Source organism: Lathyrus oleraceus, chromosome 2, assembly GCF_024323335.1.
Source record: "Lathyrus oleraceus cultivar Zhongwan6 chromosome 2, CAAS_Psat_ZW6_1.0, whole genome shotgun sequence".
In the NCBI taxonomy this organism is placed as follows: Eukaryota; Viridiplantae; Streptophyta; class Magnoliopsida; order Fabales; family Fabaceae; genus Lathyrus; species Lathyrus oleraceus.
The window spans coordinates 204,743,630-204,815,718 of NC_066580.1; positions in this window are offsets into that span (position 1 = coordinate 204,743,630).

Sequence of the window (72,089 nt, forward strand, 5' to 3'; positions counted from 1 at the left end):
GGACAATCTGGCGACTTTTTCCCTTTCCTTTGGAAATAATAAAAGCATGGTGGCGACTCTTTCTTTATGAGTTAAGTTAATCAATAACTTAATCTAAAAAAATTTACCGCTACACCTAGATCCTAGTTAAAACCCTAACTAAATACTTAATTATATATATTTTTGGTATTTTTTATTATGCTAATAACTAATTGATTATTAAATTATTAAACTCAATTAAGCATAATTATTTAATTAATAATTATTATAATTAATAAATAAAAATAGAAAACAATTAAATAAGAAAAATAGAAAGAAAAAAATAAATGCCTGGGGGTGTGTAAATTAAACTACACTGGCAATGAGCATCTAGTTAGGGCGTGCTAATAGTAAGGGGGAGAGAGACCCATATACTTCTGGAGCCCATGAACTGAGGAGGTCCATGGAAGAGAGAGAGAGAGAGAGAGAGAGAGAGAGAGAGTCAAATGGTGACTCTCTCTGATCCACATGATCAAAATCAGAAGGATGGTAGAGCATAAAATCTCAGCTCTTGATTGGCTTGATTGATCAAAGTATGCACGAAGGAGGGTTGAGATGTGAAGTCAAAGGATACATACGGTGTATGTGGATAGACACTGGTTGACTTGAGTCAGTAGAACGATTGGATGGGGGGATGCCACATAGTTGTGACATGGATACTTTCAGAGGGAGTAAATAAGGAATGGCCCTTCATATTATTTCATTTATTTACCTCTCTCTCTCTCTCTCTCTCAATTCTCCCTTAAACCCTCTCTTCTGACCACCAATGGTCTTCCTTTAGCCACCCTATGTTCTTCAGTATCGCCCTAAAAAACACCCTCACACCTAGTTTTCGATTGAAGCTCAACCGAAAACTTCAGCCCTGCATCTTCAAATTCCATATTTTCTTCAATCCCCCAAGAACCCTAAACCCTAACCTTATAACCCTAAGCCCTAACCCATAACCCTAGCAACCCCAGATGAACCTTAACCTTGAATGACGATCCCTAACCCTAGGATCACCCAGAAACCACCAATCTTACTTAAATCAAACAGTAAACCAACAATTGATCCTTCCTGAAACACAAACAATCTATCCTAACCACAAATCAGACAGAAACAATTCATATATCCATAAATATAATTAGACAAATCAAACATCAACATCAAGCATGCAATCAAAGACAAACAAAAGACGCGTGTGACCAACCTACAGAGATGAGAGATTCTCTGCTCAATACAAAGGTAACGACTTTCCTTTTTTCCTTAATGATTTTCAGATTTTCTTCCCCTCTTATTTCCTTCTTCTTCTAACTTATACTCCTTCTTTGTGTGCAAGGTGTTCTGACCTATGATTGAGGCTTTGAGCTCAAGTGTATTAGGGGTTCAGTGTAAAACCCTAACCACTTCAAATCAGAGATTTGGATGGAGGGTTTTGGGAGTTGCAGAAGCAATAGTATGTTTAGGGTTCTAAAAATTGTGTCCTTAATTCTATTTTAGATTTAGGAATTTATAGAGTTAGTATTAGGTTTAGAATTAAGTTAGATTGATTGTTTTAGGAAGTTTTTGAATCTGATTGACTCTAAATTGATTTGATTAGGTTTAGAAAATTTTGGGATTTTGTGATCTGATAGTATCTGGTCTGAATTTCCTTGTAATTTGTATTATGTAATGAATTTTATGAATGGATTTGGAAGGTTTTGATTGAATTTTGGAAATTTAAAGTTTTGATCCGTTTGATTCTATTGATTGCGCATGTTTAGAGTTTCTGAGGATTGGGGGAATTGGGGATGAACCTGGGTCATGAACTTGACCTGGTTTGGTGACGGGCATGGGCCATGCGTTTGAACCAGTTGGGTGATGGGCCTGGACATGCCTAATCTAGTCAACATCTTGACCCACAAATAACATCATTACGGCTAAATAATCAATATCATCGATAAATTCTGACTAATAAAACATTAATCTAATTAATTTAATTAATCTAATCTAATTATCTCAATAATATAAATTAATCAATATTCAATTAATTTAATATAAATTAATCAATAGCTACTTAATTTAATAATATAAATTAATAATATTAAATACCATTAGTGAAGACCCCTAAACTATAATCTCCTAATTACTTAAAAATATCACTATTTCTTACTAATTAAACTTTTAACAACTAATAACCAAAGGTTCTAAATAAATAATATAAATTATTATGTTAGGTTAAATCCTAAAATGTCCTAAAATAGAAGTTAACCATGATGGGATCAGAGACTCTCAAAAAGTCAAAATGGGTCCCCTTTGACTTTTCTTTAGGTCATTGGGGTTGACCAGATAAGTTATGTGGGCTACGGACATGTTAGTAATATGAATCATAAGTTAGCAAAAAACAAAAATAAAGGATTGTCAAAATTTGGGGTACGACATCTGCCCCTATTTAATCAGCTTCAAACTGGGAGGATGTTGATAGTGAGCCTTTATCCTCTCGTGGAGGAGATGATTAAATATAGAGAGGGACCGTAACTTTGATCATGTAGTTAGTAGGATTTAGGAGTGCACAAGGATTGAAATATCCTTGATGCTCTCTTGGTATTCAAGCCAACCTTTGATGGAACCCTGGTGATACTCCGTTGATTAATTTCAACCCATCCGGGTGAAACTTGCATACGATTCATTTGATCATCTGATCATTTTACTGAAATTGAGTAGGACTTTGATGATCCTTCAATTGTTGCAACTCCTATGATCATCCAATCATTTTGGAAGTTTGGTAGGACTCTGACAATCCTCCGGTCATTGCAATTCCTATGGTCATTATTTTGGAACTTTGGTAGGACTCTAACGATCCTCCAGTTGTTGCAATTCCTATGATCATCCGAGCATTTTGGAATTTTGGTAGGACTCTAATGATCCTCTGGTCGTTGAGATTCCTATGATCATTCAATCATTGGGAATCGTGGTAGGACACTGACGCTCCTCTAGTTGTTATAATTCTTATGATTATCCGATCATTTGGAATCTTTGTATGACTCTGACGATCCTCCGATCGTTGCAACTCCTATGATTATCCGATCATTTGGAATGCTGGTAGGACTCTGACGATCATCCGGTCATTGCAATTCCTATGATCATCCGATCCTTGGAATCTTGGTAGGACTCTAACGATCCTCTAGTCATTGTTTGATGAAACCCTATGTATTTGATGGAACTTATCATGTGTGTGGGATATGTTACCAAGCTTGAGATGTAAGAGATGAACACATGTTCACTGGTTGATAACGATCATTTGAGATGACTGATTTACTGTATATGTTCTTTTTGGAAGACTCACAATGAGTGAGCTTGCTAGGGAATTCCTTTATTGAAAAGGCACTGGTGGAAGAGTTACTTACTAGGGAAGGCCAATAAGTATTTATACATGAGGAATTGTACTGGTATAACTGAGGATTAGACCTCTAAAAGTGGTCATAAATCCTTTGATTATGTTATGTATGCATGTTTGTAAGGATGCATGTTTTAAGATGATGTATGTCTTTTGAAACGATGTATGTTGTTTATGCATGATGCATTATTTAGGATGACGATGCTTTTATGGTATGTGCGTAAAATATGTGCAAGCGTGGAAACTGGTGTCTTTGTGACATTCCGACTCTCCGACCTTTGAGACTTGGATATGTTCATGGACTGGGCCATAATGCTCTTAATGCTTGAGAATGTGTTATATGACTTGAAAGGAAGAAACTTTTGTGCTTGTTAAATAATGACTATTGATTAAGAGCCCTGTGTTTTGCTTGGGATGCATTGCTGGAAGACTACGGGCCCTTTGATGTTTCAAAATCAAAGTAAAACATGTTTTTGGAAGAGATGATTGAATTGATTGTTTCCATCTGAGTTCCTGTTGTAGTATGGCTCAAGTGTTGTAGTTATATGCCTTATGGATATCCCTAGTTTTGTCTGGATCGCCCTTTTCGAGTCTTATTCCACCGGGATGCTATATCCTTTTTTTCCCTAAGCCTCCCTTTTGGGTTTTCGACTTATCGGGTTTTATTTTTTATATAAGTCCCTAATTTTTGCCTGGATTTCTCTTTCAAGTTTTCAATCCACAGGGACGCCATAATTTTTTCCTAATTATCCCTTTCGGTTTTTTTGACTTAGCGAGCTTTTATCCTCTTTTTCTAGCCATAGTATTTCTTGACAACATAGGAGTTTACAGGTTATGGTAACTTTGATCCATCCATGGTTGTGAGAATTAAGGCTCTTCCAGAGAAGGCCTTCTTTACGACGTATGGCCCTTCGTAGTTTGGGGTCCATTTGTTGCGGGGATCTTTGTCGATGGATAATATCTTTCTTAGAACTAGGTAACCTTCTTCGAACAAATGAGGACAAAATTTATTGTCGAACATTTTCTTGAGCCTCCGTTGATATAATTTCCCATGACATACTGAAACCATGTGTTTCTATTCTATGAGGTTCAATTGATTGATTCTAGTTTGTAGCCATTCCGCCTCATCCAATATAGTTTCCATCAGGACCTTTAATAAGGGGATCTCAACTTCGATATGAAGTACTTCCTATGTACCATATACCAGGGAGAAGGGGGTTGCTCCTGTCGAATTCCAAACTGAAGTTCTATAGCCATGTAGTGTGAAAGGGAGCATCTCATGCCAATCTTTGTAGGTTTTCACCATTTTCTGAATAATCTTTTTAATATTCTTGTTGGATACCTCTACTGCGCCGTTCATCTTTGGTTTGTAGGGTGATGAGTTATGGTGTTCAATTTTAAAACTTTCACATAACTCGTTCATTACTTTTTATTTAGATTTGATCCATTATCTCTTCTTATTAGGAACGCCATAGTGACAAATAATTTCTTTCTTGATGAACCATGTTATCATGTATCTCGTCACATTGGTGTAAGAAGCAGCTTATACCCACTTGGTGAAGTAATCGATAGCAACTAGAATGAACCAGTGTACATTCGCAGCTTTTGGCTCGATCATCTCGATTATGTCTATACCCCCACATGGAGAAAGGCCATGGAGCAGTCATGACATTCAAGGGAGTATGTGGAACATGTACTTTATCTGCATAGATATGGAATTTGTGATGTTTCTTGATGTATTTTAAGCAATCAGACTCCATAGTCAACTAGTAACACACTTCTCTGAGAATTTTCTTAGCCATGGTATGTCCATTAGTTTGAGTGCCAAAGGATCCTTCGTGAATCTCTATGATAAGCATATCTGCTTCGTATCCATTCAGGCATCTGAGCAATACCATGTCGTGATTTCTTTTGTAAAGCACTTCTAGGTTGAGGAAGAAATGGAATGCCAATCCTCTGAGTGTCTTCTTATCTCCGCTTGAAGCATTTTTAGGGTACTCTTGTTTTGTAAGGATCTGTTTAATGTTGTAGAATCAAGGTTATTATTTACTCCCGCTTCGACTATGATACAATATGTTGGCACGTCCATGCGTTGAATTATTATAGAAGGTGATTCATTGTGCCACTCGACCTTGAACATGGATGATAAAGTGGACAAGACGTCTGCTAGTTGATTCTCTTCCCTAGGAATATATTGGAAGGTAATCTCGTCAAAATAGGTAATCAATTTCCGGACATGGTCTTTGTACCTGATTAGCTTAGAATTATGGGTCCCTCATTCTCCTCTGATTTGGTTGATAACGAGAGCTAAATCTCAATATACATCCAAGATCTTGATTCTTATGTCAATAGCTTCGTCAATTCCCAGGATATATGCCTCATATTCTTCCATGTTATTAGTACAAGTAAGACACAACCTAATTGTGAAGGGAACATGAAATCATGTTGGAGAAGTTATGACAGCTCCAATTCCATGCCCAATTGCATTTTGAAGCACCATCAAACACAAGCTTACATTGTGATCCTGATTCAGGTCCTTCATCAGGACCTGGGGTCTCACAAACCTTTATCACCATAACATCTTTGTCAAGGAAGTCAAACTTTATAGGTTGATAATCTTCCATCAGCTTATGAGCGAGATTATCTGCTAGCACACTCCTTTTGATATCCTTTTTTGTGACATACTGGATGTCGTACTTGGTCAATAACATATACCGTCGGGATATTCTTCCAGTTACTGCTAGATTTTCAAAAAAATATTTGATAGGATCCATCCTGGATATCAGCAAAGTGATATGACACACCATGTTTTGACTCAAACGCCGAGCAACCCAGACTATAGCAAAACACATTTTCTCCAAGAGTGAATATTGGAATTTACAATCGGTGAATTTCTTACTCAGGTAGTAGGTTGCATGTTCCTTCCTTCCGGTCTCATATTGTTGCCCATGCACACAACCCATTGAACCATCGAGTACTGTTAGATACATTATGAGTGGTCTTCTTGGAATTGGTGGTACTAAGATAGGTGGCTCTTGTAAATATTCTTTGATTCTGTCGAAGGCCTTTTGACAACCTTAATTCCACTTGATGGCTTGATCTTTCCTGAGAAACTTGAATATTAATTCACAATTGGTTGTAAGATGCAAGTTGAACCGAGCAATGTAATTTAATCTACCCAAGAATCCAAGAACCTCTTTTTCTATCCTCGAAGTTGGCATATCTTAGAGGGCCTTGACTTTGTCAGGATCAAAATTGATCCCTCTCTGGCTGACTATGAACCCTAATGATTTCCCTGATATGACTCCAAAAGTGCACTTTGCAGGATCAAAGGTAACTTGAATTTCCTCAAACAATCAAACAACTTTTACAAGTTGACTATATGATCTTCTCCAATCTGTGATTTGGCAATCATATCATTAACATAGACCTCTATCTCCTTGTGGATCATATCATGAAAGAGAGTCAATATTACCCTTTGGTATGTTGCCCTGGCATTTTTCAATCCGAAAGGCATTACCTTGTAAGAAAAGTTGCCCTAAGGGGTGATAAGCATGGTTTTCTCCCTATTTGTGGGATCCATATTTATCTAGTTATAACCGCAGAATCCATCCATGAATGAGAAGATCAAGAATTGATCGGTGTTATCTACCAATACATTGATGTGTGGTAGTGGAAAGTCGTCTTTAGGGCTTGCTCTAATCATATCTTGGTACTCCGTAAATATTCTGACTTTACCATCTTTCTTTGGGACTGGAACAATGTTAGTAACCCACTACAAATATTTTACAACGGCTAAGAATCTTGTATCGAGTTACTTTCTGAGTTCCTCATATTTTTAGTGACATGTATGGTCTAGTCTCCCTCAATTTCTGCTTGACTGGTGGACACTCTAGTTTGAGCGGTAGCTTGTGTACGAAGATGTTCGTGTCTAGTCCATGCATATCTTGATATGACCAAGCAAACACATTTACGTACTCACATAGGAGCTCGACCAATCTTTTCTTGATTTCATCATTTAAGACAACGCCGACCTTGACCTCTTTCTTATCTTCTTTCATTCCCAGATTGATCACATTCACTGGTTCCTGATGAGGTTGAATCACTTTGCCCTCCCGTTTCAATAGTCTGGCTAACTCTTCAGGAAGCTCATAATCATCCTCATCGTCTTCTTCCGCTTAGTTAATCAGGAATTCTAAGCTATAAGGGATTATAGCAGTGCCGTTTTCAACAGGTTCATTTATTAATCTGCATGAGGAAGATTTTTTTATTATATATTTTTTAGAATGATGTGCTAGGAATGAGATTGTATGAAAGACTTATTGCAATTTTTTAAAAAGAAAACTTGAAAGGAAAGGAAAAATATCTTAACTGAAAACAAAACTCAATTTTATTCATAAATAAGTCGTTGGAACAAAAGGGGCGCTACAAAGCTTGTCCATTTTGCCTTGAGCAGAGAAAAAGACTTATTATTATTTTAAAAAATAGTAAATTACTTTGAAATCGAAATCATATCAGGAATCTTGATGGCCTTCCAATTGTTGAGAGTGGTATTTGGTAAGCAGCAACACACCAAGATGGGTATCCCTTCATCTTCTTCTTCAATTACAACCATACAACCTTAGAGGGAGAAAAACTTCTTTTGATTGATCTTGTGAGACTATTTATTAGCCGATTTGTAACCCATCCCGAATCGGTCCTTCTTCTCAAGTATCTCTGACAGCTTTCCCCAGCCCAATATATCTCTGCTTTTAATCAATGATAAAATCTTCTCCCATGGCGAGGCTGACTTTTATTTCTTGGGAACATCTCTTCTTCGACTGACCGCCGCAATTTCCAAAGCTTGGAAAGGTATCTCCAGTGTTTCTCTATTTGCCTCTATGTATCTGAACGAAAAAAGGTGACTAACAAACATGTCTTCTTCTTATTCGATGATTATCAATTTATCATTAACTATGAACTTCAACCTTTGGTGAGTTGTGGAGGTGACGGCTCCTGCAGGATGGATCCAAGATCGTCCTAGAAGACAATTGTAATATAGGTTAATGTCCATCACTTGGAAGGTAATCAAAAATGTTCATGGCCCCACCATTATTGGTAGGTCTACTTCTCCAATTACCATTCTCTTCGAGCCATCAAAAGCTCTGACTACTAACGTGCTAACTTTCATGGACGTTCTCACAATATTTAGCTTCCCGAGAATGTTTTTAGGTAGGACATTCAAAGATGATCTTGTATCTACTAATACTCTTGAGAGAAGGCTATCCTGGCATTTGACTTATATATGTAAGGCCTTGTTATAGGCATGTCCTTCTGGCGGTAATTCGTCATTGTTGAACCCTAAGCAACTACAGGCAGTCATGTTAGCCACTACTTCATCAAACTGATTTACTGTTATATCATGGGTGACATGTGCCTCATTCAAGATCTTAAAAAGAGCCCCTCTATGAGCCTCAAAACATATCAAAAGATACAATATATAAATTTTAGAAGGTGTTTGGTTTAACTGATCCACCACCTTATAGTCACTATTTCAGATAAGCCTCAAGAAATCTTTAGCTTCTTCTTGGGGCACACCCTTTTTAGAAGGTCCTTCCTCTGAGCTTACAGCTTCTTCCCAATTCCCATCTGGATTTTTATTCACCTTTTAGTCAAAGTAGCAGCGAGAATGCTTGAGTTTTGCCACTTAGGTTGGAAATAAATATTCTTAGGAAGATGATTTTCCCTAGTAACGACTGCAATTGATTTTTGGTCGAGGGGCCTCGTCTCCAATATTTCCTTAGTCTTGTTTTGATTTATTTTGATCCCTTTCTTATGGACTACAAATCCAAGAAAATCTCATGCACTTTTCATAGGATTCATCTTCAAACCATGTTTCCTCATCCTTTTAAAGGACTGTCGAAGGTGGTCGATGTGACCATCTTTAGATGGGGATTTAACGATAATGTCGTCTATATATACCTGTATGAAAGCCTCTATGAAGTCATGGAAAATGATATTCACTATTACAAAAAAAACTTTTTTAACGTTGCACACGAAAGAGATGTAACCTCGGCTACCGAGGCGATGTAACGAAGGGCGACATGAAAAGATGCCACTTGACACCTCGATTAATGAAAAATCGAGGGGTAAAGTTATCTAATCATGGGTTCGAACCCCATCATCTACATTTTTAATATTTACAAAGCTTGATGGCGCACCCAACATAAAACTCGGTTTTGCTTAAAAATTGAGGCAATAACCCTATATTATTACGTCGGTTTTATTTAAAAATAATGGAGTGAAATAGTTTTTTTATAATTTTCGTTTCTACTGAATTATATAACCATATCACAGAATACATAATCATATTTTTTGCATATTTTTGAAACATAAACATTGTCCCTGCATTACAGAACCATGTCATAGAAGAACAATAGTTTACACAAAATTCAAAGACAAAATTGGACAAACCTTATAATTTTACAAAAAAAAAAAACTAAATCAAATGATTAACCAACAAAATAAATTACCCAAATTGAAAGTGTTGTAGACTGTCAAAAAGTTTTATGTTATGATTTGTCATCGATCGTTAAACACCTATAATTTGAACAACAATTTAAATCAATTAGGATAATTAACAACAACATTAAATATTTAGTATAAGGAATAAAAAAGAGTAAAATGAATAATTATAAATTACTAAGTGATATAAAATATTTACTTAGTAGTTTTTCCATATTTCCTCTTTATGATCACGACGAATAGCATGCACATAATTTTAATCATTTTCTTCAGATGATTGATGTACATGTGTTACGAGACAAGGGGTCCGTAGTTAAAATCTTGATTTTCATCAGGAAGATATTTTCCTTGAAGTACAATTGATCATCTAGTGTTAGAAGGATCAGTGACATAAAAAACTTGCTTTGCTTGGGTTTCCATGATGAATGGTTCATTTTTATAAGTTTCCTTTCAGAGATCAACCTGTGTGAATCCTAATTCATTGGTTTCTACACCAGTGTTACTGTCAATCCACTTGCACTTAAATAAAGGTACTTTAAAAGAAACATAATCAATCTTCATAATCTCCTCAATGAACCCAAAGTACGCTCTAGATGCAAGTACAAGATTTTTATATTTGGCACTAAATAATTACATGGATTCAAGTAATTACGTTAAACTTAGGCATACATGACAACCATTTAATTGTCTCTTATACACAAGTATTCTCGTTAGGAACAATTTCACTAAACCAAGTTATGAAAGTTTTGTTATACTCTGTCAACAATCATTTTCATTCATTTGGGGATATTTTTCCTTTATAAGACTTTTATGAGTTGTTAAGTAAGGTTGAAGTTCATCTAGGTTATTCAATATATATAAATGTCCTTGAAGAACTACATCTCGGCTAAAAGTTTTAACATTTAAACCTTGAGTACCTCTACCATCATATCTTCCCTCATGATGAGACTCGAGAATTCCTATAGAGTTAGCTTCCAACAAATACATTGTACAAAAATGAAATATTTCTTCTGTGATGTACCACTCAATGATCGAAGCTTCCAAACGATGATGATTCTTTGTATACCCTTTGAAGATCTTCATGTAACGCTCTACGAGATTCATCCACCGTAGATAAACTAAACCACAAATTCTAATCTCTCTTACTAGATGGACAACTAAGTGAACCATAATGTCAAAGAATGATAGAGGGGAAAAAATCTCTAATTCACACAAGATAATTGTAGCGACATGTTCCAACTCGTCTAAATTTTCAGGATCAATGACTTTACTACATATATCATTGAAGAATAAGCACAATCTGGTTATAGTTACCCTTACATTCCTTCAAAAAATGTCACATATATCCACTAGTAGAATTTATTGCATCAAGACATGACAATCATGAGATTTTAAGCCAACTAATTTGTCATCGTTTTCTGACACAAGGAATAATTTTTTGTCCATTGCAATATATCAGCTACATGGCGGATTTTTCCATCATACACTCTTTCATATGCATTTCATCTAGTATTCTTTTCCTAATTTGCATTAGGAAATAATCTCTTGAACCTTTGAATTACTGGTAGGTACCACATCACCTTGGAAGGAACATCCTTTTCTAGTTACACTATCATCGTCTTCAACACCATTGGCCTTCTCATTACCGCGTTACTCCTCATATCTTTGCCACTCCTTCAAGTTTTCATATTCTTTCCTATATGCATGTATTTTGACATAATCCAAACCCATTGGACATAATATCCTCTTGGCTCCATAACTATGTTTCGACAATGTGTTACCTTTTGAGAGAATTTATTACAACAGTTCAAGCAATTTAGTGAAACTTTTATCCTTCCACCCACCTCTTGCCTTAAGATTAATTAGTCTTAACACAGTTGACAATCTTGTAAAACTTTTGTATCCCGGATACAACAACTCTTCCATGTCTTCTTTCAAAGAATCTACCACATTAGTATTCTTGAAAGCATTTATCCAAATATTACAAATTATGTCTTATAGAGTATCATTAATAAATTCATGATCATCTTCGTCTGTAGGCGACATAGGTATTTTTATATCACTTCACCATGCCATACTCATTTCATGTAATTTTGAATAATTCCATCAAAACCTAAATGATTGAATATTTCATCCCTCAGATGTTTGTGCATATTTCGGCGAATTTTACAAGGACACCAAAAAATCCCTTCTCCATAGTCGCATACAGCTTATGAAAATAAAATAAAAATAGTACACCACCAACTATAACTACTAGAACAATAACAAATACCATAACAACATTATAGTAAGTAGTATAAGTCTAAAAAAAATAACAAAAACAACCACATATGGCAATGATATCAACGATGGAACAAAAACAAAAACAACAACATCAACGACGACGATGACGACGACCTACGATTACAACATCAACGACAGAAACAACAACAACTATAATGGAGAATTTATTCATACCGAAAATTTTATGAGAGACTCAACAGAGAGGGATTCGAGCATAATTCATCCTCAGAGAAGAAGGGTTGTGGTTCTGAGTATTGGGAAACTCCTTCATTCGCTGGAGAAGATTGAGTTTGTTTCATTCGCTAGGGCGCAAAAAGTGAATGAGACGAAACATTATAAATCTTAATGAATAAAAATTGGTTTTAGAGTTTTTATCTCGGTTTTCTTCAACAACCAGGGGATAATATCCGATGTAAAATGTATAAAAAATAAAGGCGTATTTTTAGTTGTAAATAAAACGTAGAATTGCAGGAGCTTGGAATTGAAGCTCAAACATTGAACAACATTTGTAACACCCCAAAATTTGCCCTCCTCATTCATGCATTCATTTCATATTGCATTTCATCATGTCAATCAGAATTAGATCCGAAAAAAAATAATAATAATAATAAAAAAAATTTACAAAAAAAATAAATAAATAAAAATAATAATACAAAAAAATAAATAAAATATAATAAAAAATTTTGGACTTGGGTCTCTCTCATTTGAGCCCACAAAACCATGAAATTCAGTCTATAAATACCAAGGCTTCACTTGAGAAAAAAGAAGAGAAGCAAAATACTCTGAGGTTTCCTTGGAACAAAACCCTGGACAAAACCTGAAGAGAAACCTGACAGAGAATTCAGAGCAGTCTCCAAACCCTGAAGGGCCTCACGGGTTCAACTCAATTTCAATCAAGCTCTCCAATCAGGTTTGTCTTTATTCCCATTACCTTTTGCTTTGAAGTTGAATACTCTGAATGTATGAGGTATGATGGATGAATTTCATTAGGTTTTTCGCCCATGGGTTTAATATGTATATGAATGTATAAACAATGCCTTGAATGTTTAACCGTTTAATTTTTGAGTGTATGCCACAGGGTTTGAGGTTTCTGAAACCATACTGTTATCCATGAAAAAAATGCTTATGGTGTTTCACTAACCCTTTTGTTGAGTTTTTGTGAGGGCTCACATGACTTTTGCAGGGATAACTTGCGTGGTTTCCCACTTTATTTGTGGGATAACCCCTGGAGGTTCATTCCGATTACCTGTACTGACCCACTTTCTTTGATGACATTAGCTTGGGAGATCCCTGGGTTTCTTACTCCTTTAATTGTTGTTACTTCGGATCTTTATCCGTGTGGTACTTTTACCTCTTTTCTGCATTTTATCGCTTTCTTAGGTGGAAAACCTCGATAGGAGGCATTTGTTTTCTTTTGTTTATTTACTTCTGAGCCCCTTGTTGGCACATTTACTTTATACATGTTTGTTTTGTATGCGTTCGTATCCCTGCAGGTAGCGCGGTTCCTTCGTCAAGGACTGCCTTTTTGCCCTTTTGCATGAGTAACCCTCAAACCCTAAAACCCAAAGCAACACGTTAACTCCTTCTACTACAGGCGAGTAAGTCTCCAAAGGTCGAGCATCCGGTAGATTGCGTAGTGACGTCGTTCGTCCAAAACCCAATCCACAACCCCGTAGTCAGCCGAACTACGGCTTGCTCTGATTCTCATTCCAGATGAGATACGTAGGCATAAGACGCGATGTCTTAGCGAGCACACATCCCCCAACCCATAGGTCAGCCGAGCTACGAAGACTCTGATTCTCGTATTCAGATGAGATACGTATGCAGTGGATGCGACATCCGCGCGAGTCATTTTCATTTAACCCTTTTTTTTTGGGTAAACAGCACATGATAAAACTCACACCCTTTAGACGAAAACTACAAAAGTGGATCCCGTAGAGTACTACGGATGCGTAGGGGTGCTAATACCTTCCCTTCGCATAACCGACTCCCGAACCCAAGATTTGGTTGCGAGACCCCGTCTTGTCCTTTCCTCTTTTCAGGTTTACTTCGAGCGTTTCCTTTCCCTCCTTTGGGATGAATAACGCACGGTGGCGACTCTTCTGTCATTTTCTTTCGCTGGTTGTTTTTTCGCGCACTGTATTTTTCAGGTTGCGACAGCTGGCGACTCTGCTGGGGATAAAGAAGTTGACCTCTTGCTGGTCCATCTTCCCTAAGCGAGTCCCTCCTAGATTTTATGAATTTCTTGTTTATTGGGTGTTCATGCTTTTGTACATTTATTTGCTTACCTGCTTGTATGCATCTGTTGTATCTGCTGGATCTGTTTGTTTGTTTGTTGGGATGGGATGTTCTATGAGAGATAAGCCCATTACCCAGGCTTGAGTGCACACACAGGTTTTAGAATGGATGATCATGAGGCTTGCGTGACATGTTGCTACGTTAAATCGTTCGTGAAGAACCACACCCAGACGAGGTTTCTTTTGGATATATTATGTCCTACGGATGTTCCATAACGACATGATGTTCCTCTAGAAATTGTCAACTCTGGTGACCATTTCCCGAGAACTCAGTCGAGGCCTCTCCTCCGAGACGTGATTATGTTAGCTCTGGTGGGTGCATTCTCGCTGCTCAATCCGAGGACCCCGAGACTGAGAACTTGCTTTAGGATGTCCTGTTGAGGGGAGTCAATGGAGGTCTTTTATCCCGTAATAATGCCAAACCTTCAGTAGTAAACGTATTATTCGCGACTGAAGGGCTGAAGCTGACGAACTTCTGTTCTTAGAACCTACCAGTGAGGGGTGGGCTAAATTCAGGAAACCTTAACCTCCAACCAACCCGGTTTTCTGGAGCAGAGTTTTGGTCTTGTATTATATTCCTCAGTGAATTTCTCTCCAGGAAGTGCAACCTGACAGATGTTCAAGCGGATCCATCAATTCTGATTGACATGCCTTTGCATTGCATAACATCATCTACATATTTGCATCCAACATCTCATGCTTATTCATTTGCAGGGTATTCCCTTTCAAAACGGGGGTGCCTTAAAACTGAACAAGCAGTGCATCGCATACCATGCATATTAACCCTTGTCTGTTTTGCAGGTGTCACCGCAGTGTCTAATGTTTGTTCCCTGTATCAGGCAGTTATTGGTCCCAAGCGAGTTCACAGATACCCGACAAAGGAAAACCGTCCACGACTAGCGATGGACCAAGTACAGAAAGAGTTGGCTGATATGCGTGAAAGGATGGATCAGTTCATGACATTGATGACTGGTATGGCAGCAGGTCAAGAAAAGCTGAGGGAATTGGTTGAGCAACTGAGACCCGATCCGGAGGTGGAGATACCAAATGCTGAGGGAAACCCTGGTAACCCTGGGAACCCTGGGAACGCTGATAACCCTGTGAACACTGGTAACGCGGGTAACGCAAATGCTGATGGAAACCCGGGTAATGTTGGCAACACATGGAATATTGGAAATGGTATTGGCGGAAGGTACAATGTGAATCAAGGAATTCGGATTAACGGGCACCCCGTTACTGAAGATTACCAGTATGATCAATTTTCTTTGCACGACGAGGCCCTCGAGACCACTCGCTGTATGGATGAGCTTGCTGAGAAGCTCAAATCTTTGGAGTCTCAAAATTCCTTAGGCTTTGATGTCACAAATCTTGGTCTGGTTCAGGGAGTAAGGATTCCTCACAAGTTCAAACCCCCTACTTTTGAGAAATAAACGGGGCTTCTTGCCCACACACTCATCTCCAATCTTATTTGGGAAGGTTGGGAGCTCACACGGAAGATGAAAAGCTGTGGATGTACTATTTTGAAGACAGTCTAACTGGAGATTCTCGTGAATGGTATTCTCATTTGTCTCGTACTACCATCAAGAGCTGGAAAGACTTGGCAGAGGCTTTTGTCAAGCAATATCAATACAACTTGGACATGGCTCCAAATCGGACCTTGTTGCAAGGTATGTCCCAGACTGCCAAGGAGACCTTTAGAGAGTATGCTCAGCGTTGGAGACAGATTGTTGCGTCCGTCCAACCCCCTATGTCTGAAAGGGAGATGGCGGACATGTTCATGAACACTCTTCAAGGCAATTATATTGAGAGATTGGCTGCTTGCCCGTCAATCAGCTTTACAGAGATAGTAATTGTTGGAGAAAGAATCGAGAGTCTGTTGAAGATGGGCCGAATTCAAGACAATAGTGTTTCCAACCCATCAGGTCCCAAGAGACCGTTTGCTGGTAACGGTCAGCGAAGAAAGGAAGGCGAGGCAAGCGTTGTGTATGCCGGCAGAGGCAGGAGTAAAGGACGCCCTAATTATTATCAAGATCAAGTGGCCGCAGTCACTATTCCAACACCTGTTCCTCAACCGCAATATCATCCGCAACAACAACCCAGGTACAACAATCAACAACAAGGAGGTAATCCGGGTCAGCAGAGACACTATCAACAACGTCCAAGGCAGACGGACCGGGTCATCGAGCCAATCCTAATGCCTTATTCAGTATTACTTCCCAAGCTGATTGACATGAATCTGGTTACATTGAGAACTCTGGCCCCACCAATCGATCCCAATAATTTTCCTAGAGGTTATGATGTCAACGCCAGATGCACTTTTCACTCCAACGCACCTGGCCATACAACCGATAATTGCAAGGCTCTCTAGTTAAAGGTATAAGATTTGAGAGATGCCCAGGCTATCAATTTTGCTCCGGTGCCTAATGTTATCCAGAACCCGATGCCGGCTCACGGCGGGCAGAGGATTAATGCTGTTGATAGTGGGGAAACTTTGAATTTGGTTTCTGATGTGACTAAGGTGAAGACTTCGCTCTCGGTGGTTAAAGACCGACTTTTGAAAGGACAGATTTTCCCGGGCTGTGGGGAAGAATGCAGAAATTGTCAAGCTGCCGAAAACGGATGTGACAGTTTGAGAAGGGGTATTCAGCAGCTGATAGATGAAGGTTGTCTTCAGTTCGATCAGGCCCGTCCGGTTAAGAATGATGTATCGACGGTGACGTTTTATTTCACTCCTGAAGAAATATATGTTCCCGAGAGACTCGCTCCGACAACAACATATTTCCCAGAAAGTACAGAACCAGCAGCGGTGAACATCGAAAGTTCAGCACCAGTCGCAATTTACTCTGACAGCCCTCAACCGACTTTGGTTGGTCCAATCACCATCACGGTACCAGGACCTGTTCCGTATGAGAAAGACAGTGCTATTCCGTGGCACTATGGGGCTGATATCTACTGCCAGGGGCAGAAAGTTAACGAAGAAGACATTGACATTGGTAGCTCCGCTGTAGACAATGTTGGAGGGGTTGGTGGCTTCACTCGCAGTGGACGCCTATTTGCACCATCAACATTACGCGCGAATACTGAAGCCGAGGCAGCTGCCAAGGCTAAAGGGAAACAGGTATCCACCGAAGAGGTTACTACTGAGGAAGATCCTCCTAAGACCGCATTCGAGAAGGAAGTGGATGAGTTTATGAGGATTATCAAGAAAAGTGACTACAAGGTAGTCGAACAGCTAAATCAGACACCCTCAAAGATCTCCATTCTCTCACTATTGTTGTGCTCTGAGGCGCACAGAGCAGCCTTGTTGAAAGTACTGAATATGGCCCTGTTCCACCGGAGATAACTGTTAACCAGCTGGAGTCGGTAGTTTCCAATGTAAACGCTAGTCGGGGGCTAGGTTTCACCGATAATGACCTGACAGCTGAGGGCAAGAATCACAACAAAGCCTTGCATATCACAATGGAGTGCAAAGGGGTGGTGCTTTCCCATGTTTTGGTTGATACAGGCTCTTCTCTGAATGTTCTTCCAAAGAAAGCCTTAATGAAGTTGGATTGCGATGGCATCATCCTGAGGCCAAGTAACTTAGTTGTGAGGGCTTTTGATGGCTCTAAGAGAGCTGTTTTTGGCGAAGTTGAGTTGCCAGTTAAGATTGGACCGCAGATGTTCAAGAGCACCTTTTATGTGATGGATATCCAGCCTGCCTACAGCTGTCTGCTAGGTCGGCCTTGGATTTATGTTGCCGGTGCTGTTACTTCTACCCTCTACCAGAAGCTCAAATATGAACTAGAAGGTCAGGTCGTCACTGTCTGTGGTGAAGAGGATATTTTTATTAGCCACCTATCTACATTTAAGTATGTAGAGATGGACGGCGAGATGCACGAGATGCTGTGTCAGGGCTTCGAAACTACAAACATCAATGAGGTCGCGCCCGAAGCTGTCTTTTCACCTGAGTTTGAGAAGGTCGGGACTTCTATCTCTTCATACAAGCAAGCTATCGAAGTGGTTAAAGCTGGTAATGCCCAAGGCTGGGGCAAATTTGTGGAGCCAGTCATCAAAGAAGACAAGTTTGGATTGGGGTATGCTCCGGGATCTCAGAAGAATGAAACCGGTACTCTCTCCAGCGGGGATTTGGTTTCCCCCCACATCGTCAATGCTGCAGATGAAGACAAGGTTGACAGCGATTGTGACTTAGATAGTTGGATTCGCCCGTGTGTCCCGGGAGAAAAGCTCGACAATTGGTCGTCTGAAAAAACCGTCCGGGTTACTCTGCTGAAAGAGTGATTTTTATTGTTTTCCTTTATTACATGCATAATAAAGTCTTACACTTTGCCCAAGGTGTAACGGCTCATTTGTAGGGCCATCCATTTAGTTACGTTTCACAATTATTTTTATCATCAATAAAGGACGGCTTTTGCAAACAATTTTGTGTTCTCTTTCTTTCAGTTTTTTTTACTTTTACAAAAAAAAATGGCAATGTTTCTTTTTTCATTTTTCCTTTCTTTCAAAAAAAAAATCTCTCATTCTAAGGTAAAGCATGATCCTCCATCATGCAGAGCCGACCACTCGGATCTCACTGCTAACGACACTGCTATGGCCAAGTATGACTTCGATAATCCTATCTATCAAGTCGAAGAAGGGGCTGAGGAAGATTGTGAATTGCCTGAAGGGTTAGCCAGATTGTTGAAACAGGAGGACTGAGCTATTACACCTTATCAGGAGGTGGTTGAGACCATCAACGTTGGTACCGAAGACGACAAGAAAGAGATCAAGATCGGGGCCAGTCTACAGGCCGAGAGGAAAGACCGTTGATCATGTACTTGACTGTGTTAGAAAGGTCAATGGGTTGTGTGCTCGGTCAGCATGACGAGTCAGGTCGAAAAGAGCATGCAATATACTACCTTAGCAAAAGTTTACCGACTGTGAACAAAGATACTCATTGCTCGAGAAAACTTGCCGCGCTTTGGCATGGGCTGCTCGCCGACTAAGACAGTATATGTTGACTCACACGACTCTATTGATATCAAAAATGGATCCAGTCAAGTATATTTTTGAAAAGCCATCACTTACCGGAAAGGTTACTAGGTGACAAATGATACTGACAGAGTATGACATCCAATACACTTCACAAAAAGCCATCAAGGGAAGTGTCTTGTCAGACTATCTTGCAGAGCAACCGATTGATGATTACCAACCTATGAGGTTTGACTTTCCTGATGAGGACATCATGTTTCTACAATCGAAAGATTGAGAGGAACCACTCCCGGAGGAGGGGCCTAACCCTGAATCCAAATGGGTTATGATGTTTGATGGGGCGGTCCACGTCAATGGTCGCGGAGTTGGTATAGTGTTGATCACACCGGAAGGGGGTTCATATGCCATTTGGTGCCAGAATAACTTTTCCCTGCACCAACAATGAAGCCGAATACGAAGCTTGTATCCTAAGACTTGAGGAAGCCGTCAATATACAGATTAAAACCCTGGATGTATACGGGGATTCAGCTTTGGTCATCAATCAAACCAACGGGAAATGGTATACACCTCAGCCTCATCTGGCTCCTTACAGAGACTACACGAGAAGATTGTTGACTTTCTTTTGAAGAAAACCAATTTGCTGATGCTTTGTTTACCTTGTCTTCGATGATTAAGGTGCTATGCTGGAACTACGTACCCAGAATTGACGTATCTCGGTCAGAGACGAATGAAGAAAGCATTTGGTCAGAAAGTGCGCCCTCGGGGGTATCAAGTCGGTGAATTGGTACTCAAAATATTTCTTCCTCCCAACACAGATCATAGGGGCAAATGGATACCGAACTATGAGGGTCCGTACGTGGTTAAAAGGATTTTCTATGACGGAGCTTTGATGCTAACAACCCTGGATGGCGAAGGATTCTCGTCCCCTATTAACTCAGACGCAGTTAAAAAAAAATACTTTGCATAAAATAGACCCGCTGGACGATAAAAAGAATAGTCCAGGCAAAAAAAGGGCATCCTGACGAACCAAAAAAAAAAAGAGAATAAAGAGGTTCGGGCAAAAATTAGGGATATAAAAAAAAAGAGTACACCCGGTGAGTCGAAAACCCAAAAGGGCGGCTCAAGCAAAAATGGGTATCCCGGTGGATTGAAAACCCGAAAAGGGGGCGATCCAGGCAAAAGTTAGGGAATAAGCGAATGACTGTGATCTGAGTTCATCAGTGTTATATCATTGTTTCATTCAATCCGGCAATCTTCGAAGGTTAAAGATCGACTAATCATCCACTTCAGAAAGCAAGATGAGCAGAGCGTCTTGAGGACATACGAGTCATAGCAGAGTCGAAACTCAGTGGGACCCCGTATCCACATTGCCATTAGGATAGTTCTCTTTTTATAATGATCACCTCTTTTCAGGGATCAGCTTCCTGATGCCCTCGCCTATTCCTGGCACAAATTTTCTCCCCATTAAGAGTCGAATAATTCAGTTAAAGAGCCTCTTTATTTTTCATTTATCAGTTTGTTTGCAAAAATGTCCGAATTTTTGATAAAACATATTGCATATGAACATAATGGTGGCTTTTGCAGATGATTTGCACAGGAAAACATTTAAAATTGCTTTGAATGTGCTTAATCCCGGACGGTGAATTCAAACCGAGTAATTCCCCCGAGGCATACGTGTATTTTTGGTTGCAGGTCACAGGAACCGGATGCCAAGTCATGAATCCTCATCCCCAAGCGGTTGACAAAGTCTCTCCTCAGCAGAGCATGTTCCCCAACAGAGTTGATAGTATCCAGACTGTCTATCCCAGTAGAGTTGATAGTATCCAGACTATATATCCCCAGTGGAGTTGACAGTGTCAGACTGTATCTTCCTAGCAACAGCGGAGTGGTTGCATAACCAACAGATGAGAGGGTGGCGTTCCCAATGTTCATCTCATTCCCCAGCAGATTATTTTTAACAGATTTGTTAATCCCCAGCTTGAGGGCGATAGCAAGTTCATATCCCCAGCAAAGGCCGTTTCCTACGACATTTCCCAAGAAGTGTTTTCCCCACAGACTCTCCTCACAGAGCCTCGCCGAACAAAGTTTCCATAGTTGAGACTCCCCCCGCAAGGTCAACTTTCCAAGCAGCCAATTTATTTTTGGTGGCTCATTGGTCCCGGCAGACGGATCGTTCCCCACAGAGCATTCAAGGATTGATACAGCGATCTGTTCCCTACCGGAGTTTGCTTCCCCAAGCAGATTTCTTTTTACACCATGTATAACATTTGCATTTGCATGCATATCATATCAAGCATACAGATAAGCTGATAAACAGGTTCTTCCAAGCAGACTGAAGAATTACTTTACAACCAAGGTCATGAGATCCAGCCAGAGGATCAAGCGTGAGTGATCCAGCCTGAGGGTCGTTTTGAAGATTCAGCATGAGAATCGTTTTCCAGTGATCCAGCCTGAGGGTCATTTCCAAGATTCAGCCTGAGAATCGTTTTCCAGTGATCCAGCCTGAGGGTCATTTTGAAGATTCAGCCTGAGAATCGTGTTCCAGTGATCCAGCCTGAGGGTCATTTCAAAGATTCAGCCTGAGAATCGTGTTCCAGTAAGCCAGCCTAAGGCTCAATTTGAAGATTCCCCAGTGAAGTCGCCTACAAGCTTTATTTCCCCAGCAAGCCCAAGTCTAATTGAGGAGTCGTTACAACATGTTCTAGCCCGAAGAATATGTACGAAGCCCAAAAGTGGAATATTCTCGAAGCTGCATATCTAATATGAAGGTTGGGTGTAGATTTCAAAAGAGGGTCAACCAGCGCATGCCTCAGATGCAGGATCCTGATGACGGGAATTTATCATCAAAATAATCCAGATCTAGCCAGAAGATCGAAGTAGATTCAGCCAGAGAATCGAAACAAATAAGATCTAGCCAGAAGATCGAAAATCGCAACAATTCAGATCTAGCCAGAAGATCGAAGTAGATTCAGCCAGAGAATCAAAGGAAATAGATTCAGCCAGAGAATCAAAACGGAGGAGATCTAGCCAGAAGATCGAAGAAGATCTAGCCAGAAGATCAAAATCGTATCCAGCCCGAGGATCAAAATTAATATCCAACCAGAGGACTAAATTGAGTATAGGTTCAGCCAGAGGATCGAAACTCCAGATTAAGCCATAGGATCGGTAGAAAAATAAACAGCACGGTGTATTTCCGCGTTTTTGTGGTGTTCTCGGAGCGTAAATTTTCGGTTTATCTTTGGTATTCAATCACAGCTCACCCCGTTTGTCTGATAAGCTGTTCGCTTTCATCCTACTCGGTTTAACTGATGATTGAATAGGGGCAGCTGTAACACCCCAAAATTTGGCCTCCTCATTCATGCATTCATTTCATATTGCATTTCATCATGTCAATCAGAATTAGATCCGAAAAAAATAATAATAATAATAATAATAATAATTTTTTACAAAAAAAATAAATAAATAAAAATAATAATACAAATAAATAAATAAAATATAATAAAAAATTTTGGACTTGGGTCTCTCTCATTTGAGCCCACAAAACCATGAAATTCAGTCTATAAATACCAAGGCTTCACTTGAGAAAAAAGAAGAGAAGCAAAATACTCTGAGGTTTCCTTGGAACAAAACCCTGGACAAAACCTGAAGAGAAACCTGACAGAGAATTCAGAGCAGCCTCCAAATCCTGAAGGGCCTCACGGGTGCAACTCAATTTCAATCAAGCTCTCCAATCAGGTTTGCCTTTATTCCCATTACCTTTTGCTTTGAAGTTGAATACTCTGAATGTATGAGGTATGATGGATGAATTTCATTAGGTTTTTCGCCCATGGGTTTAATATGTATATGAATGTATAAACAATGCCTTGAATGTTTAACCGTTTAATTTTTGAGTGTATGCCACAGGGTTTGAGGTTTCTGAAACCATACTGTTATCCATGAAAAAAATGCTTATGGTGTTTCACTAACCCTTTTGTTGAGTTTTTGTGAGGGCTCACATGACTTTTGCAGGGATAACTTGCGTGGTTTCCCACTTTATTTGTGGGATAACCCCTGGAGGTTCATTCCGATTACCTGTACTGACCCACTTTCTTTGATGGCATTAGCTTGGGAGATCCCTGGGTTTCTTACTCCTTTAATTGCTGTTACTTCGGATCTTTATCCGTGTGGTACTTTTACCTCTTTTCTGCATTTTATCGCTTTCTTAGCTGGAAGACCTCGATAGGAGGCATTTGTTTTCTTTTGTTTATTTACTTCTGAGCCCCTTGTTGGCACATTTACTTTATACATGTTTGTTTTGTATGCGTTCGTATCCCTGCAGGTAGCGCGGTTCCTTCGTCAAGGACTGCCTTTTTGCCCTTTTGCATGAGTAACCCTCAAACCCTAAAACCCAAAGCAACACGTTAACTCCTTCTACTACAGCCGAGTAAGTCTCCAAAGGTCGAGCATCCGGTAGATTGCATAGTGACGTCGTTCGTCCAAAACCCAATCCACAACCCCGTAGTTAGCCGAACTACGGCTTGCTCTGATTCTCATTCCAGATGAGATACGTAGGCATAAGACGCGATGTCTTAGCGAGCACACATCCCCCAACCCATAGGTCAGCCGAGCTACGAAGACTCTGATTCTCATATTTAGATGAGATACGTATGCAGTGGATGTGACATCCGCGCGAGTCATTTTCATTTAACCTTTTTTTTTTTGGTAAACAGCACAAGATAAAACTCACACCCTTTAGACGAAAACTACAAAAGTGGATCCCGTAGAGTACTACGGATGCGTAGGGGTGCTAATACCTTCCCTTCGCATAACCGACTCCCGAACCCAAGATTTGGTTGCGAGACCCCGTCTTGTCCTTTCCTTTTTCAGGTTTACTTCGAGCGTTTCCTTTCCCTCCTTTGGGATGAATAACGCACGGTGGCGACTCTTCTGTCTTTTTCTTTCGCCGGTTGTTTTTTTTGCGCACTGTATTTTTCAGGTTGCGACAACATTTTACGTCAGTTTTCCTAAAAAACCGATGTGAAAGATAAAGTTTCTTAAAAAAATATTTAGTGTGTTCCAAGTCATTTGACCTTGGTTTTCAATAACTGAGGTGAAAGCTTCGTAAATGAAATATAATATTTGTAGTAGTGATTCATTGCCCTTTGGTATGTCGCGTCATCATTTTTTAATCCAAAGCAAATTACAACTCATTCATAGGTCCCTAAAGCGCCTGGGAACCTGAATGCTATTTTAGGCACACCATCTTTAGAGATGAAGATATGGTTGTACCCAGAATAGCCATCTAACATTCTTAAATATGCATGGCCTAATGAAGAATCGACAAGCATCTTTGTGAATGGCATGGGATACTATACTTTAGGGTTAGCTTTAGCGGTAAATTCATGACCATCGAGGTATGGATAAGCTCAATGTCAATAAAACCAGAGTCGCCACCGCGCTTTTATTGTTTCCAAAGAAAAAGGGAAAAGTACGAACAAAACCAAAAGATAAGAAGTTTTCAAATCAAAACTAATGAAATGTCATAGATTACAGGTAAGGGGGTTGGTTACACAGAGAGAAGGTATTATCACCCAAAGTGTCCTAGGTACTCCTAGGGAGCCTTTTTTGTGTGCAAGTGTTTTAGCTGAAAATATGTTTGCTAAAATATAGATTGGGGGATGAGAAAAAAGAATTCAATTATCATATTTTTCTGTTTGACAAGACGTTCGGTCTTATGCCTACGTACCAACATAAAAATGAGGGGTCAGAACCCCGTAGTTCATGGTAAAAATTTCAAAGAAATTGGTGGATTGATTTTAACAAAATCTTAAAGATCTTTTGTTATCAAAGGGAGAATACTCAACCAATCATCCACCGATAATGAATGCTTCATAATATTTAAGAGGGAGGGCTCCAACTTGGATTCAATCTACAAGTATATCGCTAACCCCTAATAAATGGAAAGACTTATAATCAAAATATCATGGAATGGGAGAATTATATCTCAACCAAAGATAACTCAAATCTAAACGCTCTTTTTTGAAAAGTTAAAAGAAAAAGGCACAAAATGGCAAAAGGGTTAGATGAGATTGTATGTTCTTTTTGTCTTTTGAAATTAAAGTCAATATATTTAAGTTTATTCACAAGTTTGAATAAGAAAATGTTTTGAAAATCAATGGCATAAGGCCAAGGTTTCTAACCATTAAAACAAGTCTAAGTTGAAAACACAAACAAAGACGGTTTTAAAAAGGCGGGAGAGATTTTAAATTTAAGAAGGAAAGGAGGAGATGTAGGGACTATCCTAGACAAAAATTTAAAAGTTTAGAGTTGAAAAGATCTGACCAATGGGATGCAATCCATAAGACACGAATGTCAGATAGAAATCCATTTCCTTTGGACCTTTGAGCAAGCAATAAGCATAAGCAACATCCAATCAATAAGTGTGAAGATCAAAGGCATCAAATAAAGATATCCAAAATCCAAGCAAGCATTCCAAAAGAAAGAAATCTTCAGTGTCTTCAAATGTATCAGATGAAATATTCCTTCTATTTGCAGTGATAAAGCTTGATCTCGATTTTAATTTGCTTGGTCTTTCTTCTACTAGCTTGCATGAGGTGATTTGGATGCAAAAGGGCTTTGATTTCTAGGAGTTTCAATTCCAAAACAGAATGGGAATAAAAAATCGATTTCAAAAGAAATATTCAAGAAATTATATCAATGGAGGGTGGGAGTGTTTCCAGGTCAAAGCTGGGGCCAAAGGCCCTCAATTCTGAGCAGAATGACATGTATTTATAAGCTTAAAGATTCATTTCCACACACTTCCAAAAAATTGCCAAAAATAGCAATGTGGTGTGCATGGTTGCATAGGAATACAACAAGGATCAAATGATGATTAAAATAAGTCCAAATTCATGCACATGTGATGCTGAAAGCAATTCATGAAGCCATGCAATGTTGGTTGAAAATTGATCACAAAAGTTTCCAAATAGGGCCATGCAATGTACCCATGCGCAAGTCCCTCAAAAATAATCCAAATGCCATGATCTTGGACTCTTTGGAAATCTAGCATGAAGGGGAACAACTTTGATGTTAAAACTTTTTCCATTTGGAGCTTGGATCATGGTGAATTTTTGTGTGGAAGTTGGAAGAATCAAACATAGTTGAAAAGTTTCTAAGTTAAAAGTCAAATTACCATTTTTTCCACCTTGAATAACTTTTTCTATGAGCTTAAAATGACTTTGGTCCCTTATTCAATGTTGTAGATCTTCCAATCCTATTTAATTTGAGGGGGTTATGGATTTTATAAGTTGAGGACAATTGTTTGTTCAATGATGATGGCCCAAAATGACCTATAATGTTTCCTCTTGGTACATGCCCTTGCAAGTGAAATTTGAACTTTCTCAAAGAAGAAAAGTTGGAGAAGACATCTTGAAATTGATAATGAAAATTGTATGGTCTTCATATCATAAAAATTGAGCAAGTTATGGTTCTTGTAAGTTGACCTTCTATCTAGGGCACAAACAAAATGACCTATAAACTTTCATCATAAAAAATGACTTTCCAAGCAAAATTAGTTCTTGATGCCAACATGAAAGTTGTTAGAAATGTCATAAAGAGTAATTTTTCTCTTGTAATCATTTTCGTATGACACAAATTGTAGGAGATAGGTTCTAGGGAACCCTAGATTTTACTAGTTGCACTTTGAACCAACTTGCAAACTTGAAGTTCCTTTGCTTTTTGGGACTCATGGAGAATCATATATTCTTGAGATGATGTTCAATGAAGCATTCCATAATATCTTTGACCAATTATTGAAGAAACTTATTGAGGAAGTCACACAAGATACCCAGATGAATTAGGGCTTCCAAGGCAAACAAGCTTTAAACTCTTGATGAATTCTTGATCAAAATGAAAAATGAAGAACATGGGGATCCATATATGATGTTTATAACCATGGTGAACCTTTGATAACTTGATCCCTTGCACTGAGGGTCTTAAACCTTATATATGAGCTTGATGAGGCACATGTGGATGCACACACTACCTACAAAAGAAATGAAACTACACTGGACATGTTTTTGGTATTTTGGTTAGTAAACAAAGAAAAATAAAGTATGATACAATCATAAATGCTTGGAGATCTCTCCCAATGCAAATCCAATGAATGAGGGTGAGGAGGATACCAAGGTGTGATCCCAAAGCCAGTGCAAATGATGAGATGACATGAGGGATCTTAGGGTCAAAATTGGGGTCTTACAGCAACTTTGTTCAAATCTCTAAAATCTATGCAAACCCTTAAAGTTCCATTCTTTTTAATTACATGTACTATATTAGCAATCCATTCAACATACCTAGTTGTATTGATGAACTTTCTTTTTAGAAGCCTTTTAATTTCTTCTTTAATCTTTGACATAACGGTTGGAGAAAACCTTCTTGGAAACTACTTCATTGGTTTCTTTCCCAACTGAATGGGCAACTTCAACTCGACCAGATCTCGACTAAGGTCTGGAATTTAGTCGTAGTCCCATGCGAAGCAATCCTTTTAATTCTTCAACACTTGCACTATCTAGTTCTTCAAATCTGGATCTATCTTGGTGTTGATGTATGTAGGTCTCTTGATTGATCCATCTCCCATGTCGATTTCTTATAAAGGAACATGTGCTTGGATTTTCTCAATAGAAATTGTTGGGTCTTTTTCAAATCCTAAAGGCTCATCATCATAGATGTAATCGAACCTCTTGTCAAGTGTATGGTCTACAACTCTCACAATGTTGGCCTCGCTAGCCAGTTCACGGTGTAACTTAGCCTCTCGGTCCATCTTTTCTTGTTTGCTGGCCAGGTAGGCCGTAATTCGACTCCATGCATACGACTCAACTTTTTCTTTGGCTTTTCTAGCTAACTCATTTTGCATTTTTTCCTCTTGGGCCATTTTTATCTAGTTTCGACCATATAGGTTGTAATCTTGGTCCAAACATTCGACTCAGACATAGTAAGGTTCATCATCGCTCCATCCTGTTGGGGTTATTTCATCATCTTCAGGGGGTCCCTCTCCTCAAACTTCTCTTTACCACATGAAACCATGGGTTGGGTAAAGTATTATTGAATGGAACATGTTTTTCTATGGCCTAAAACCTTCATCCTTTGGTGGACATGGTGTTATGTTCGCCGAGTTCTTGTTGAAGGTCCTCCTACTAACATAGTTTACTTCTGCCATATAGTAGCTTTGGTCTGCCTCCATATTCTCCATTATGTCATCTTCCCATCATATAGATATCCTTTGATGAAGAGAGGATGGGATGACACCGACGTCATGTATCCATTCCCTTCCTAGCAGTAGGTTGTAATTATCTTTTGAAGGTACGACCATATGCAAGGTTGGTTGTATATTGGTCCTGGCAGCAAAGTCCACATGGATTTCCCCCAGGGAGTGGCCGATCTTTCCCTCATAATTGGATAGCACCATATTATGAGCCCTGAGGTCTGTGTCGAATTTTCCTATCCTTCCTAGCAGGGAGTGTGGCATCAGATTGATTGTTGTTCCATTGTCAACCAAGACCTTGTTAACACCATAGTTGTCGACTTTAGCTTTAATGAAGAATGGTTTTAAGTGGCTCTTCATCCCTAAATGAGTTTTCTCTAAAATTGCATTTTGCTCTTCAACACATCCCTTGTTCATTAGGTAACAACACTCTGGCTTGTGATAAGTCATTTCCTCTGCAAAAAATTCTTCTTTTGTATTTGTCACTTCAGTTACCACATCGTATTCGGCTGGTAACACTGACATCATATTACAATGGACGCCAAAGTCGTCCTATGGATCTAAGAAGTTATCTTTTATTATCTCCCAGCCCCCATCCCTATCTCCTTCCTTATTACTAGATAAAGGTGGATCTATTAATTCCTTCAATGGCCTCCTAGTCAATTCAGTCTTGAGTTTGACAGAAGAAGATGAATTCACCTTTTCTTTTGGTGGCCTTCTCTCCACTTCGACCTTTAACTCGTCAGTTAAATGTGGTGGGAGATTTCTTTCTCTGTTTGGATTTTTAGCCATTTTATTGTTAGATTCTGGGTCCTGGTTGTTCCTAGAATTTTGCATCTCTCTGAACACTTTCTTTTGGCGCTAATATTTGCACCACTGCGTTCGATTCATTGGATTTTTCCCTTATAATTGGGATTGTAGGTATGGTTCTTGGTGGCTTGAGAATTTTCCAAGCGTTTCCAAGTTGTGTTTAAAGCTAGCATATCCCCCTTATTTTGCATCCTGTAGGGGATACCCCTCTTGTTAAAAGCATAGTTTGTCCTTTGTTGAGGCCATTTGCCTCCTCAGGATAGTGGAGGCTTAGTTGTTTCAAGGCTCCCACTAGCCTTCTCATCGAACACGGCGTTGTATCTTGGGCACAACATCACTTCTAATCCTTTCAATTTATAATGGTTGAGGAAGTCGACAAGCTCCTCTCCAGCGGTATAGTAGGCTACCTTAACCTTTTCAACATATCTCGACTCAGAGACCTTCGTCTCTACATCAGGGATTTTAGTAGCCTCAACAATTAAGCACTTGACTGGCTCTGCATAGTTAGCGTCCTTAATCTACAAAGGATCAGAGTCGACCTGCATCGTGGTTTTGGCCTTGTCAGCAAATTTTAGCCTTCCTTCATTTAGTGTTCCTTGAACCAAATTCCTAAAAAGGATACAGTGAGAGGTTTTATGACCCACAAAGTTATGAAACTTACAAAACCCTTTTTTCTTATGTTGCTCTAAAGGTGATATATTTATCCCTTTAGGGACTATGATTTGGCCATCAGCAACTAAGAGGTCAAAGATCTTATCACACTTCGTTACATCGAAGATATACGTTTTGGCGATAAACTTATCATTTTTTGGTTTGACTGGATTCTTTCTGTTTGATGGTTTTAATAGTTTACAAACCTAGGGAGGTCCTGGTTTAAGTTTAACCATATTTACATCATTTTCTTTAACCTCCTCATATCTTATGTGGTAATCCTGATCCCTCTTGTATGCCTTTATGTAGGAAACTTTCTCCTTTTTATGGAACTTGCTCGTTCTGGATTTTTCATCCTTCGGGCGTTCGACCTGTCGGCCAACTGAGCCATATGTCTCAAATATTGGGATATAGTTTCTTTCTAAGAGAATAATCCAGACCCATAGCAGCCATTTAGACCAACTGATGCTCAGGAACTTGTGTAAAGCACCTTATCTTCGACAACCTAAACTTATTTAGGTAGTCATCAATCAAATCAGGCGCCTTGCCCCTCACATTAGCCAACTCTTTGAGACTAATTTTTAACTGCCCCATATAGATATGCTCATAGAATACCCTCTCTAATTGATTCCATCTATTTATAGAATTAGGAGGGAGTTTCATGAACCACATGAAAGCATTTTTTTTTATAAAAAATTTGGAAAAAATATCATTTTCAAATTCTCATTGTTTGTTATGTCGCCCGCTTTAGTTTGGTATTGGGTGATATGTTTGACCGTCGACTCACTCGTTTCTCGTACAAACTTAGTGAATTTAGGGACTTTCCATCCCTTAGGAAGTTATGTCTGCAAAACATATTCAGTCAAGGGAGACACGAAGTTTGGCCTCTGTAACCCTACATTAAGGCCATTTTGAGTAAGGATATTTTCGACTATGTGGGCTAAATATTTTTGGCCTCTCCAGTTATCTTGTCGAACATTCCTTACTACCTCTTCAATACCTGGGTCCCTACCCACCATGGCTACCCCTGGGTTAGCCTGGGTTATTCGTTCTTACCCTTCTATACTTATAGAGGGTCCGACAGGTCGATGTATCTCTTGTTGTTGTTGCCTCTGATTAAAAGGAGCACCTTCATTGTCAAGTATCCCAATTGGCCTGACTGACATAATTCACGAGATTAGGTGTGCTTGGACATGAGGGGCGCCAAAAAAAATTTTGTTCGACTCATTTGATTGCCCAACAACTAGTAACTCTGGTTAGTGTTCTGAATTAGGGGGTTGAACACTGTACTAATTTGTCGTGGTTACTCACATCCATTTTTTGTCTAATAGACAACATGGAGTTTTTCGAAAGAGCATACGTGTTTTGGGGAACAAATGCAGTCCCTCCATGTTATGTTACTCGACTAAGGTGACTAATAGAAGATCCTGACGCCGCATATGGATTCAAAGGGGATGTTATCATTGCGTTATTATCCGTGAACATTGAAACGTTGATTTGTAATCCTGCCATCATTATAGTTGGCATACCGTAGGGAAAATATCTCGATACCTGTGGCATCATGAAAATTGATATGTAAGAAGGCATAGGGTTCACCAAGGGAGCATTTATTATCCCGCGAGTCGTCAAAATACTTGTTGCCATGGGAAAAGCAACCACCACCCCTGGCATCGGTATCATACTCGCTATTGGATTGAGGACAAGTTCATTAGACCCTATGGGATTACTATTTTCTACCGTTCCAACCGTCGATGAGACATGTTATACACTATCTGGAGTATTGTTTTAGGGAGGTGATGTGTTTCTAGGAAGAACCATTTAGACTAAATTTTTACCACTCCTCAAGCGCATATAAATCTAGATGCAGAAAACATTTTACATACAAGAAAAAATCACAATAAAATATGAAATGTGAATAGTCTTCAAAATAAACTCAAAATTGCACAGACAAGGTCCCACTGGGGTGACAATTTGTTCACCGGTGTTTTTGGTAAATAATCACTTAGTTTTAGTTTAATTACTAGAAGGATAAAACTAGTAAATCCTAGGGAAAGTTTATGCTAAGTTTCTAGGAAAAGAAAGTATGCATTCGATCTTGTCGGATTTCTTGCAATGAATATTGGGTATTTCCAATAAAATAACTATGTTATGAAGATAAACTGGCAAACTGATTTTGACTGTGTCGACATTAGTCTTTGAATTTTAAAAGAAATAAGATCAAAAATAACTTTAAATAGAAATAGGATTTGTTTTCATAAATATAAAAGTTGTAGGTAAGTACATTTTTTTTCAGAAAAATGAGTTTCTCACTTGTGCGTAGGTGCTTTGAGTGTATATTGAAGTTAAAATGTTTTTGCCACCCCTGATCCTAACACTAGAATCTCTTGTTATAATGATATGAACTAAAGATCTTCCAATGTTAAAATTATCCTCCATTTGACACGCCGTCTTTGCATATGTGACTAATCTTCAATTGATTTCCATGTGTCCCTAGTAATTTGGATAAGATCGGAAAGCAGTTACTTCAGTTTAAAATTTGAATCTTCCTCCGGAAGAAACCCTTCGACCTATATAACTTCATGCCTTATTGAACTTCTTCAAATTTTACTAAGTCCTAAACTAGACTTTTCGATATCGAACATTATTGTTCGCTTGGTAGGCCTTTTGGTCGAAGCACCTTACCCTATGTTTTGATAAATTCCCAGTTGGCACCGTTGAATTTCCTCTTTTGGAATTTCTTGGCTAACAATTAGATGGTGTATTTAATATGCAATTATTTGTGTTAAACATGTATGTATAGCTATATATTTTGAATGAGTCAAAGCAACATGTATTTGATAGAGTTGAACTTAGTGTGTAGTAGATGAATCTACATATATTCGACAGTAAGTCAAATGCAACAAATAGTAGTCAAACTTTTGTTACTCGATAGGTAGTTGAATACAATTTGTATTAAGTCGAAGGCAGAAAGTAGAATGCATGTTGTAATAAATTGAATGGGATTATTTTGAGAACTTCTTGGAGTGCAAGTAATCTTATTATAAATAGGAAGAGTCTTTATACTTGTCAAAATAAATTTTCAATTCAATTGATTCTTCTTCTCTTCTACCAAAACATAAATTTTCTCTCTCTCTTCTCTTTTCTGTCTAAAATTATCTCTTGTCTTTAAATCTTTATGCGGGAGATGTTAGGGTTGGTTGAAAATATACATGTTGAAAAAGTCGCACATCACTTAGTTTTGTGAATGAAGAGAGAGTGCAATGATATATATAGGATACAAGTTCTTTGAAGTCCCACATTGCATAGTTTTGTGAAGGAATGGGGAGTCCAAAGCTATATATAGGATTCAAGTTCTTTATTCTAAGATGCACCAATTAAAATCACTTTAAGCTTCCATTTGACTTTCTTTGTTCTGTTATACTTTTGTATTGGAATGTTGTGAGATGTAGTAAAATAACTTTTTAGAGGGTGTGTGTGTACTAGGGGCCAGGGTTAATTGAGGGTATATTATGTGTTGAAACAATTTTCATATAGTGTTATTCTCTGGTTGTCATTTGACAATGGTCGTGGATTTTCTCCGCTTTTGAAGTTTTCACGTTATGTTCATGTGTTGTAATTGTGTTCCTATTTTTCTCTATACTTTATTTTTTTCCTAACAACTGGTATCGTATATTTTGATTCGATCCGGCGATAAATGTTCTTATATGCTCTATGGTTGCAGTTTTGTCTGATATTCCATATCAGAAAAAGGATAGTGTTGTGAGCTGTAGTCATAAATTTTGTTGTGCTGTTTGGGCTAGAGAAAATTGATGGAAGAGTTTTTTTTACTTGGGGAAAGTTCAAGTCAAATATGTGTTGATACAATCAAGATTACACAAGGTGCAAGATTATGTCAGTGTCTGAAGAGTTTCCTGCCAACAAGGAAGTTGCACCATAAGTTTTCAACTTAGTTTTTGACATGTGAAATTCTTGGAGTGGTTCAGCTTCAAGTGAAATTTATTCTTCATGACAAAGTATATGATTGTCGGTGATGACAACGTAAAACTCTTGAAGTGGTTTATCTTCAAGTGGAATATATTCTTCACGAGAGAGTATGATAGTTTTTAAAACTATGATTGTCGGCGAAGACAATGTAAAAATTCTTGGAGTGATGTAGCTTCAAGTGACTATACTGTTTATGGTTGAGTATGATTGTCGATGAAGACAATGAAAGCTTACGTATTTTTTTTAATCAAAGCGAAGATTTTTGGGGTTGGTTAAAAATATACATGTTAAAGAATACCCACATTGCTTAGTTTTGTGAATGAAGAGAGAGTCTAAAACTATATATAGGATACAAGTTCTTTAAAGTCGCACGTCACTTAGTTTTGTGAAGGAAGATAAAGTTCAAGGTTATATATAGGATTCAAGTACTTCATTCCAAGATGCACCAATCAAAAGCACTTAAGTTTGTATTTAACTTTCTTTGTTCTCGAATACTATTGTATTAGAGTATTGTAAGATGTAGTTAAATATTTGTTTTTGAGAGTGTGAGTGTAGTGGGGGTCTGGGTTAATTGAGGGTATATTATGTGTTGTAATAATTTTTACATAGTGTTATTCTCTGGTTGTCATTTGACAACGGTCGTGTTTTTTCTCTTATTTTGGAATTCCACGGTATTTTCTTGTATTGTGATTGTGTTCCTTATTTCCTCTATGCTTTATTTATTTTTCCCAACAGAAAAATCATCTTGCAATCAAGGTGTGATTGAATCACTCTAATGAAGAGTGAAAACGAGAATTTTGAATCAATTAAAAAAATTAAAAAAGTGATTGAATCTTATTCTATCAAGATTAATTTCAATAGTGTTAATCAGTACCTTTTTATTTTTCTAAGAAGGGGTCTTTGATATGTTGGTGAAGCTTTGCAATGGTTGATCTCCTGATTAGTCGTGTAAAGGATGCAATCTTGCTTAGACTTGCTCATGTTAGCTCGTAATTCAATGGATTCGATTCCTATTTTGTAAAATTTTCTAATGGCATATTTGCCATGGGTCCCAATCTAACATTGATCGTTCACACATCTTATAGTTATGCAAGATTGATTTATGATCAACATGCACAATTCAAGATTTGTAACTGATTGTGTGTCGAAACAATGTTCACTTCAGATTTAAATTTATCTGTAATTTTATAAATGATAATTTAGGTTAGTTACATAAATTACACCAATGGGACTCTAGACAACCCATCTCCAACTATTGTTTTCATCATTTAACACTATTATTTATCTTTTGGGTTTGTTTTACTTGTTTGTCTTGAGAGGTTAAAAGAGACATTAAAATACACCATTATAACGAAACTTTAGAAAAATAAAAATAAAGAATAACCTCTAATGAGCATCAAAGCTCAAGTGATCAATTGAGATAGTTAAAAAATATTATGTTCCAAAGAGACACTTACAATAATTAATTCTTTATTTATAAATGACTTCTACAAGTTGTAAATACTTAAAATTATTAAATTGAAGTTAATAATGCATGAATTTTTACTTATAAAAAGATCAACCTATTTTCTATTTATCATATACAAGAGAGAAGAAATATGAGTGGAGTTCTCAAATTCGTTTGTGCTTTGATCATCATTCTTTCTCTAGTTGTTATTGTAACCAGTGACAGTAAGTTGTTTTTCATAGCTATTTTAAGTTATCTTATTTATCATAATCATTAATATCTTTTAATAATAATATTCATTTGTTCTTATTTGACATCATAGAGAAATTGTTCTGCTATAAGCTCGAAGATTGTGATCCCAATTTTAAATGTCGTGAAGGTTATGTTATGAAGTGCCATATTTTTCGATGTAACTGTATGCCAAAGGAAGAATAAGTTGAAAAATAATTGTATGTTATTTATAAGCGCATAACTCCCTTGTCAATAATGATGTGGGTTTTTAAAGAATAAACTTAATAAATGCTAGTGTATTTCTTCAATTTTATTTGGATTAACGGTTGACATTTTGTATAAGTTGACTTTTGGTTAAATGTTATTTTTTGGTCAATCAATCGACCAAAATCAACTCATCACTCCAAAACCTTAAATTATTATTTTCATTTTCTCCATAATCCATCTTTGATTCATGTTGAAATCAATGCAATTTTCATCTTTTAAATCATGTTTATGAACTATGGACCATTTTCCATTGTTTAAGCCACTTTATATTTTTTTTATTGAAAAACCTTGATTCAAGATTCAATTTCCAAATTCACTTTTAATACAACCATAAATAATCCTATATTCCATAGCAATTCAATTTCATTCAAGATTCCATACATAAACCATGTCATAGAAACCATTTCATTTACTTTCCAAAATTAAACAAATATATTAGCACTCCATTCAAATATCCAAATGCAATGAGCCATTACAATGTTCCTAAGCCATGTTTCTAGTCTTCAAGATTGAATCTTGATCCATGATACATAACCATGCATATTTCCAAGGCAATTTCTTAGAATCCATTTTTAAATCAAGTTCATACATATTTTCAAACCACATTCTACAATACTTTCATGTGCAAATAAGCCAATTTCAAATTACGAACACTTTCAAACCATGTACATTACACATTACAAGCCAATATCTCAATCACAAATCCTTACATTTTCAAATCATATTCCAATTACATTCACGTTATTTCCAATTCCAATCAAGTTTCCAATACATTACAACAATACAACATGAGCAAAATTCCGAACAAGCCAATGCAATGATCCGAAGAACTCCAAGCCAAGTGTCCGCTTGCAAGCTTGTAGAACACACTAAATTGGAAGCCTTCACAAAACGCACAACCCTGCATCATTTTGTTACAAGGACAAAATTCAATCTGCAAATTAGATGGAAAAGTGAGTCAAAACCAAACCAAAGGAAAAATGGAATGGAAACAGAATCATAACAGCAATTGGGAGAGGGGATTAGGAAATTCTGAACAACTCATTAGCTACTTCATTGCCATTTGATTCACTGTTACAAACTGAACCAATAAATTCCCTCTAACTGTCATAAACATTCTAACAGAAATGAGTGAAAACTCTCTTCAATCTCTCTCAAAACCTCCCTCAAAAAACCAACTAAATGAAACCATTCCAAGAACTCATAATAGAATGTCTAACTTCCTGCATAACTGAGAACTCATGGCTCCAACTTCTTCAAACCCTTGGAACCTTCCATAACAATACATAACAGAACTTCTGGATGTTCTCTCCACAACTACTAACAGCAAATAACCACTCTGTAGAATAAAAAACCCTCCAACCTTCTAACAGATTTTTCTTTCCCACTGAACCACCTTCCATAACAACTCTAGCCTAACCTCCATAAGGGAGAACCTCTCTAACCACCCTGCTAACAACTTCCAGAAACTGATAATAACCTAGTAGATTCCACACTCCGAAAAACTCCAATCACCCTTCATTGGAATCACCCTTTAAAGAACCTCACAGTTCCCTCCAATGGAAAAACAAAACAGAACTTGCAACCTCCTTCGAAAAACCAATTCTGAACCAACCTAACCTCCTTCAACCTCTAACAAAATCTCTAACTAACCTAACCACCATAACGCCACCCTATTCGAACAAATCTTGGTTGATGGCGGCAAAGTATTTGGTTCATGCACATCCAGGGCATCTGAACTTCTTCCGTGTGGATTAGTTGGAGAAGGTTATGTACCGTTCTTGTTTTTTTGGTGAGGTTTAGGCCAAGACCCAAACAAACCATTCATACCCCCAATTCATGTTAACACCCCAGGGCCATTGCAATGTGTTCATGATTTTTGTTTCTAATTCTATCTTAATCCATGATTAGAGTTCTTTAACTTGTTTTAATTTCGTTTAATTTTGTTGTTAATCTTGATGCTGATTAGAATCCATGTTAGATTTAGAATTTCTTGATTTTAGATTTTTTATTTTAGATATTAATTCTTTTTTGCTGACGTTTGATTAGTTAAAATTAGATTTAATTAGAGTAATTAGGTATAATTAGGTTTAATTTAATTGCTAGATTAGATTTAGTTTCTTAATTTTCCAGAATTAATTCATGAGTTGTTTAACCATGTCGTGATTAGGATTTTAATCATAAGGCCTTGATATTTCTTTTTTGTGGATTTTATTTCTATTAATATGGTTAATGGTTGATTTTATCATGATTTGTTCTTTAGTTTAATTTCCCATCCCGATCCGTATATCACATTATGATTGTCATGATCATGTTCATTAAATGAAGTTATGATTTGGATTGTAACTTCACATTTCTTTAGTCTGATCCTAATCCGTTTTGTTGACTTTATTCATGATTTGGATAAGATGCTTAAGTCTATATTTGTTCCATGATTCATTTTCTGGGATAATTTTGCTATGTGTGGATTGTAATTGACCATTAGATTTATGAATTGACTATTTTGCCCATAGGTTTATAAATAGATTGATTTGCATGCTCCAGTAGGAATAACCTTTGAATTCATTTCTAACCTTTAGATTAGGATTAGTCATAACTTTTCAAATTAATTCAAACCTTCGATTCAAGTTGATCAAAAACAATTTTAATCAACTAAATCCTTTGATCTTGTGTAATCCCGCAGTCTAATTCAAGTGATCAAAAGACCCTTGATCACTTGATAAGACTCATTTTGTAAGCTGTGGAGCTTGAAGCCTCAAGTCAAACTCTCTATCAAGATATCTTGTAGCGGGGTATTCATTACCATTAGAGATATTGACTAAATCTCAGGTAAACCATACAAGTCGAGTCGCCACCACACTTCTATTTATCCAAAGGAATGGTTAGAAAATGAACAAAAACCTAAAAGTTTTATCGAATCAAAAACTAGTAAAAATGTCAGAGATCGGGGTAAGGGGGTTTGTTATACAATGGGAAGGTTTTAAGCACCCAAAACATCTTAGGTACTCCTAGGGAGCCCTTTTCACATTTGTTGTAAGGTTGGTATTTTGTGAAAATTTGTTTGTGCAAACATGATTGAAGAGATGAGAAGAGAATATACAAGTTATTTACATTTTGTGTTTGGATGGATAAACCCATTGCCTACGTACCATCTTAAAAAAAAGATTAGGATCAAAACCTCGTAGTTCGGGGTAAAAATCTCAAAATGAGTTGGTGAATTGGTTGGTCCAAAAGCCTTAAGGTCTTTTGTTATCCAAGGGAGAAAACTCAACCTAAAACCACAAATCCACCATGTGAGGATAGCTTCAACATGCTAGTGAGGGATTAACCCTATAATAAGCATGGAAGACTCATTGTCCATCACTAAGGATATAGGTGAGTATTACATCTACCTCAAGGATAATTCAAACCTAATAGCTAAAGGTTATAAAAGTTTTGATTAAGAAAGCGGCCATTGAAACCACAAAAACATTTGAATGGGTTATATTTACCAATGAAAAGTATTTACAAAATATGGTCAAAGTTGACTTAAAAGTTCAATTCAAAATAAGTGTTATGAAAATAAAGTTGGAAAATCAAAAGCATAAGGCTTAGGTTTCTAATGTTGAAAACAAGTGTTAAATGTTTGCACAAAAGTTTTGGCTTGGGTTAGAGTGGAGGGAAGAAGAAGAATGGCTAAAGTCCTAATCATACAAGAGATGAGGGATAAGAAACAAGACCACAAATGGAGTTCCTCTCTTGAGATCATATTGATGATCCAAGTAGCTCCCATCCTTTGGAATATGCAAGGAAAATAATTGTAAGCTCAAGCAATCAACATAATCAAACAAGCTCTTCGAAGATCCCCAATGTCTCTTGTATCTTTCACTTTGGATGAACATGACAATGATTCTTCAATTTGAGCTCACATAGGATTCCCTAGCACAAAAGCACACACATTAAAGAGTTTTATGAAGCAAATCAAGAATGGACAAGAGTGAGTTTAGAGGTTTGGTCCTTCTAATCCATCTTCAACATTAAGGTCCCCTTACTTCAAATTTGCATAGGGAATGCCCTAGAAACTAAGTCCATTTGTCCATTTCTTTGCATTTGGTTCACAACAATCAAAACAAAACACAAGCACAATAATATATACACAATTATGTGCTCAAGTGAGCAAAAGGTAAATTGCATTAACACAAACATGTGCTCAAGTGAGCAAAGAGCAAAACAAATGAATGATATGTACAAGAATAGTAAATTGCATAAATGTAAAGAGCAAGAAGTAAATGTTAATGGTTAATAGTTAGTGTTAGGGTTAGTGTGCCATAAGGCAAATTTAGCGCTATGTTAAGCAATCGTAATTGGACTTATGTAGAAGTCACAACTATCTGAGGTCGGTCAATAATAATGTAGGCAACAACACAAGTTAGAGGTCTTGATTAGTGAATCAAACTCCAACAACTTGCCATGCCAAAAAGAAGATAAGAAATGATCTTGTATTGATTTAGGTTCTTTGCATGATTTAGGAAGCAATCTATCCTTAATGCAAAGCCATTCACTTGATCTATGATCAAGATGAATTAGATTTGAATCAAGGAAGATTAAACTTCCATGCATCAATTCTAACCACCAATCTTTAACTCATTGATCAAAGAGAAGAAGAAGATGAATAATTAAAGTGCATTAATGGAAATGGTATGTATTAATCAACAAGCATTGACCAAAGATAGAGAAGATCAAGGTCAAACAATAGAAAACAAAAGCAAAATGAAGATTAGAAGTCAAGAAACAAATAAAATATTTTTGGCATTTTTCATTATTAAAATAAAACTTGATTAAAAATAATAAAGAAAGGTCAAACTTCAAACTCACTTCAAATCAACTTTTAAAAGTCCAAGTGAATCATCCTAAGTTCAACAAGGTCAAACAAAGTTTGACAAAAAAATTCAGCATTTTTAAAAGTCAGAAACTATTTTAAATCAATTAAAAATGTATAAAAATAACCTAATTGAATTAAAATCTCAAATAAATCTCAAATCAATTAATAAATTGATGAAAATATTTTTCATAGATCTATCATCATTCAAAGAGGTTAGAAAAATATTTTTGTATTTTTTGAATATCAAAAACTATTTAAAATGAATTAAAAATAACCAGAAAAGAGAAAATTACAAAAAAATATCAAATTATAAAATAAAAAATATTAAAAATCATTTTTAGAAAGTAGAAATTAAAAGGAGAAGAATGAAATTGGTCCCATAATTTTTGGACCAATAATGAGAGAGATATGAATTTTTAAAGTGAAATGGAATTAAAAGAAATAAAAGAAATTAAAATCAGAAATTAGAAAATAGGAAAAAGCGTGAGCCATTGGATCTGAGCTCATTAGTTGAGTTGGCAGATCAGAGAGTCCAAATGCGCGCGTCCAACAAACACCAAGGTCAATGAGATACACGCGGCCTTTGATAAAGTCATAAGATTGGACGCTTAGGATTAGATTTGGAAAAACAAATGGAAGGCCTAGATCTAATCTGGAGACCAGACGGCGGCCAGCGCCACCGTCTTCTCTGACCAACTTCTGGCCACATCAAAAAATTGCAGAACTTAAAATGGCAACCAAAATGCACGATCCAGGCATCATTCGAAAGCTGGGGTGATGTACATCACCCCTGTACCACTCAATTCCATTCTAGATCTCTAGATTCATAGAAATCAGAAGTGGAAATTCTGTGGTGTTCATATGAACTTCATGATTTTCAAAAATTGAAAGCATATCAATATTGCCTCTATGCAGAGGACTTCAGATCACACAATAACAAAGCAAATAGAGCATTATACAAGCTGGTTCGAAGCAAATAACAGTCGAAGTAAACCTTTGAATTGCAAGGCTTGGAGTCAAGATCTTTGGATGCTTTTGCTAACAGTAGACACTAAGGATCAAGGAGAGAAGGTTTAGGAACTTTGAGATCTGAAGATGGATCAATGAAATCAAAATTCAGATCTGAAAAATTTGAAGAGAAATGAAATAGTTTCTTTAGTGATGGCTAGGATTTCAGTTCAGCAGCAATTGGGGCGCCTTAAGGTTGTGAAAATGAGAGGCCAAGGCATTGTATTTATAGTTGAGCAAGGCTGAATTGCATGATCAAATCATGTGCATGGATGGAAAGGGCCTCCATGCATGGGCCTGTACAGGCGCATGGAGGGCCCAATTCCACTTGGAAATGGAAGCTTATGCATGATGTAAGTAGAATGGACGTGCAGATTGGATTGTATTAGCTCATGCATGGAAATTGAAATGATTTTCCAAAAATGTACTATTACATTCAAGTCTTCGAAAATGCCATGTCCAACCTTGAAATGCAACCTTATGAGTAATGGTTGGAAAGCTTATTACATAAGGAACAAATGTTATGTTGATCAAAACTCCATTTGGGCCTTGGAAATTAGTGAAAATTGAACTTGAAGTGTAGGGTGCAAAACATGCATATGTGAAAAATTCAAAATTGGCCAAAGTTCAAGCCCTTCTGTCTCAATGATGCAAGCTCCAAATGACAAAATCTTCAACATGAGAGTTGTAGATATTTTCAAGGAAATAAATTTGGACTTAAATTTTGCATCATTTGGATTTTTGATGAAGAAGTTACAGGCACTTGAAGTTGGACTTTTTCACATTTCAATGCATTTGGTCCAAAGTGACCTATAATGTTTTGCATTATCACATGTATTTATTTTGAGATTTTGAAATTCTGCTCAACATAAAATTTGAAGTAGACATCTTAAGATTTCCAATTCCTTTGATATCACCTCAAAATCATGAAAAATGAAGGAGTTATGTCCTTGGGAAGTTGACCCAAAATTAGGGTTTCAGTCAAAATGACCTATAATGTCTTGGAATGGATGATGACCTTCCAAGATTCAAATCAATTTTTGATGAACATGAAAGTTGTTCATATGGTCCTTAAGAACCGTTTTTCTCTTGGGGTCATCTCCATTTGACAAACACATAAAAAGTTAGGTCTTAGTGTATTTCAAAATAGTCAGATGAATTGACTGATCAACTTCTCAAGTCCAAATCTCATATCTTGATGAATTGATGATTGAGGAAACTCAAATAAGTTCAAATGTGAATGGAATGAATAATTAAATAACTTCCCTTGATTGCATTTGACCATAGGTTGAGGTTTCTTCATGAGCAAGGCACAATTGATGAGCAGATGAATTAGGGTTTCCTTGGGAAACAAGCCTTAAACCCTTTGATTTGCTTTGATCAAAATGATGAATTGAGAAACTTGGGAGGAATTTTTGATGGATGAGAGCTTAGGGAACCATTTCCATGTTTGCTTTCATCTTTTCTTGACCATATCAATGCATATAGGATCTCCTAGAAGCTTTTGACCTTGTGACTGCTCAAGCTACAAACAAGATATGTTAGTGACATATTTTTGTGCTTTTGTTTAGTGAATAAAATGAGAAAAGCAATGATATATAATTCAAGCATGATTGGTGATCTCAAACCAACTCACAAGAGGTCCCACCCAAAGGTAAGGAGCCAAGATGCTTATGATCCTTGAGGCAATGTAAATGCAATGTCATGAGGGATCTTAGGGTCAAAATTAGGGTCTTACAAATGCCCCTATTTAAGGTCATTCTAGCAGGAGAAGTGAAGGTTAAAATCTTCGTCTCGACGAGGTAGAATGGGCTTAAATAATAACAAAGAGACGAATTTTGGTCCCTAAGAGACCTCATGATGCAAATGTATGTATGCAAAAGGTAATACTCTATGGAGATAGGTGTCCACGAAGAAGAAAAGAAATCAGAAGAGACTGAAAATCCATATGAGTAATACACTCATAAATGGGACAGAGATTATGGGGATTCTTATGGGGATAAGAAAAGGAATAAAATGTGTGATCAGGTCACGACTTAAGACTTGCTGAGAGACACGAGAGGAATTCCATGAAAATACATTAATGGAAAGACTCGAGCTGACTCAAAGATGCATGTATCAGGGGATATACCAATACAGCAAGACTATCCACAAAGGATACTTCAGATAAAAATTCGAACTCAGATGGGAAAATCCACTAAGGGACTTCACTGGGAAAGGTCCAAACAGGACTCACCTGAAGAAACAACAGGATGAGGTATTACCGATTATTGGTAATAAGCTCAAGGAGACATGTGATCAAAACACCGGTATGAGGGTGAAAGAGCAACATGCTCGGGGAGAATGAATATCTAAGACCGATATAAGGGTGAGAGATATCAATCATACAAAATCATTTGAGGAAGACCTAGAAGGTATATTTCAACTCAGGAAATCTGACTCCACAGGGGACAAAAGTCATAATAGGGAGCAGAGAGGAAGGAACACCAAGGATACCGGTTACTTGGCATATAATAGGTGACCGACCAAGCGTGAATTGGGGAATATTTCCAAGACACTCATCATCCAAAGGAGGGCTAAAAAGCAAACTCGATTACAGGATGGGCATTCGACTCCGCAAAAGGGGATACGAATCTTACTCGACTGGGGAAGAACAAAAGACTTCGACCAAAGAGCGCATGAGATATATTATCTATTATCGTCATAACGTAGATAACATACTCGCATGGAAGATTATCCACAACCGGTTATTGGGTTAATAAAGGATAAATCGACCGAAAGAAAGGGGCATCGGGATACCAAATACTAGGTATAAAATGATGACCAAACGAGGGGAGAAACCATCATTACCTAAACAAGGGTAAATGAAAGATGACTCGCTGGGGATACATTTACAAAAGCAATGATCCGGGAGATATATCATCGATTACTGGGAAATATACTCAAAAGGTGAAGGAATACCCATACCGAATATTGGACAAGGATAACCGTCAAATAGGGGATTACATCTACCAATACCAGGTAGAAAACCACAAAAGAGTAACCGTCATCGGTTAGGATGAACAAAAATAAGGTTAACTCTGCAAAGGGGTGAAAAAAGGGTTTACAACTACCGGCATGAGGGTAGAAAACCACAGACTCCGTCGGGGAAAAGATGGACAATTTACTGGTTACTGAGCAATCATTCATCTAAACTACGGGGAAGTGCAAGGAAAATCACAAGAAGCCAATCTAGGAACAAACTAGAGAGGCACGATGAAACCAGACTCATCCCTATGAGGATATAACTCAGGGGGAACTCCATCCCAATATATGTGTTGGGAGGAAACAGAAACAACCATCATCCACGAGGACATAACTCAGTGGGGAATATGGAAGGAAGGATAAACACTTTCTGCTTATGGGGCTGACTCTACATGGGGAGATCAGACACAAACATCCGCTTGATGAAATATGTATCACCGAATAGCAGGAGACAACAAACAAAGGTATTTATGGCAAATAATGCAACATGAATATTTGAATGTCAAAATTATATGCGTATATGCGTGGTTTATGTATGATGAATGCTGACAAAACAGACATATATAACACACATAGATCCAACGATCGATGAACAAACATCCGGTACTACATCTCGAGAGAGAAAGCTAGGCCCACTGGAGAACATCCAATCTGATGGGGGCAAGTGATACCGGGAAACAAAGATCTCTGTAGGGGAATGAGCATCAGCCAACTCCAACTGGGGACAGGATCAACATGTAGAAGCAACTTTACTGGGGAAATCATCAAAGGGGAGGACGGGCCTTTATGGGGAACAACCACCAAACCAAAGTTTCCAATGTCACCACCATATATTGTACTACTGACGAAATCACATCTGCTGAGGAGGAAGGATCATTACTCCGCTGAAGGAAAGATAAACCTCTTCGTCAACCACTCTGCTCAGGAGGAAAACACACACGGGTTCTAAAGGAAAGGGATACAATCATGCCGGGAATATGAACAAATGTCCTACCCTATTGAGGATCATGCCATCTTTGGGGAGAGCACTGAAGATATCCCAAGTATCCTTTTGTCATCGTGAATGTGCACTTTGTTTTTTAAAAACAAAACTTTTATTTATTTAAAACAATGATATTTCTCCATTAAAACATGCAAAACATTTGTTGAATAGAAACAAATAACAGTGCAAATAATTGGATAAAGGCTCAAATTTATTTGATGGGATGGTAGTCTGCAAATGGCAAGACTCCATAAATCTTTACAAATTTGAAATTGGTGATATATATTGGAAAAGGGTCTACATTGAACATAATGACCATTTCTCCACCAACTCTGAATCCGATGTATTTGAAGCTTCAGTTGATGATGACTGAGCGAGGACCTTTGACAGATGACAGTTTGTAGAACAAAGTCTTGTCAGGATGCAGTTACTTGCAAAATCCCTAATTTTTGCCTAGATTGCCCCAGGGTGAGGTGCTCAATCTAGCGGGATACATATTCATTTTTTATGTCTCTAACTTTTGCCTGGATCGCCCTTTCGGGTTTTCAATCCACCGAGACGCTCATTTTTGCCTAAGACGCCCTTTCCGGTTTTCAACTTAGCGAGCTATTCTGTTCTTATTTTTAGGCGAAGTATTTCTTGACTGCATCTGAACTCATAGGACAAGTGAAATCCTCCCCATCCATAGTTGTAAGTATCAAAGCACTGCCTGGAATCGGGCGCGAAAGACAAGACTTTCTTGAGCACAAGGTCACCTTCTCGGAACATACGAGGCTTGACCTTCTTATCAAAGGATTTCTTCATCCTCTGCTGATATAACTGACCGTGGCACATGGCAGTCAATCTCCTCTCTTCTATCAAATTCAGTTGGTCATAACGACTCTGAACCCATTCAGCATCAGTCAACTTGGCTTCCATCAAGACTCTCATTGATGGTATCTCCACCTCTACTAGGAGCACATCCTCCATGCCATAAACAAGAGAGAAAGGGGTTGCCCCTGTTGAAGTGCGGACAGATGTACGATACCCATGCAAGGAAAATGTCAGCATCTCATGCCAATCCTTGTACGTAACAACCATCTTCTGGATAATCTTCTTGGCATTCTTATTAGCATCTTCAACAGCCCCATTCATCTTGGATCTATAAGGAGAAGAATTATGATGTGCAATCTTGAACTCGCTACACGGCTCTTTCATCATTTTGTTGTTCAAGTTAGATCCATCATCAGTAATGATCTTATCCGGTACACCATAACTGTATATGAGTTGATTCTTGATAAACTTCACAACCACCTGCCTGGTCACATTTGCATATGACGCCTCTTCAACCCACTTGGTGAAGTAATCAATTGCTACGAGAATAAATCTGTGACCGTTGGACGCTTTCGGCTCTATCATGCCAATCATGTCAATTCCCCACATGGAGAAAGGCCATGGTGATGAAATCACATTCAGAAGTGTCGGGGGAATATGAATCTTATCCGCATAAATCTGACACTTGTGGCATTTCTTCACATATTTGCAGCAGTCAGACTCCATTGTCAGCCAATAGTAGTCTGCTCTCAACATCTTTCTAGCCATGGCATGTCCGTTGAAATGAGTACCAAACGAACCCTCATGGACCTCAGTCATTAACAGGTCTGCGTCGTGTCTATCCACGCATCTGAGCAGAACCATGTCAAAGTTTCTCTTATAAAGCACTTCGCCATTGAGGTAAAAAATGCCTGATAATCTCCTCAAAGTCTTTCTATCTTTCACAGATGCCCCAGACGGGTAAATCTAGCTCTGAAGAAAGCACTTGATATCATAATACCATGGCTTATCGTCTTGCACCTCCTCTACTGCAAATACATGAGTTGGCCTGTCCAAGCGCATCACGGTGATATTGGGAACTTCATTCCAAAGTCTTACCACAATCATTGAAGCAAGTGTAGTAAGAGCATCTGCCATCCGATTCTCATCTTGAGGAATATGATGGAGGTCAACTTCAGTAAAGAACGTTGAAATCCTCCTCGCATAATCTCTATATGGGATGAGGCCAGGCTGATTCGTCTTCCATTCACCCTTAATCTGATTAACAACAAGGGCCGAATCACCATAAACATCAAGATGCTTGATCCTAAGATCAATACACTCTTCCAATCCCATATTACAGGCCTCATACTCCTCCATATTATTCGTGCATTTGAAATTTAGCCTTACTATAAAGGAAAACGTGTGCCCTGAGGAGTAATAATCACTGCCCCAATACCATTTCCATATTGATTCACAGCTCCATCAAACACCATGCTCCATCGGGAACCAGGTTCTGGCCCTTCATCGAGCGTAGGCTCATCACAATCTTTCATTTTCAAATACAGAATCTCCTCATCTGGGAAGTCATACTGAACTGACTGATAATCCTCAATCGGTTGGTGTGCCAAGTGGTCAGCCAAGATACTACCTTTTATAGCCTTCTGAGCTCGATACTCAATATCATACTCAGATGACAACATCTGCCAACGAGCAATCCTCCCAGTTAAAGTAGGCTTCTCAAAGATATACTTGATTGGATCCATTTTGGATATCAACCAAGTCGTATGATTCAACATATACTGGCGTAAGCGCTTAGCAGCCCAAGCCAAAGCACATCATGTTTTCTCAAGCATCGAGTATCTAGATTCATAATCGGTGAACTTCTTACTCAGGTAGTAGATAGCATACTCTTTCTTCCCTGATTCGTCTTGCTGACCAAGGACACAACCCATTGAGTCTTCAAGAACTGTCAGATACATAATCAATGGTCTCCCTTCCACAGGTGGAGACAGAATCGGAGGCTCAGACAAATACTCTTTAATACTGTCAAAGGCCTTTTTGCAGTCCTCGGTCCAATCATGAGACTGATCTTTCTGGAGGAGCTTGAATATCGGCGCACATGTGGCAATCATGTGGGATATAAATCTGGAAATATAATTCAAGCGGCCAAGAAAACCTCGGACTTGCTTCTCAGTTTTGGGCGCATGCATCTCTTGTATTGCTTTGACCTTTGCAGAATCAACCTCAATACCTCTTTCGCTGACAATAAAGCCCAATAACTTGCCGGAACGGACTCCAAATGTACACTTGTTAGGATTCAGACGAAGCTTATACTTCCTCAAACGCTGAAAAAGCTTCAACAAGTGCTCTACATGTTCAACTTCCGTTCTTGACTTTGCAATCATATCATTAACATATACCTCGATCTCCTTGTGCATCATATCATGAAACAAGGTAGTCATAGCTCGTTGATACGTGGCTCCGGCGTTCTTCAAACCGAAGGGCATCACTCGATAACAGAATGTTCCCTAAGGTGTGATGAATGTTGTCTTCTCCATATCCTCGGGTGCCATTTTAATCTGATTATATCCGGAAAATTCGTCCATAAACGAGAAGACATTGAATTTAGCTATATTATCTACCAACATATCAATATGTGGTAGAGGGAAATCATCTTTCAGACTAGCTTTATTCAAGTCTATATAGTCCACACACATTCAGACTTTTCCATCTTTCTTAGGCAAGGGCACAATATTGGCCACCCATTGAGGATATGTAGAAGTCACCAGAAACCCTACATCAATTTGCTTCTAAACTTCCTCTTTGATCTTCACTGCCATATCAGGATGAGTTCTTCTGAGCTTCTGCTTCATAGACATGCACTCTGGCTTCAAAGTAAGGAAATGTTGCACGATATATGTATCTAGACCGGGCATGTCTTCATACGACCAGGCAAAGACGTCGACGTATTCTCGTAGCAACTCAATCAACCCCTTCTTAACAGATTCTTCCAGGAGTGCCCCAATCTTCACTTCTCTAACACAATCTTCAGACCCCAAGTTGACTGTTTCTAGATTCTCAAGATGTGACTGAATGATCTTCTCTTCGTGCTCAAGTAAACGGGTAATCTCGTCAGGAATCTCTTCAACATCATCTTCTTCCGCCTCAAATACAGGGAACTCAAAGTTGGGAGATGGTGTTGGATCATTATGTTCAATGGGTTTGATCAACCTGCATAATGATTTTGGATATAAAGAGATTTTAGAATTCAAACAAAGCAAATCATTAGGCAGATGAAAAGATTGATTTTATTTTATTTTTTAGGGTTTTATGTGATCACCAATTTCATGCAAAAGTGAAAAGGGAAAATAATTGGAAAAACAAACATTTAACATGAATTTATTGAATGAAAATATCATTGTATTTATGAGCCAACAATGTCATCACTCCTCCTTTTGGCATGGGAGAAGGGTTTTTAAACACAATGAACATTACTTTGACTTATGGATAACTGTTGGAACATCAACAATGACCCAATTATTGCAGACCCCTCCAGGGATGACTAAGTTGCCAGAATCCTCTGCATCCTCTTCCAAAATAGCAGCGGCTTCCTCATCTTGACCGATGTGGATGAATCCACCACTCTTGAACAGCCCATGCTTATTGAATACACCAGAAGAATACCCTATGCCATCCCGGGATTTGTTGTCTTCCAGCTTAATCAGTTTCCCCAATCCAACCGTTGCACCATGCTCAATGGCCAACTTAGCATCTCTATAAGACGCAAATGAAGAAGTTCCTTTCTTAATAGGCTCAGCAATAGATAAAGCTTGGAACGGAGTTCCAACTTCATCCTCAGCGTCTATATAAGAGAAGGAAGACAAATGACTAACCAGGAGAGCCTTTTCTCCCCCTACCACCACCAGCTTCTTGTTTTTGACAAAGTTCAATTTTTGGTGTAGGGTGGATGTCATGGCGCCTGCCTCGTGAATCCACGATCTGCCCAGTAGACAACTATACGATGGGTGAATGTCCATGACCTGGAAGGTGATCTGGAAATCACTTGGTCCAATTTTGACTGGGAGTTCAACCTCTCCAATCACAGTTTTGCGAGACCCATCGAAAGCTTTCACCACCACTCCACTCTGCCTCATGGGAGGCCCCTAATATGACAATTTAACAAGAGTGGACTTTTGCAACACATTCAATGATGACCCAGTGTCCACCAGCACATTGGACATGGCATCATCTTTGCAACTCATGGAAATATGTAGTGCCAAATTGTGGTCTCTTCCCTCCTCGGGGAGATCAGCATCACAAAAACTCAAATTGTTACAAGCGGTGATGTTTGCAACAATACTATCAAATTGTTCTATTGTGACATCATGATCTACATACGCCACATCCAACACCTTCTGCAGAGCTTCTCGGTGTGGTTCTGAATTCATTAGCAAGGATAGTACAGATATCTTTGATGGCGTCCATAGAAGCTGATCTACCACGTTGTACTCACTTCTTTTGATGAGCCTCAGCATCTTATCACAGTCTTCTTTTGCATTGCCATTCTGGCCAACAGCGACAGGAGCTCTTACAACGGAGGTAGGTTTGGTGACAAGTGTCGTCTTTGGAGCATTAACAGCAATTCCAACCAGGCGTTCATCATAATCAGCAGCATCAGCCCTTCGAACATCAGCTTAAGGTTTCGGCGGAGTCGAGAAGACACGACCGTTACGGGTCAGGCCGCTGACGTCGGCAATATTAACAACAGAGGTAGAGGGCAGGGGCACCTCTTTCCCATCCTTTAATGCTATAGCATTATAGCGATAGGGGACCGCCTTCTTAGAAGAGTATGGCACAGGGCCAACCGGTTTAATGGTCAAAGAAGGAGAAGCCTTTTGCTTGCTACCATCGTACTTGATAATAACAGGCTCAGGGATCCGAAATACCGGAGAAATTACATTGACTTCATCATCATCTTCATCAATATTTCTATTCTTAAGTATCTCAATGACGCCTTCATCCAACATTTCTTGAACATCTTTGCGGACTTGGAGACATCCTCTTTGATTGATAGTGCAGACACGACATCTATCGTGGTCGTGCTCATAATGACTATACTCACACAGCAGTCTATGCATCTCGACCAGAGATTGTCGAATATGGCTGACATATTTGACTTTGTATTTACCAGGACAGCCCTGGACCATGTTGACAGATTTCCCATGCTCGGGCAATGGGTTCTTCTTTACATTAGGACCTACGTCCTCGAAACACAAAATACCACATCTCACAAGGTCTTGAACCTTGGTCTTCAGTGGGTAGCAGTTTTCCATGTCATGTCTGGGAGCATCGGAATGATAAACACAGTGTAATTCAGGCTTATACCACCACTGAGGGTTGGTAGGTATAGCTGATGGGTCTCGTGGAGTAATCAACTTCCTCTCTATCAAAGAGGGATACAATTCGGCATAGGTCATGGGAATAGGATCTAAGGTAACCCTCTTCCTCTCATAGCTTGTACTGGCTTGATTACTGTTTCGAGGCTGGTAGGCCTGCTGTTGAGGACGGTGTTGTTGTTGTTGATATTACGGATGTTATTATTGCTGATTATTGTGGTGATGCTGATACTGCTGATTGTCTCTGAAAACAGGTGCTATGTGAGCCACCTGATGCTGGCTACCGGCAGGACGCACGGTCTTCCTCCTCACAGAGGGTCTTCTTGGTTTAACATGGGAGGTCACAACATGTGCCTCGCCATCTTTCTTCTTTCCAAACGTCCCATACCGTTTGGCAGAAGAGCCTTCTTCTCTGGTCAGGCGCCCTTCCCTGACTCCTTCTTCCAGACGCATCCCCATGTTCACCATCTCGGTGAAGTCAGAAGGAGCGCTGGCAATCATCCGCTTGTAATGAAAAGAACTCAAGGTCTTCAGAAAGATCTTGGTCATTTCTTTCTCCTCCAGTGGGGGCATAATCTGTGTTGCTACCTCTCGCCACCTCTGGGCGTATTCTTTAAAAGTTTCCTTGTCCTTCTGGGACATGGCTCTCAATTGATCCCTATCGGGAGCCATATCCATGTTATACTTGTATTGCTTGACGAAGGCCTCGCCAAGGTCATTGAAGGATTGGATGTTCGCGCTATCCAAGCCCATATACCATCTTAGGGCAGCACCGGACAAACTGTCATGGAAGTAGTGAATGAGAAGTTGGTCATTATCGATCTGAGTCGACATTTTCCTGGCATACATGACTAGGTGGATGAGAGGGTAAGTATTTCCCTTGTACTTTTCAAAGTCAGGTACCTTGAACTTTACAGGGATTTTGACATTAGGGACCAAACAGAGTTCAGCAGCAGACTTGCCGGAAAGGTCTTTTCCTCGAAGAGTTTTCAATTTCTTGCGGAGCTCAAGAAATTGGTCATTCATAGCATCCATCTTTTCATAGACATCTGGGCCCTCAGACGGTTCAGAATGATAGATGGTGTCGTCTACTCTGGGCATAGTATGCACGATGGGAGGAGGAACGGCGAGGATCGGGCTAGATGCCGACAGAGAAGCAAAGGTAGGTGCAGGACCCTCAGGCATGAAGTTGGGAGGCATCCCCTACGGAAACCCGGCTGGCATGGCTGTTGGTGCAAAGTGGGCGCTGGCCATAGGCATAGTTGAAGAGACAATCTCGGAGATGACTGTCCTCTGGGGAGGAGTTGAAGGTGTCGGAGACGATTGGCTTTGGGCAACCATGAATGACTCCACCAGGGCAGTCAATCTGGCTACTTCCTCCTTAAGCTCACGGTTCTCTTGCTCCAAGTGATCCATTAGTCTTGATGCGTTGGCTCGGGTGTAGTACCAGTGAGTCAGCTTGTCTTCAAAATAAATGAAGAACATAGAGTTAGACCATAGAACAAGAAGCCTGGAGCAAAACCTGCTTATGCACATGATGCATGCAATGCATATGATTTAATTTTTATATCAGAGGAACTTTAGAGTCTTATTTGCAAATATTGGAAATATTAAACATTTAGACATTTATGGAAACCCTATATCAATAATATCTGGAAAATATTTTTACACCAAAGAAGTACAGTCTTGGTAACCAAATACAATACAAGAGAGAAGGAAAATGAACATCCTATGGAACCCTAGAAGCAATCATCTAAAGCTCTGGAGACTAGAAGATAAGATGCATGAAGCCTCTTCACCTCCCTCTCGTAGGCTGCCTCCATGTCTGCCTTCTCTTTGGCGAGTCGATCATACTTCCTCTTCCAAAACTTGGAAGACTGAGGAAGTAAAGAGATCCATGCATCATCAAGATCATCAATAACCTGGTGCTCGAGGAACTCTATCAAAGCATCCTTCTCCCTGATCTGCTGAAGCAACTCCTCTCGTTCACGGATCCAAGCACACGAACGGTCTTCGTCTCTCAACTCCTCTATTCCTTAGTCAGGGAGGGTTGAAGGCCCAGCCACAACCAAAGGTGTAGGTCTTGGATACTCATAAGGCATGAGGTACTCGAAAGCTCTCCTCCTAACCCAAGAAGTGTAAGGCTCCAAAGCGATACAGTTCTTCGGACCTAGCTCCTTCCTTCCTTTCCTATGGATCTTGCGCCAAGTGTGGACCATCCTGCCCTTCAAGCCTTGGGGATCTTTACCCTCCTAAAAGAACACACCCTCTAACAGAATGTTATTAGGTTTATCCTTTAGGGGGAACCCAAGCTGACGACGTGCCAAAATAGGGTTGTAGTTAATCCCACCACATGTACCAAGAAGAGGCACATTGGAGAATTCACCACAAGAGTCAATAATCTGCACACCATCATATACACGGTTGTACCAAAAGATGTCATCATTAGTGAGAGACATAAGTCTCGTGGACCACCGTAGACATCCTTTGTTCTCCTTGAAGGCGACCGTGTGTGGCAAGTGCGAAATAAACCACTTGTACAACAGAGGCAAACAGCACACAATGGTATCACCACACTTTGCATTCCTCATATGCAAAGAAAAATAAGTGTCACCCAACAGAGTCGGAACGGGATTAAGAGTAGAGAAGATCCTAATAACGTTCACATCCACAAACTTGTCGATGTTGGGGAATAACACTAGCCCATAGATGAGAAGTACAAATATGGCCTCAAAGGCGTCCTCACTCATGGCCTTCCCATACATAGTAGCTTGAGCAATGAGGAACTCAAAAGGGAGACCTTGAATTCCACCTTTGGTAGTCATATGAGCACCAACCAGAGATTCATCTATATGCAACATATCAGCAATCTCTTGAGAAGTAGGAACAATCTCTAAGCCACTGAACAACAATTAGTCTAGAATAGGTATACCCACAAGGTAGGCATACTCCTCAAGCGTGGGCAAAAGCTGAAAATCCGAAAAGGTGAAGCAACGGTACAAGGGATCATAAAACTGAACCAATACACTCATCAATCCTTCATCCACTTGAGTAGTCAGAATAGATAGAAGCTTCCCAAAATGAGCCTTGAAACCCAAAGGATCTAATACATAGGATGTCAAATTCATTAGCTCTTTCAAGTCGGGTTGTCTGAAACTGTACTTCTTTGTATTCCTTCTTTGTATTTCCATGTCTGAAAATTTGCAAATAGACCTCTTAAGTTCCTTGCAAATTTTCTCATTGTTGATGATATGGATGCAAATGGGTGCATGAATGCATGAATGCAACAATCACACCCAAGGATCAAGCAAAGCACACCAAACAAAGGTCATGGGATGGATCATGCCATCCTTAATATCAATCATCCATTTTGGTGGATTACGGTTTACACCTTATCAACATCCAAGTTCCATTGATATTAAGGATACAAGAACGGATCAACCATGAATCAAGGGTTTGTTGCAAGTCACGAGCATGGAGTCTCGGTTAAGAACCACCCAAGGGGAGTGTATTAGGGTTTAAACCTGCCAAACATGTTCTACAAGAGGTTCCCATAGTCATCATCTCATCTTTCGGATATTTATCGAAGAAACGACTACTCGTATTCCAAAAATATTCTCAAGAGAGACTCTTATGAGTATATCGCGTAACAATCGTATCAAATCTTACACTTGAACGACTTTCGTACTACATCCTAAGAATAGGCCAAGATGGGCTTGGTAAACTAAGGTCCTTGGCTTCTAAGGTCTATATTGGAAAGAGTAATGTCTAACCACAACTACTTGTGTGACATTATTGATCCCAACATGACCTCCACCAAGTGAATGGGCTTGCAAGTCAACTTGCTAAGGAATAACTCCACACAAGTCAACAAGACTATGTCATTCTCCTATCCTAAGTGCTCTAGAGTTCGGGTATAGAACTCATCTCACAAAGATCACCAAGCATGCAAGGAATTAATATTCAAGCAATTCAATCATTACATACAATACAGTAATCCCAAATTGCACAAAAATATGTCACAAAATAATATACACAACAATACAACAAATATGAAAAGTAGGCAAAACCCACTAGGCAAATGTCCCCAGCAGAGTCGCCACTTTTCTGTAGCGGGGTAGTCATTACCATTAGAGATATTGACTAAATCTAAGGTAAACCATACAAGTCAAGTCGCCACCGCACTTCTATTTATCCAAAGGAATGGTTAGAAAGCGAACAAAAACCTAAAAGTTTTATCGAATCAAAAACTAGTAAAAATGTCAGAGATCGGGGTAAGGGGGTTGGTTATGCAATGAGAAGGTTTTAAGCACCCAAAACATCCTAGGTACTCCTAGGGAGCCCTTTTCACATTTGTTGTAAGGTTGGTATTTTGTGAAAATTTGTTTGTGCAAACATGATTGAAGAGATGAGAAGAGAATATACAAGTTATTTACATTTTGTGTTTGGATGGATAAACCCATTGCCTACGTACCATCTTAAAAAAAGATTAGGATAAAAACCTCGTAGTTCGGGGTAAAAATCTCAAAATGAGTTGGTTAATTGGTTGGTCCAAAAGCCTTAAGGTCTTTTGTTATCCAAGGGAGAAAACTCAACCTAAAACCACAAATCCACCATGTGAGGATAGCTTCAACATGCTAGTGAGGGGTTAACCCTATAATAAGCATGGAAGACTCATTGTACATCACTAAGGATATAGGTGAGTATCACATCTACTTCAAGGATAACTCAAACCTAATAGCTAAAGGTTATGAAAAGTTTTGATTAAGAAAGCGGCCACTGAAACCACAAAAACATTTGAATGGGTTATATTTACCAATGAAAAGTATTTACAAAATATGGTCAAAGTTGACTTAAAAGTTCAATTCAAAATAAGTGTTATGAAAAGAAAGTTTGAAAATCAAAAGCATAAGGCTTAGGTTTCTAATGTTGAAAACAAGTGTTAAATGTTTCACACAAAAGTTTTGGCTTGGATTAGAGTGGAGGGAAGAAGAAGAATGGCTAAAGTCCTAATCATACAAGAGATGAGGGATAAGAAACAAGACCACAAATGGAGTTCCTCTCTTGAGATCATATTGATGATCCAAGTAGCTCTCATCCTTTGGAATATGCAAGGAAAATAATTGTAAGCTCAAGCAATCAACATAATCAAACAAGCTCTTCGAAGATCCCCAATGTCTCTTGTATCTTTCACTTTGGATGAACATGACAATGATTCTTCAATTTGAGCTCACATAGGATTCCCTAGCACAAAAGCACACACATTAAAGAGTTTTATGAAGCAAATCAAGAATGGACAAGAGTGAGTTTAGAGGTTTGATCCTTCTAATCCATCTTCAACATTAAGGTTCTCTTACTCCAATTTTGCATAGGGGATGTCCTAGAAACTAAGTCCATTTGTCCATTTCTTTGCATTTGGTTCACAACAATCAAAACAAAACACAAGCACAATAATATATACACAATTATGTGCTCAAGTGAGCAAAAGACAAATTGCATTAACATAAACATGTGCTCAAGTGAGCAAAGAGCAAAACAAATGAATAATATGTACAAGAATAGTAAATTGCATAAATGTAAAGAGCAAGAAGTAAATGTTAATGGTTAATAGTTAGTGTTAGGGTTAGTGTGCCATAAGGCAAATTTAGCGCTATGTTAAGCAATTGTAATTGGACTTATGTAGAAGTCACAACTATCTGAGGCCGGTCAATAATAATGTAGGCAACAACACAAGTTAGAGGTCTTGATTAGTGAATCAAACTCCAACAACTTGCCATGCCAAAAAGAAGATAAGAAATGATCTTGTATTGATTTAGGTTCTTTGCATGATTTAGGAAGCAACCTATCCTTAATGCAAAGTCATTCACTTGATCTATGATCAAGATGAATTAGATTTGAATCAAGGAAGATTAAACTTCCATGCATCAATGCTAACCACCAATCTTTAACTCATTGATCAAAGAGAAGAAGAAGGAGAAGAAGAAGATGTAGAATTAAAGTGCATTAATGGAGATGTTATGTATTAATCAACAAGCATTGACCAAAGATAGAGAAGATCAAGGTCAAACAATAGAAAACAGAAGCAAAATGAAGATTAGAAGTCAAGAAACAAATAAAATATTTTTGGCATTTTTCAATATTAAAATAAAACTTGATAAAAAATAATAAAGAAAGGTCAAACTTCAAACTCACTTCAAATCAACTTTGAAAAGTCCAAGTGAATTATCACAAGTTCAACAAGGTCAAACAAAGTTTGACAAAAAATTTCTTCATTTTTAAAAGTCAGAAACTATTTTAAATCAATTAAAAATGCATAAAAATAACCTAATTGAATTAAAATCTCAAATAAATCTCAAATCAATTAATAAATTGATGAGAATATTTTTCATAGATCTATCATCCTTCAAAATGAATTAAAAATAACCAGAAAAGAGAAAATTACTAAAAAATATCAAATTATGAAATAAAAAATATTAAAAATCATTTTTAGAAAGTAGAAATTAAAAGGAGAAGAATGAAATTGGTCCCATAATTTTTGGACCAATAATGAGAGAGATATGAATTTTTACAGTGAAATGGAATTAAAAGAAATAAAAGAAATTAAAATAAGAAATCAGAAAATAGGAAAAAGCGTGAGCCATTGGATCTGAGCTCATTAATTGAGCTGGCAGATCAGAGAGTCCACATGCGCGCGTCCAACAAACACCAAGGCCAATTAGATACACGCGGCCTTTAATAAAGTCATAAGATTGGACGCTTAGGATTAGATCTGGAAAAACAAATGGAAGGCCTAGATCTAATCTGGAGACCAGACGGTGGCCAGCGCCACCGTCTTCTCCGGCCAACTTCCGGCCACATCAAAAAATTACAGAACTTAAAATGGCAACCAAAATGCACGATCCAGGCATCATTCGAAAGCTGGGGTGATGTACATCACCCCTCTACCACTCAATTCCATTCTAGATCTCTAGATTCAGAGAAATCAGAAGTGGAAATTCTGTGGTGTTCATATGAACTTCATGATTTTCAAAAATTGAAAGCATAGCAATGTTGCCTCTATGCAGAGGACTTCAGATCACACAATAACAAAGCAAATAGAGCACTATACAAGCTGGTTCGAAGCAAATAACAGTTGAAGTAAACCTTTGAATTGCAAGGCTTGGAGTCAAGATCTTTGGATGCTTTTGCTAACAGTAGACACTAGGGATCAAGGAGAGAAGGTTTAGGAACTTTGAGATCTGAAGATGGATCAATGAAATCAAAATTCAGATCTGAAAAATTTGAAGAGAAATGAAATAGTTCCTTTAGTGATGGCAAGGATTTCAGTTCAGCAGTAATTGGGGCGCCTTAAGGTTGTGAAAATGAGAGGCCAAGGCATTGTATTTATAGCTGAGCAAGGCTGAATTGCATGATCAAATCATGTGCATGGATGGAAAGTGAAATTCTAGTTATCAGACTTTCGATGTCACACGGGTTGTTATGACATCCAATTCTGGACAGACAAGAATTATGCAGAACTTAAAAGTAAGTGCAGTAAATAACACAAGTAATTGTTTACCCAGTTCAGTCCAACATGACCTACGTCTAGGGGCTACCAAGCCAGGGAGGAAATCCACTATTAGTAGTATTAATTCAGAGCTAAACTCCCGCGTTTACAACTCTTCACTTAATCCCTACCCAATGCAATTTCAATCTTACACTAAGATCAGAGTTCCTACTCACTCCTCCTCAATCACCTCAGTGATTACTACCTTTAATCAATATTAAAGACAATTATGAAGTCACACTTCAAACAACTCTTGATTGTGCTTAACAGCTTTAATCAAGATACACAGCACTCACGTTTAAAAGCTTAGAGTGACACAACACTTACAACTCAATGAACACCCTATACCAATGCAATCATCTATGTGATAATAGCTTGGCTTACAAGATATGTCTAATACAAGACTCACAAAAATACAGCAGTGAAGTATGATGAACACACTAAATCTTCACGCATCAAAATCCCCAGTTCTGAATGAAGGATTGCCATCCTTTTATATTGCAGCACTTGGGCCTTGTACTTGTATTCTCCTGAATTTTAGGTCACGCGAGTTCCCCTAAATTCCACATCTAGGTTACTAACAAATAGGCTATTTGTTAGGTTCATTAAATGGAGCTTGGTTGTTGGTTTCCTGGATTTTCTCTCAGCTGTTGAATCCCTGAAGAATAGCCTGAGAAAAATGCTGAAACAGAAAAACTAAACAACCTACAATATAGCATATGCTGTCAGGAATGAATGTCACAGCATTCAGTTTGACATCCAAATCAAGGACCATATGCTAAGTTTGTTTTTCCTGAAAATAGACTGTACAAATTTGTTGAACTGTACAGGACCAATCTGTCCATACCTCAGTATCAGCGTACATTAATAAATGTCAAGACATCCAATTTGACATTTACACTATTAGCCTTATGTCAGGTCTGTTATCCTCCTGAAGAACAGACTGAGATACATACTGAAGTGTAGCAGAAAACCACTCTGCCTATTGTTCAGTATATGTTGTCAATGATGAATGTCATAGCATCCAGTTTGACATTCAGACAGTAGGCCTTACGCCAGGTCTGGTATTTCCTTGATAACCAGACTTAAAATAAATACTGAGTTCTAACAGAACACCAACTGTTCTATTCCTCAGTATCTGCTGACAGGGATGAAAGTCATAACACCCAGTTTGACATTCAATAAATCCTGTATTAGCTAATCCTGCAGTATATTACTCAGAATGTCATGACATCAGCCAAGACATCAGAGTACAGCTAGATAATCTAACTTACAATGCAGTCAAACAAGCATCTCCACAGCATGTCATGACATCAGTCAAGACATTAGAATCCAGCTAGTGTTTTACCATACAATGCAGCCAATTAAACACCTACAAACTCCCCCTTTGGCAAATTTTTGGCTAAAACACTTTGGTCTCACAACAGAGTCCATAGCAGCGGAAAACATACATCTAGCAGGAAATTAACCTAGCTAATACACTCAGAGTAGCAGCACACTCACACAGATGGAAGTTAAATAAAAACTTCACATAGCAGCACACATACAGAAGTTAAATAAAAACTTCTAATTGCAGCACACATACACTTACTCACTCTCATAGAAGTGGAACATCAGCTGCATAGTAGGGGATCTTGAATCTGTCATGAATATCTATTTTAACAAAACAATCTGTTGTCCTGGGGTATCACCTGTTACTCCCCCTTTTTGTCAAAAATGTTGCCAAAGCAACACTTCCAATTACAGATCCACATAAAATAAACAGAATTACAGTCTTGGTTTTACTTCACAGTTTCAACCAAGTCAACACCCACTTGATCTTGCTTCACAGCTTTGATCAAGTAGTCACACACTCTTGCTTTACAGTAGGTACCACCATATCAGATGCCATGACTTTGTGTCTGACATCCAGAACCACTCCTGCATGAGCATTGTCCTTGAACTCCTGCAGGTGCATAGGCTGCCTCAAGTTAGGAAATCTCCTTAACCTCTTGTTGCCACACTTGTTGCAAGTGACAAAGCTATGATCTGTTGACCAATCAGAGCACACTTTCAATTGTTTAATAGGCAGAGATATTAAACAATACATCCCAAACATCATTGGTTGCTATAAGTTCTCAGAGAGACAAATTCCCAGTTTGCCTCTTAAGTTTTCAAACTGAGTAGCATCCAGAGCCTTTGTAAATATGTCAGCCAGTTGGAGTTCAGTGGCTACATGTTCCAAGGTAATCACTTTGTCTTCCACCAGATCTCTGATGAAGTGATGTCTAATGTCAATATGTTTGGTCCTGCTGTGTTGGATGGGATTCTTGGAAATATTGATGGCACTGAGATTATCACAGAACAATGTCATGACATTTTGAGAGACATTGTACTCAGTGAGCATCTGTTTCATCCAAACCAGTTGGGAACAACTGCTTCCAGCTGCTATGTATTCAGCCTCTGCAGTGGACAGGGATACACAATTCTGCTTCTTACTGAACCATGATATGAGATTGTTTCCCAAGAAGAAACATCCTCCTGATGTGCTTTTTCTGTCATCAACACTCCTAGCCCAGTCAGCATCACAGTACCCAGATAGGACAGGCTCAGAACCATGTGAGTACAGCATCCCATAATCACAAGTCCCATTGATGTACTTGAGAATCCTCTTGACCTGATTCAAGTGGCTCACTTTGGGCTCTGCTTGGTATCTAGCACACACTCCAACTGCATAGGAAATGTCAGGTCTGCTTGCAGTTAGGTATAGAAGACTACCTATCATGCTTCTATACAAACATTGATCAACACTGGGCCCTCCATCATCTTTGGTTAACTTTAGATGAGTAGGTGCAAGAGTTCTCTTGTGCCTAGCATTATCCATACCAAACTTCTTAACTATGTTTTTGGCATACTTGCTTTGGGAGAGAAACATAGAATCCTCCATTTGGTTGACTTGCATTCCAAGAAAATATGTCAGTTCCCCAACCAGACTCATTTCAAACTCAGATTGCATTTGGTGAACAAACTGTTGTACCATTTGCTCTGACATTCCACCAAAAACTATATCATCCACATAGATTTGAGCAATCATGATTTTGCCATCTTCATCCTTCACAAACAAGGTCTTATCTATCCCACCTTTTCTATATCCATTTGAGGTCAGAAATTCAGTCAACCTTTCATACCAAGCTCTAGGTGCTTGCTTCAACCCATACAAGGCTTTCCTCAACTTGTACACATGTTTAGGTTTGTTAGGATCACAGAACCCTTTCGGTTGTTCCACATAGACTTCTTCATTTAAGTAGCCGTTTAAGAATGCACTCTTCACATCCATTTGGAACAATTTGAACTTCAGAATGCATGCTACACCTAACAACAATCTGATTGACTCAAGCCTAGCAACGGGTGCAAATGTCTTATCAAAATCAACCCCTTCAACTTGAGTGTATCCTTGAGCTACTAGTCTTGCTTTATTCCTAGTAATTACTCCTTTCTCATCAGACTTGTTTTTGTAGATCCACTTGGTACCAATGATGTTAGTCCCTTCAGGTCGTGGAACTAGCTCCCATACTTCATTCCTTTTAAACTGCTCCAGTTCATCTTGCATGGCATTGATCCAATATTCATCAGCCAGAGCTTCTTTCACATTTTTTGGTTCAACCTTGGATACAAAACAGGAATTTGAGCTAATTTCTTTTGATCGGGTAGTCACACCACTATTGGGATCTCCTATGATAAGATCCTTAGGATGGTCTTTCTGAATTCTGATAGATGGCATTTTGGTGGGTGCATCTACCTCACATTCGGGGTCTCCTGTACTTCTTCAGACTTGACTGGTTTGTCTGTTGTAGTATCAAGGAATGTTCCAACATCCTCTATGACATCGATTCCTTCCTCTTTATCATCCACAATAACATTTATGGATTCCATCAGGACATTGGTCCTGTAGTTGAACACTCTGTACGCTCTGCTGTTAGTTGAGTATCCTAGAAATATACCCTCATCACTTTTGGGATCCATTTTCCTTCTCTGTTCACGATCTGTGAGAATGTAGCATTTACTTCCAAAGATATGAAAGTACTTCACAGTGGGTTTTCTGCCTTTCCATATTTCATACAGAGTGGAGGAGGTTCCTTTTCTCAAGGTGACTCTATTGTGAACATAGAAAGCGGTATTCATCGCTTCAGCCCAAAAGTGCATAGGGAGCTTCTTTGCATGAATCATAGCTCTGGCAGATTCTTGAATAATTCTATTTTTCCTTTCAACTATCCCATTCTGCTGAGGAGTTATAGGAGAGGAGAACTCATGACTTATTCCTTCAGACGAGCAGAACTCATCAAACTTGGAATTATTGAACTCCGTACCATGATCACTCCTAATTCGGACAACACAACTGTCCTTTTCCCTTTGAAGTCTGATGCACAGGTCTTTGAAGACATCAAATGTATCTGACTTCTCTCTGATGAAGTTTATCCAAGTGTATCTGGAGTGGTCATCAACCACCACAAATGCATATCTCTTTCCACCCAGACTTTCAACCTGCATAGGTCCCATTAAGTCCATGTGCAACAGTTCCAGAACTCTGGAAGTTGTAGGATGTCCCAGCTTCGGAGGAGACATCTTGGTTTGCTTGTCCACCTGGCATTCTCCACAGACTCTTCCTTCATCAATAAGCAGCTTTGGGATGCCTCTAACTGCTTCCTTGGATATGATCTTTTTCATTCCCCTTAAGTGTAGATGACTAAGGCGTCTATGCCACAACTTCACCTCCTGTTCTTCTTTGGCAGAGGAGCACATTGTGGAAAAGTTTGAAAGCTTAGGTTCCCATAGATAACAGTTATCTTTGGATCTGGATCCTCTCATAACTTCTTGATTATCTCCATTTGTCACAACACATAGCTCCTTAGTGAACTAAACATAGTATCCTTGATCACATAGCTGGCTTATGCTGATGAGGTTGGCCGTCAGTCCTTTTACTAACAGTATATTATTCAGTTCTGGGACTCCAGAGCAGTCTAGCTTACCCACACCTTTTATTTTTCCTTTAGCACCATCACCAAAGGTCACATAACTGGTAATGTAAGGTTATATATCCACCAATATATTCTCCATACCAGTCATATGTCTTGAGCAGCCACTGTCAAAGTACCAGTCTTCTCTAGTAGATGCCCTCAGAGCTGTGTGAGCTAACCTAGCATACCAATGTCGCTTCTTGATGGGGACATAGTGCCTATATGTCTTATGCTTAGGTCTGACATGAGGGGCTTGGTTAGGGTAACCATGAAGCCTGTAGTAGAAGACTTTTGTATGGCCAAGCCTACCACAGTGGTGACATCTCCATTTCTGGAATTTCCTCTTTTGATGATTATTCATCCTGGTTCCCTGATGTTGAGACATTGGGTGTGACCTCCGCTTGAATTTCTGAACTTTAGCCCTTGGGTGTTTGAGTTCAGCTGAGGATTTTTTCACGAAGCCTAAACCAGATATGGTTCCAGACTTCTGTCCCACCTTTAGGATCTCTTCCAAGGTGTCAGTTCCTTTATTCAACATTCTGATGGATTTAGTCATTTGATCCAGCTTGGAGGTCAGCAAGGTTATCTCACCATTTAGACCCTCTATGACTGTCAGATGCTTTTGTCTCTCATCTTCCAGCTCCTTGATGAGCTTCTTCTGCTTTTCACCTTGTACACGCACTTCTGCACTGGTGACACATAACTTCTTATAAGCTACAGCAAGTTCATCAAAGGTCAGTTCATCTGCACTTGAGTCATCATCAGCGGCACAAACACTCGTTAGTGCAGTGACATGTTTAGCAGATTCTCCTTCAGATTCACTTTCAGAATCTCCCTCAGACCATGAGACAGCTAGCCCCTTCTTTTGCATCTTGAGGTAAGTAGGGCATTCAGCTCTAATGTGTCCATAGCCTTCACATCCATGACATTGGATTCCCTTGCCTTGGTTGAACTTTTCTTCAGAAGTTGATCTCTTCCCGATGTCAGACGAAGTGTTCTTGACATTTGGTCTACCTCTTTGATCAATCTTCTTCACGAACTTGTTGAACTGTCTCCCAAGCATGGTTATGGCTTCTGATATGCTTTCATCACCTCCAGTATATCCTGCTTCTGACTCCTCTTCAGTATTTGATACAAAAGCTATGCTTTTGTTCTTCTTTTCAACATTCTCACACATGCCCATTTCAAAGGTTTGGAGAGAACCAATGAGCTTATCCACCTTCATCTTGCAGATATCTTGAGCCTCTTCTATTGCAGTGACCTTCATGGCAAATCTCTTAGGTAATGACCTGAGAATCTTTCTTACAAGTTTCTCTTCAGCCATTTTCTCCCCTAAGCCACCAGAGGTGTTTGCAATCTCAAGAATATTCATGTGAAAGTCATGAATAGTCTCATCCTCTTTCATCCTCAGATTTTCAAACTTGGTGGTTAGCATCTGAAGTTTCTACATCTTCACCTTGGAGGTACCTTCATGAGTTACCTTGAGGGTATCCCACACTTCCTTAGCCAGCTCACAATGGTGCACCAGTCTGAAGATGTTCTTACTGATTCCATTGAACAATGCATTCAAGGCCTTAGAATTTCCAAGGGCTAATGCCTCTTGCTCCTTGTCCCACTCTTCTTCAGGAATCTGCACACTGCCTCAATCTTCACCTGTCTTCGTTGGATGTTCCCATCCTTTGTTGATAGCTCTCCAGACTTTGCTATCTAGAGACCTTAAGAAGGCTATCATACGAGGCTTCCAGTCATCATAGTTAGAACCATCCAACATGGGTGGTCTATTTGAGTGTCCTATATCCTTGTCCATGGTACTAGAAAGTAACTTCCCTAGAACTCACCCAGAAATTAACAGGCGGGATGCCTGCTCTGATGCCAATTGAAATTCTAGTTATCAGACTTTCGATGTCACACGGGTTGTTATGACATCCAATTCTTCACAGACAAGAATTATGCAGAACTTAAAAGTAAGTGCAGTAAATAACACAAGTAATTGTTTACCCAGTTCAGTCCAACATGACCTACGTCTGGGGGCTACCAAGCCAGGGAGGAAATCCACTATTAGTAGTATTAATTCAGAGCTAAACTCCCCCGTTTACAACTCTTCACTTAATCCCTACCCAATGCAATTTCAATCTTACACTAAGATCAGAGTTCCTACTCACTCCCCCTCAATCACCTCAGTGATTACTACCTTTAATCAATATTAAAGACAATTATGAAGTCACACTTCAAACAACTCTTGATTGTGCTTAACAGCTTTAATCAAGATACACATCACTCACGCTTAAAAGCTTAGAGTGACACAACACTTACAACTCAATGAACACCCTATACCAATGCAATCATCTATGTGATAATAGCTTGGCTTACAAGATATGTCTAATACAAGACTCACAAAAATACAGCAGTGAAGTATGATGAACACACTAAATCTTCACGCATCAAAATCCCCAGTTTTGAATGAAGGATTGCCATCCTTTTATATTGCAGCACTTGGGCCTTGTACTTGTATTCTCCTGAATTTTAGGTCACGCGAGTTCCCCTAAATTCCACATCTAGGTTACTAACAAATAGTCTATTTGTTAGGTTCATTAAATGGAGCTTGGTTGTTGGTTTCCTGGATTTTCTCTCAGCTGTTGAATCCCTGAAGAATAGCCTGAGAAAAATGCTGAAACAGAAAAACTAAACAACCTACAATATAGCATATGCTGTCAGGAATGAATGTCACAGCATTCAGTTTGACATCCAAATCAAGGACCATATGCTAAGTCTGTTTTTCCTGAAAATAGACTGTACAAATTTGCTGAACTGTACAGGATCAATCTGTCCATACCTCAGTATCAGCGTACATTAATAAATGTCAAGACATCCAATTTGACATTTACACTATTAGCCTTATGTCAGGTCTGTTATCCTCCTGAAGAACAGACTGAGATACATACTGAAGTGTAGCAGAAAACCACTCTGCCTATTGTTCAGTATATGCTGTCAATGATGAATGTCATAACATCCAGTTTGACATTCAGACAGTAGGCCTTACGCCAGGTCTGGTATTTCCTTGATAACCAGACTGAAAATAAATACTGAGTTCTAACAGAACACCAACTGTTCTATTCCTCAGTATCTGCTGACAGGGATGAAAGTCATAACATCCAGTTTGACATTCAATAAATCCTGTATTAGCTAATCCTGCAGTATATTACTCAGAATGTCATGACATCAGCCAAGACATCAGAGTACAGCTAGATAATCTAACTTACAATGCAGTCAAACAAGCATCTCCACAGTATGTCATGACATCAGTCAAGGTATTAGAATCCAGCTAGTGTTTTACTATACAATGCAGCCAATTAAACACCTACAGAAAGGGCCTCCATGCATGGGCCTGTACAGGCGCACGGAGGGCCCAATTCCACTTGGAAATGGAAGCTTATGCTTGATGTAAGTAGAATGGACGTGCAGATTGGATTGTATTAGCTCATGTATGGCAATTGAAATGATTTTCCAAAAATGTACTATTACATTCAAGTCTTCGAAAATGCCATGTCCAACCTTGAAATGCAACCTTATGAGTAATGGTTGGAAATCTTATTACATAAGGAACAAATGTTATGTTGATCAAAACTCCATTTGGGCCTTGGAAATTAGTGAAAATTGAACTTGAAGTGTAGGGTGCAAAACATGCATATGTGAAATTTTCAAAATTGGCCAAAGTTCAAGGCCTTCTGTCTCAATGATGCAAGCTCCAAATGACAAAATATTCAACACGAGAGTTGTAGATCTTTTCAAGACAATCAATTTGGACTTAAATTTTGCATCATTTGGATTTTTGATGAAGAAGTTATGGGCACTTGAAGTCGGATCCGGGCATAAGAATGATTATCCTACGTCTGGACTCCGAGATAAGTCAATGATGAGGTCTTCCTAGCATCCAACTGACAAAGAAGCTGAGCATACACCGCTAAATGCTAGACGAGCAAATTTCCTAAAAGAAGTTTACCATCTGAAGTTACTCCCCATACCGGGACAACCAAAAGGGGTATATGATATGATGGGAAAATATGGAAATGCATGGTGCGCATACCACATAATCCAAGAACACCGTTCATAGAATTATCATCAGCTAAAAAAAGAAATTGAGATCTTAATTCAGAGAGGTCGGATGTTATTCTTTGTTAAATACATCTAGGGACAGTCAGGAAAAATGAGTCCTCCCCGAGAAGAGATCAGTTAAGGCAAGCATATACAAAAGAAAGGGTAAGAGCATAAATGAAGTACACATGAATCATCATACATTAAACACTATTGATGGAGGATTTGCATGAGGAGGAGAAACCAATTCAGCTAGAAAAATATATGCCCAGACAGTGATGCACATCATGCAGAACTCGCCTTCAGAAGAGAGATAAAACCATGCCACAATCACATTCTCTAAAAACAATGCCAAATGAGTATTACCCCACAAAGATGACCTGATGGTGATCGAAGTGCAAATCTAAAACTAGAACGTGAAACATGTTCTAATCGACCCAGAAAGTTTGGCGGAAGATTTATACTAGGAAGCATTCAAGGGAATGAACTTTGACTTTACCGAGTTGTGTTCTCTTTAAAGGTTCTTTAGTCGGATTCTCGGGAGAACCGATGCAGGTGCTGAGACACTTGCCCGTGATGACTACTTTTGGTAATGGGGAAAATTTAAAAAGTGTTCTGGTGAGGTACATAATTACCAGCGTTGCATCTCCCTACAATGTTATTGTGGGTAGACCCTCATTCAATACTCTAGACACAACATTGTCCATTACGCACCTCACATTAAATACCCTCTGAAAGATGGATGAGTAGGAATAATTAAGGGTGATCAATGGATAGAAAGGAAATATTATAAAGATAGGTTGAAACTTAAGAAGAGAAGTCACGCGACGAGCCAATTAACGATGATAAGGTAAAAGTGTACTTAGTTGACATCGGCCCAAAGGAAGATCCAGTAGAGGATAGTCTTGCACCTATTGAGGATGTAAAGACAATACAAATTGGTGCTCAATCACTGCAAACAACTCAGATTAGCTCTAGTCTATCCCTTGAGGAAGAAGCTGAGATCATCAGAATATTAAGGGAGAACATAGACCTATTCACATGGAAACCGACTGATATGCCCAGTATTGACCCCAAAATAGCTTCTCATCATCTAGCACTTGATCTGTCCATCAAACCAATAGCATAAAGAAAGTGGAAGGAGGCCTAAGAAAAGAGAAGGGTTGTAGAAGACGAAGTCGGAAAGCTCATGAAGGTCAATTTTATTAAGGAGATCAGGCACCCGACTTGGTTAGCTAACACAGTTATGGTGAAGAAGAAGTCGGGAAAATATTGAATGTGTGTAGATTGCACCGACTTGAATAAAGCATGTACAAAAGATCTTTACCTGCTTCCTCACATTAATCGACACATCAAAGGGGCTTCCGATTTTTGTCTTATTAGCTTTTAGATGCCTACTTAGGATACAACCAAATTCAAATGAATCCATTAGGTGCCCCTAAAATAGCATTTATGACCAAAAGGAACAATTATTGTTACGAAGTGATGCCCTCTGGGCTAAAAATGAAAGGGCTACCTACTAGAGACTGGTGGATATGGCATTCAATTCATAGATAAAACAAAATATGGAGGTGTACATGGATGATATGGTGGTAAAACCCCTAAAATATAGGAAACATGTCGAGGACTTTGAAGAAAAATTTGCATCAATCTGAGGTTACAATATGAGGCTAAACCCGGACAAATGTATGTTTGGAGTACAAGTAGGGAAATTCCTTGGATTTATGTTAACCAACCATGGAATAGCAGTGAACCCAGATAAATGCCAGGAAATCATTAACATGAGGAGTCCATTGACAGTAAAAGAGGTACAATAGTTAACAGGGAGTTTGGTCACCTTATCATGTTTTTATCTGGTGAAGGGAATAAGTTGATCCTTTTCTTTGATGCGGTAAGAAAATCAATGAAATTCCAATGGACGGATGAATACGAAGAATCTTTTTAAGAGGTAAAGTGTTTCTTATCCGCACCCCCATCTTGGTAAGGCCCAAGGAGAATCAATCAATTATCCTATACTTAGAAGTATCAAACAAAGCTATCAATTAAGTATTAGTTCAGGAAACTAATGAAGTTGAAAAACTGGTATGTTTTGTTAGTTAGGTGCTAAAAGGAGCAGAATCACGTTACCAGAAGATTGAACGTCTTGCGTTGGCAACAGTGATCACAACCCATAAGTTGAGATACTATTTTCAAGGACACCCTATTATCGTCATAAATAACTATCATATTAAATAAGTCTTGAAAAATCCGGATTTGGCGGGAAAAATGGTCTCTTAGGTGATAGAGATTTCATAATGTTATATAAAATTTGTTCCTCGAAGTAACATTAAGTCTCAAATACTCGTTGATTTCTTGAATGAGTTTAGTTCTCCAATTTCAGAAGAACTGTCATGCAAAAGGAAGTGGAACTGGGATAATGCTAGAAGGACCGGGTGACCTAATGCTTGAATACTTTTTGTGTTTTAATTTTCAGGCTAGCAATAATCAGGCAGAATACGAAGCTTTAATTGTAGGAATGAAGTTAGCGAGAGAATAGTGATGCATTTACTGGTCCAAACTGAATCTCAATTGATTATAATTCAAACATGCAAGTGTACACTAACATTACAAGCACATCCCATGACAGTTCAAACATCAACTATACCAATAACTAACAATAGCTTAGCATTAACATCAATCCAGACTTACAAGATTTACATCACAGACCAGGTAACTAACATTCACCGAAGCATCATATTAGATCAATTAACATTCAGTTAGGTTTCCAAATACATTTAGTTCATACATAAAATCCTAACCAACTTTCCTAAATAACTAATAGGAATTACCTAGCTGCTTCACTAGCAGGCCTAAGAATTTAACAATATCTTAACGTCCACTAATCAATCCTCAATTAACTAACTGCAACTAGTGTTTAACATCATTGGCAACATGCATCATAATATAACAAACATCACAATTTAGCACATAAATAATAACATGGCATTTCAATTCAATTTCAAATTCTTGACAGCTCAAACTAAGTAAACCTTGCATTTAACAACTTGATAAGTATCAAATCCCTAATCACTAGCTTTTTCAAGTAAGTCTTCATGATAAGGAACTAAGTCATAACAATTTCACTAAGGTATCTTAGAAAGTTCCTTTTCCTAAACACTAAGAATGACAAGCAACTAACCTCAATCCAACTCATACTCAAATTCATTCAAACATTTACAATGCAATAGGAAATTCATTAAATGAGCTCATCATACTAACCGTTTTGAACAAAAGTTCCAAGTTGACTAACACTAACTTTCAACCCCACTATGCTCAACACTAACATAATTTAATAG